This window comes from Diospyros lotus, chromosome 4, assembly GCF_014633365.1.
Source record: "Diospyros lotus cultivar Yz01 chromosome 4, ASM1463336v1, whole genome shotgun sequence".
NCBI classification, from domain to species: Eukaryota; Viridiplantae; Streptophyta; class Magnoliopsida; order Ericales; family Ebenaceae; genus Diospyros; species Diospyros lotus.
Window position 1 is genome coordinate 35,626,735 of NC_068341.1, and position 72,089 is coordinate 35,698,823.

At 40.6% G+C, this 72,089-nt stretch overlaps 2 protein-coding genes across 4 annotated transcripts in view; one reads left to right on the forward strand and one right to left on the reverse strand.

The window, feature by feature from the left end:
* The first annotated feature begins 15,734 nt into the window (after positions 1–15,734).
* Positions 15,735–56,932, forward strand: LOC127799059 (polypyrimidine tract-binding protein homolog 1). Of its 2 annotated transcripts, none has more exons than XM_052332768.1 (10): positions 15,735–16,156; positions 51,045–51,254; positions 52,579–52,641; positions 52,745–52,818; positions 52,948–53,043; positions 54,631–54,688; positions 54,763–54,867; positions 54,952–55,033; positions 55,962–56,074; positions 56,286–56,932. In XM_052332768.1, the coding sequence occupies exons 1-10, from the start codon at positions 15,974–15,976 to the stop codon at positions 56,712–56,714; spliced, it is 1,413 nt and encodes a 470-aa protein (XP_052188728.1). In that variant the 5' UTR covers positions 15,735–15,973; the 3' UTR covers positions 56,715–56,932. The 2 variants fall into 2 exon arrangements, with proteins under 2 accessions (XP_052188728.1, XP_052188729.1); XM_052332769.1 differs by having other exon boundaries at positions 55,962–56,027; positions 56,286–56,428.
* A 13,429-nt stretch (positions 56,933–70,361) lies between these two features.
* LOC127798798 (glycine-rich cell wall structural protein 1-like) overlaps positions 70,362–72,089 on the reverse strand; it is a 4,339-nt gene continuing 2,611 nt past the window's right edge. For both annotated transcript variants that reach the window (XM_052332401.1, XM_052332400.1), the window contains 2 exons: positions 72,083–72,089; positions 70,362–71,457 (listed from right to left, as the gene is read on the reverse strand). The exon at positions 72,083–72,089 is cut by the window's right edge and continues 32 nt beyond it. In XM_052332401.1, coding sequence (XP_052188361.1) covers positions 70,853–71,455 — 603 coding nt within the window. In that variant the 5' untranslated portion in view covers positions 71,456–71,457; positions 72,083–72,089 and the 3' untranslated portion in view covers positions 70,362–70,852. The remainder of the gene's footprint in view (positions 71,458–72,082) is intronic.

The window sequence follows — 72,089 nt, forward strand, 5'->3', positions numbered from 1 at the left end:
TGGCATCTCAGCTCTAAGGCAGTCCCTACAGTCGATTCGATCAATTTTTCGGGCTATTTAGATACCAATCTTCCCCGAAATTTTGTTTTTCTAATAAAATGCTTATTTTTAAATAATCCAAATTTCTTGGGTATTACAATCCTTACCAGGCTCAAGAAGTGACTTGATTAGGACAAAAGAGCATGGGAAAAAGAGCTTCTGATGGTGTTATAGTCATATCACACCATGGCACAGTCTTCGACAATGGAAACCCTCTTCAGACTCACCTATGGAGCTGAAGCCACGATTCCAATGAAGATCGAAAAATTGAGTCCTCGAAGACAACACTTCCAAGAAAACACTAATAAAGCCGAGCGAATGGCCAACCTCGGCCTTATCCAAGAGGTGCGTGACATGGCGCGCATCCAAGAGCAAACATCTAAGTAGAGAGCAAACTGAAAATACAACACAAAGGTCGTGCCTCAGAACTTCCAAGAATGAGACCTAGTTTTGAAGAAGGTTGAAATAGTAAGGCAATAACCCAAAAAATGGAAGCTCGACGCTAATTGGGAGGGCCTCTACCGAGTCACCCTCAACTTTGACAACAGAGTATACCACCTGGCCAAGCTCTTAGGGTAACCGCTACCACGGGCATGGAACACGATTAGCTTGCGAAAGTATTACAACTAAGTATCTATCTCAAATTCGTTTTATGCATTATTTATTGATTTATTAGATTTGTTTAAGTGGCCTCTATCGAGTCACCCTCAACTTCAGCAACGTGCACTGTCTCAGTTTGCGTGCCCGATCTCAATTTTCGTGCCAAACTCAAAATTTGCACAAATCACATCACTTTAATCCTCAAGGCACCCTAATCAACATATAATAATCAAAAACCTATTTTTCTCACAATTTCTCTATTTTCTCCATTTTTCTCCCATTTTTGCCTCTAAAAATCTAAATAAATCTCTCCAAATATATTTTATAACGACTTGATCGAGCGATAGGAAGGACCGGAACAACTTACTCTGATGGGCCTACGCGAACTTCCAGGGGGGTCACCCATCCCTAGATTACCCCAAGTTAAGCACGCTTAACTTGGGAGTTCTTTGCCAACATTCAGCCCAAAAGGTATCCAGCTGGTGTTGTTTCATTTCTTACACTATCCTCGATATATACTAACTTCTCTGGGCTCTCGGGGTATTACATTCTCCCCCACTTAAGCACATGACGTCCTCGTCATGCGACCTTACAACCAGTTCCAGATCTTCCCCCTTGCATGGCCGATGTGGGATTCGCCTAAGGTGCCTACACGCACCCCCCATAGGGGCCTGCACGCACCCCCCTCGGGACTCAGCCTCCTCGCTGAGGTTTGCCCCACCACCGCGCTCAGAGGCTCGGGGGTCAGCTCTGATACCAATACTGTTGCGACCCTCTCCCGGATCATCCCGCTAGCATAGGAAATCCAAAAGGAGGTCGTCACAGAATGAATACAAGAACAATAACTCAAAATAAACACGATATTTTTTTTTTTTTTGCTCACTAATCATCAAGAGCCAAAATAAAACATCTTCACCTTTGCTCACTATCAATAGGAGCTCAAAATAAATATTACACACGCTTTACATTATCATCTTGGGCTTACCGCCCATACATTTTTCAAATAAAAGGGCACTAAGGTTCTAACAACACATTGAACCCTCTATTTCCTACCCTCGACATTACACCCATAGATCTTGAGACTGGGACATCCCTGTACACAACTAAACCCGGGCTCTAGCCTCATTGGACTCGCCCTCAGCAATAGCTTATCCCTTACCTGGAATGACAGGAATAAGCAAGGTGAGCCACAAGGCTCAGCAAGTATATATATACAACAATAAAGACAATAGAGTCAAGGCATGGATAAACCAAAATGGAATAAACCCGACTTCCCAAGTACGAGTAGCATTTCCCATTAGATCCCATCATTATTATCATTCCCATGCCATTGTCATTATGCATTTTATGCATCATTTCATTTCTTAATCATTATGATCATTTCCATGCCATTAGCATTGTACATTTCATGCATCATTTCATTTCTCAATCATTATGATCATTTTCATGCTATTGGCATTATGCAATTCATGCATCATTTCATTTCTCATGAATATATATAATTTTCCATGCAGCATATCAGCCCTCAAGGCCTTTCATTCACATGCATGCATACATATATATAGAAAAATCATTTAGCCATTAACTTGGCTTGAGCATCGCCGACCGGGTCTATGGCCACCTTTCCCGCGTCAGGCGCTCTTTAGGATATCCTTTTCTCAACCCGCGGTACGTAACCGCTGCGCAAAATAATAAGTGCGCAAATAATAATACCATGCATTGCACATGCAGGTTTCAAGTAAACATATCAAACATGCTACATTATTAGCAATGTTCTCCTCATAATCATCATGCGCACTTAGCCATTTCAAGCTTATATCCACACATGAGCTAATGATATTTTCATCATATGATTTGGCATCATTCATTGAGATTCATTTCCATACCATAAATAATAATACCATGCAATGCTCATGAGGGTTTTCAAGTAAACATATCGACATGCTTCATTATTAGAAATGTTCTTATCATGATCATCGTGTGCCCTTAGACATTTCAAGATTATATCATCATGTGAGCTAATGGTATTTTCATCACATGATTTAGCATTATTTATTGGGATTCCATCTTCATACTATTTCTCAAGGTCAAACAAGTTGATTACATGAATTCACCATTTAAAAACTCATGATTTTCATCTTTAATTCCCACTATTAATTAACTTCCCCATTTTTGGAACACTTACATATCCACAAGATGATTTTTGAAGCCAACTAAGACATCACAAAAGCTTTGGGGAAGAATTTCAAGCATTAGAAAAGAATCGGACCAAAAAGAAAGAATCATTGCATTCTGTTGGTTGACCGAATAAAAGAGTTAGTCAACCGATGAAAAAGGCTTAGTCGACTAAATAGGGACTTGGTCGACCGAGTAAAAACACTTGGTCGACTAACAGAAGCTTAAATTATCACTTGGTCGACCGACTGAAATCACTTGGTCGACTAACAGAGGCTTATTTTATCACTTGGTCGACCGACTGAAACCACTTGGTCGACCGATTGAACGTTTGGTCGACTAACAGAAAACATAATATATGCTTGGTCGACCAACAAAAATACTTGGTCGACTAATCAGAAGCCAAAACTCTTACTTGGTTGACTGATAGAAATGCTTGGTCGACCAACTGAAGAACAAAACACATACTTGGTCGACCGACAGAAATACTTGATCGACCAACAGAGGCCTGAAACTTAAAAATAACAACGACAACCCACAAAACTCAACATCCCAAGCAAGATACACCAAATCTTGCTTCTCTAACATTCCTTATCAATCAAGTGTCATTCCTTTGAGAATTTAGGGTGAACTAAACCCTAATGAAAACTCACAAAAAGACCCATTGATGACAAAACACAAGATTTTAACGGAATGAGAAAATAATCCACCCATCAATATAAACTCATGATTTGATCTCCTAACAAAATAGAAGATTCGAAAACAAGGAAACCAAGAAGGAAACCAACGTGACCCAAAAGAAAAGGGCCTAAGGCTTTATTAATATGAAAGATCAACATGATCTTGCAACAAAACAAACAAAGAGGAAATAATAACTTGCATAACCAAAAAGAAATGCAAGAAGAACTTGCCTTTGATAAAGAAAAACCCAATGCAGAAGAATGCACCCAGTTGCAACTTCACTTCAAGCTTCCATGGACATCAAATGGAGAAGAAGAAGAAGAAGATGATGATGATGATGATGGCCAATCGGGAGAAGAAAGAGGAAGAAAAGAAAGAAGAAACATTGAAAAGAAAGAAGCATGGGGAAGGAATGGCCGCCCATCAGCCCTTCACCAACTCCATATGCCAAATTACAATTTTGCCCAACACCTTTACACACACACCACAACTCATTAAACCCATTATGGTCATTTACCTCTTTTTCTTTTCTTTTTCATTTTCTTTCTTACTCCATAATACTCATAAATTCATTTATAATAATACCCATTTATGAAATTTCCATTTCACCCTCACATTTTTTCAATAAAGCAAGGACCATTTGGTCACTTTGCATTTTACAATTCTTTTTTTCCTTTCTTTTAATCCACAAAATATAAATATATATATATAATTTCATTTATTAAATTTCATCTCTCATATTTTACACATGGGCCTAAGCCCAATTCAAAAATCCACTCATACACTTACATGGGCCTAAGCCCAACTCATTGGCTCAATTAATTATAATGGCCTATTTCCATTAGCCCACCAAAAGGGCCTCAATATAACATTAAGCCCTCATTAGACTTTTCATAATTCATTCATTTTGATTAATTAAAATACACAAATCTCTATACTCATGGGCCCAATGCCCATTTCATTAGCCCAACACAATGGCCCCAATATATATATTCTTAGGCCCAAGGGCTTCACAACCTCACTCTTAAATAAAACACAACCTAAAACAAACGGTCTCAACCCAAGTTTTCTTTAAAAGCCCAATCCCTTAAATTAGGCACCTCACAATTTATATAACATCTAATTCTTGAGGATAATTTATCACACATAGAAAATCATAATTCCAATAAAACTCTAGACCCACTAACGGGTCGTTACAATTTCTCCCCCCCCCCCCCTTAAAAGAATTTGGTCCTCCATATTCATTCCTGGTCAATCAAAAAGCTGGGAGAAATAGATGCCTCACCTTATACCCGTGCTCCCAAGTAGCCTTGCCCGAAGAATGACGCTACCATTGGACCTTTACAAAAGGAATTGACCAGTTCCTTAGAACTTTCTCTTTCCGCTCCAAAATACTACTTGGCATCTCTTCATATAAAACATCCTCCCCGACCTCAATGATCTGATAATCACTGATAAGTTAGGGATCTGGCACATACTCCCTCAACACAAACATATGAAAGATGTTGTAAACACCGGATAACTGAGGTGGCAAAACCCACCTACGTGATAAGGTCCCAATTCACTCCATAATGATAAAGGGTCCAATGTAACGGGGACTACGCTTCCCCGAAACTCCGAATCGATGCACGCCCTTCATGGACATTACCCTCAACCACACATGATCGCCCATATCAAACTCTAAGTCACGCCATCTCTTGCCCGCGTAACTCTTTTTCTATCTTGGGTTGCTTTCATTCAATCCCTAATGGTTTTGATCTCCTTCGACTTTCTCCCAGCACATAGGCGACCTACATGGCCTGTCACGCAACGCCTCGTAAGACAGCATTCCTATTCATGCATGATAATTGTTGCTGTAGGTGAATTCCACTAATGGAAGGTGATCGTCCCAATTGCCATGATAATCCAGGACTTGTGCTCAAAGCATGTCCTCCAATGCTTGGATAATTCTCTCCGCTTGTCCATCATTCTACAGATGATATGCAGTACTAAACTTTAACTTGGTCCCCAAAGCAACATACAAGGCTTCCCAAAAATGAGAAGTAAATCAGGGATCTTGATCCGACATAATGCTAGACGGAATACCATGCAGTCTTACTATTTCATCAATATACATCTTTGCCAATGACTCAAGGGATAGATCTTTTTAATAGATAAGAAGTGGGCCGATTTTATCAGCCTATCCATCAACTCTCAAATGGAATCATTCCTCTTAGCCGTTCTAGGAAAGCTCGATACCCAATCCTTAGAAATGTTATCCCACTCCTATTCCGGGATAGGCAACATCTGCAATAAACCCACGGCTTCTAATATCCTGCTTTGTCTTGCTTGCACATTATGCAAATCGAAACAAATTTAGCTACATCATACTTCATGCCGTCCCACCAAAATTGTCACTTGAGATTCTGATATCTCTTCGTTGTACCAGGATGGATGGCGTACTGGACTTATGGACTTTCGACAAAATCCTTTACCTAATCTTGGCATTATTAGGAACGCAAACTCGTCCCTAGAACATCAACAAACCATCTTTCCTCCAATAGAATCTTGCCGACGCAAATCTCTCCAAATCTACTATGATATGATGGTCCATCTCTAGACTGCTGTCCCCAAATTTGCTCAATCAAATATGACTGCACTTTCATATACACACATTGCATAATGGGGTCTTTCCTCTGGAGAAGAGATAGACATCTCCTCATATACAATATCTTCCAATGATCGAATAATCCCTACGATCTGCCTGACAGTTGCGGATGAGACACAACACTGGACTTCAACCTGGACCCTAAGGCAATGATCTCAATTGTCCTTCAGGGTCATAGAATTAGCTAATACCAAAGCACATGCCACTCGATGTTCAGGTTCTAAAAACCTCTCTATTGATGGTCTTTCCAAATAAGTTTAACCCCTTTTCCCAAGTCATTCAAGACCACAGAGCAGCAATGCTCAATAACTTATATCAAGCATCACTCCTTGTGCACGCCCTTACTCTACCGCACTTCCTCTTTTCTTCATGAATTGATCCATGATCATCTAAACACTATCAATATATACTAATACCACGTATTGAATAAGAATACACACACATACTTATACTTTTATATTGACTGCATTACTATTTTAATGGTTTTAGAAAACCACATTCAACAAAAACACAATCGACAGATGCAAGGAAACGGGAGACCGTTCGCGACCGATCAACAGTTCCTCACCATCGGTTAATAGTTGTTATGCTAAGATAGGCTCTCACCTTATTATTTTCTTTCCCTTAGCTCCTCATTAGCCTACAGAATCACATTACATTTCTATATGGACTACCCTAGTCTAGGTTTTACATATATACATACGCATGCATTCAAACGATAGCTCTTACTCTTCCTTTTCCCTCTAGTTCACTGAGCACGTCCTTATCCTAAAACCAAACCAAAAATTCAAGCAAGTATCTGCACCTGTCTTTCATATAATCCCAACTTAATTCCTCATTAATTCAGTTGCGTACTCAGCCAATCAACTCACCTGTGAGTACTACATATTCCTTGATTATAGATTAATGACTATTCAATCCTCAAGCCCTTCCCTCACATGGAGACATTCCTCCCTTTCTAGGGCCTTGAAGAATTAGCCACGAAAACCCATAGGTCATGCCTACTCCAACGCGTACGGGTCTATCAAAACTGTAACTATTCAATTCAATACCCTGTCACATCCTTCACTTACCCTGCCAAGCATGTAAGACAATTTCACACCACAAATGTTTATAAACGGTCCTCATGTGCGACAAAATAAAACTCCTTGTACATTTCACCATTATATACAATACATTTCACCCATACTTCACTTACTACATAAGTACAGTGCCAGCACTTATAACTTTAATAGTACAACATTTCTACTAAGTACTACTCTTCCTGTCCTCCTCAACATGGGATGTGGCCTCATCTGCCAGGCAAGCCAAACCTCCATCGCTGCCCACACTTGACTCAAGCCCGATGAGCTCCTCTCTTCGACCAATTGACTCCCACTTCACAGCCTCAGATGGAAATTTCTCAGAAATTGCTATTTCCTCATTGGACTCATAAGCTGCAGTTTGACTTGGATCCCATACCTCCGCCTGTCGCTCTATAGCATCAACAAAAGCGTCATAATGGAACCAGAGGTGCATATCTTGCATCAATATCTGGGTAAGCTCTTTCCACTTTTCATTCATGAACTTTCTCACGAATAACACTTGTTTTTCCGGGAGGCCCCATACATTCCACATGTACTCACTAATGGTAAAGTGGAACACTGAATCCACTCGATGTAGGTAGTCCACCACTTGCTCTCTTTCCAGTTGTTTTCCTCCCCAGACTATGAGCAGTTCTTTTTCCCAACGATACCAAAGTAGGTCTAGCTCCCCCAAACTTGGGTCTGGTAGTCTAGAACTCAATCCCCCAGGGTCCATGTAGAGGTGTTCTAGGGTCTGCATACAAAGCCGAACATCAACCAAATTACCAAAATGAATCACTCCTTACCCAAGCACCGAATTTGAGAACATATGCTCCATTGCTAATACAAGCCTAAACAAGCCATATCACATTACATACTTGGAGTACAATCTTAAATTAAATCCTTACTTTGGACTACTAAGCTTAGTCTTAACTATACCCGACATTCCTATGTGTACAGAGACTTCTCGTCCCAACCTTTGCTCTGATACCACCTGTAACGACCCGATCGAGCGATAGGAAGGACCGGAACAACTTACTCTGATAAGCCTACGTGAACTTCCCAGGGGGGTCACCCATCCCTGGATTACCCCAGGTTAAGCACGCTTAACTTGAGAGTTCTTTACCAACATTCAGCCCAAAAGGTATCCAGCTGATGTTGTTTCCTTTCTTACACTATCCTCGATATATACTAACTTCTCTGGGCTCTCGGGGTATTACATATTTTCTCCAATATTTCTTCACAACAAATCATAATAACCTATAAACATTAAGAGAAAAATACTGGACTTACCCGGATGCTGCGTTTTCACGCAAAACAAGGCTCTTTGATTCTAAAATCGAGACACCGAAAACTCCAAATCCAAATCTTTTTTCACAGGACCTAGATCTTGATTTTAGAGGAATTTAGAATTTTTTTTCACAATTTTTGGAGTTTGGACGCGTCCTTACTCGCCCAAACAAGTTGACTCACGCACGCCCACTCGCGGGGCCCAGTTGGAGAGTGTGCTACACATGCCAGTCATCTTCAATCTTCAGCTCGCCGGACAGCATGTGACCCACCTGGTTTAATAGCCATATCTCCTTCATTCGACCTCCGATTGACCCCCCGTTTGAACCTATAGTTTCCTCTTTTCGCCCTTTACAAGGTAATACCTTAAAATCCCTCAAACCAAGCCATTTTCAGACTGCTCAAGTTCATTTTCTGGCGAAACTCATTTTTTCAATGAGGCTTCAAATCTCATTCATCTCTCAACAAAAATGGCTCAAATTGCACAGAAATGAAGCTTAGGACATGGGAAACAAAAGCCCCTTATCTGATTCTCCCAATTTATTCACGAATTTGCAGATCTAAGAATTTAATTTTTGAAGGCATTCGGCCACTTCTATTTATAGGCCTTCTCGAGCTTCCAAACGCTTATGGTTTGCTCAAGTGACACCTCTGAGGGTTCTACTGCACCTGGATAGACCTAATTGCTTCAAAAAATGATCGTTATCATCACTTTTGTTGCTTTCAAAATAGGCCAAGAACTTGGTCGGAAAGCTTCCAAATCCGGCTAACCTAAACCCCCTTATCGGCCCAGACCCGACCCTGATGCATCCCCGACCCATTTGGATCGAATCCCCATGGTCGGTAGGCGCTGATCAGCAATTGGATGAGGCTGGTCAGCCATGGCAGCTTGCTCCCTTCTTCAATTTTGAAATATTACACTTTCACCCCACCTAATTTTGTCTCTTATGTCTTGTCCCATTTTCACAAAGCCCTTGAACTTTCCAATATTGCCAATACATCGCTCAATTCCTAAAAACTTTCATTCCTTCTCGAAAGATTCCAAAAACTCGCCATCTCGACCTTTCTCTGGCGAATTCGATAAACTGCACTTTGGCCTGAATCTTTGTTTTGGCCGCAAACCTATTCGTTTCTTCCAAAACCCACTGAAGGGTTGCTCTATATGCCAAATATGAACTTTCTCGGGGTTTCGTTGACTTTTCGGAAGCCCCCTATAATAATTTGATTTTACAGCCTATCTCGTAGCTGTATTTTTAGTTGTACCGAAAACTATTTCTGATCCATTTTATTTCGATGCCATAATTTATTCCTCGAAATACTCGACACCACCATATCATTTTCTTTAGGCATCTCGGCTCTAGGGTACTCCCTGCAATCGATTCGGTCAATTTCTCGGGCTATTCTGATACCTATTTTCCTCAAATCCCATTTTTCTAATAAAATTCTTATTTCTCAATTACCCAAAGTTCTCGGGTATTACATCAGGTCATCCTTGTAATGCTCCAAGAGCCTAGAGAAGGGTAGTATATATAAAGGATAAGTAAGGAAATGAAATAACATTAGCTAGATACCTTTTGGGTTAAATGTAGGCAAAGAACTCCCGGGTTAAGCGTACTTGAGCTGGGAAAGTTTAAGGATGGGTGACCCCTTGGGAAGTTCGCATAAACCCATCAGGGTAAGTTGTTCAAGTCCTTCCTATCGCTCGATGTGGGATGTTACAAGTGGTATCAGAGCCGACCCTTAGAGAAGACAGTCTAATGAGGGCAGGGAGTGGCGTCAGGGCTCAAGGGCTTGTACAAAGAGCAACTTCTTACAGACTTCTAAGATGACAGCCCCCCAAAAGGAGAAGGTCTAGAACCAATTGTAATATCGCATGACGAGAACGTCATGTGCTCAAGGGGATGGGGAGAATGTAATATCCTAAGAGCCCAAAGAAAGGTAGTATATATCAAGAATAAGTAAGGAAAGGAAATAACACCAATTAAATACCTTTTGGGTTGAATATAGGCAAAGAACTCCCGGCACTACAAAAAAATTGACATTTAGTGGTAGTTTTTAACCAAACTGCCACTAAGTAATTTAGCGGCAGTTTTCAAAAATATAATTAGGGGCAGTTTTCAAAAATATAATGAGCGGCAGTTTTCAGCAATTGCCGTTATATTATATTTTTTGCGGCTATTTTTAAACCGTCGCAAAATAAGTGATTTAGCGGCAGTTTTTATAATATTTAATTGCGATTTTGGAACAACTGCAAAAAATTAAAAAAAAATGAATTTTTAATTTTAGTGGAGATTTAAAACCTGTCGCAAAAATTAAAAAAAATAAATTTTTAATTGCCAGGTGCGCGCCCAAGTGTGGGCAGCCCAGTTGCATCCCCGGCCGCCCGGGCCTATCACTGCTCGTGCCCGCGTGCCGGCATTAGCTCGTGTGTGGGCCTGGCCCTTGCGCGCCACGTGGCCGCATGTTTGCACGCCACGTGGCGATACTTGAAATTAAATCCCAACCTTCCACTCCCCTAGTTTCGAACCCAGGATCTCTTCTACGTGCACGCGTGCGAACCGTCTGATCTGCGAAGCCTCATTGACATATATGCACGTATATAAATTATATACTAATCTAACCACTATTGTTCATAATTATATTTTATATTTTTTAATATATATTAAAACATTTATTAATTGATTATTTTTTAAAAGAATAATGGAATAAATTAAAAATAAATTAATTGAGTTAAATTAAATAAATTAATTGATTAAAAAATAAAAAGAAGAATTTATATATTTTTTAAAAATTATTAAAATTTTATATATTAAAATTTTGTTAAATTTATTTCTATTTTTTTAAATTAAAATTTTTAATGAATTTTGCGATTAATTAAAATTAAAATTAAAATTTATTTTTAAGATTTTATATTTCTTTTTATTAATTTAATTTTAAATTATTTTCTTAAGTAAAACCGCTACAAATGTTAATTTAATTTTAATTTTGAATTATTTAATTTTTTTGAATTTAGCAATGGTTTCTCAAAAACCGTCACCAAATTTAATTTTTTAATGAATTTCGCAACGATTTATAAAAGTCGTTGCGAATGTTAATTTAATTTTAATTTTAAATTTTTTTTTGAATTTAGTGGCAGGTTCTTAAAAATTGGCTCTAAATTTAATTTAATTTTTAATTTTTTAATTATTTTTTAAATTTAGCGACGGTTCTTTGAAAACTACTGCAAAATTTTTAAAAAATTGCCGCAAAAAATCAATTTTTTTGTAGTGCGGTTAAGCGTGTTTGAGTTGGGAAAGTTTAAGGATGAGTGATCCCTGAGAAGTTCGAGTAGACCCATCAGGGTAAGTTGTTCTGGTCCTTCCTATCGCTTGATGCGAGATGTTACAATCCTAGTCTCCTAAGTCATGCCTTGTGTGAAATAGGCTCGGTCAGTCCACACCCTAAGCTCGGATCAATCCCGGCATGTGAACCTCAGATAAATCTCGACCTCCTCAATCTCCTTGAAGCAAACACACTTACCTAACCTAGTGTTGGAAGTAAAACATGAGCTAATGGTGGAAACAAAATGAACTATGCACAACAAAACTAACAAAAACCAAACGATGAACAATACAAATACCCTAGTAAAAATGTCATTTAATTTTGTTAAGAGTCAAAATTACAGAATATATGTCGACCTACACTATTCAAATCTACTGAAGAAAGAAAGGAAAAAGAAAAGAAGAGTTAAGGCCCAGCAAGTATAGGAACAGGCTTGGCCACGGTCTTAACAATAATTCAAGAAGTGAACTTAGCAGCTATAGGCTCGCCAGGCTGATTGGTGTCCTCCATAGGCCAACCTCCCTTGGCCTCTAAGACCTATGCCAAGGCCTTGGCCTGACTAGTTGGGTTCTCCAAAGACAAATCCCCAAGTTGATCAGCCACGAACTCTTTGAAGGTATTGCAGGTCAAGAAGTTAGCCCCAAGGAAAAGCAATCGAGCATGGGACAAGGCCTTCTCATATCCTACCACGAATTGGTCGGCGGCATCGTCCAGCAAGCCCTCAACCTTAGACCGTGCCTTGTCAACCTCATTCTTTATTCGGATAACCTTGAGCTTCACCTGATCGGCCTCAAAGAGAGAGGTTGCCAATTCAGACTTCAGCTTCCCCTTATTCTCCTCCATCAGTTTTAGCTCGACCTTCAGTTGGTTCTACTCGTGCTTTGCGATTTCCTTCTAGCCCATGAGCTTCTTGTAGAGCTAGTTCAGCTTCAAGGTTGCTGACTCTATTTATCGGCCTACTTCTATCACCGCTCTTCTCAGAGTCCAATTCCCCATTTGTTCGGTCGACCTCCTCTTTGTGAGCCTACTCGGCACTCTATTGTTGGGCCTGGCATTCCACTTTCATTGATCGGTAGGTGCTCAGAAGGCGGATGACTTGCAGCTCAGTTTGCCCTAGGTCTAGCATCTTCTAGCGGTCGATGGGGTTGGATAGGTGTTATTTGATAAACACCTTGGGGCTAAACTGCTTGTTCCATAGACTCCCCAGGTGTTGCCCATTAGATGAGCCTGGAGAGTCAAACGACCTCGGCTCCCTCTCTCGATCATCTCTTTTCCTCTTTCGCACCAGCTAACCCACCTCGATCGACATTAGCTGACTCTTTAATTTGAGAAAGGGGCGGGGCCTTGGTCTTGATGGCTTTGGGGGCAACCCGATTCGACACAAGACCTTTTGTTGGGTCTGAGGCCACCTTGGAGGTGGCCTTCTCGGCTACCCTAGAGGCGAGGGCCTCCTCAATAATCCTATTAGCTGAGGTCGAGCTAGTGTTGGCTGCCTTAGCTTTCTTTTTCTCCAAACATCTCCTCACCTCCTCAAGAGTCATCTTTGGGGCCATCTCGCTTGAAACAGAAAGCAAGAAGTATGAGTAACGATAAGTGATAGCTAGGAAAGAAAAGCAGGATAAAAATTGACCCATATATGTGATTAGGTTCTCTTGGTCATTCCCATACTTGACAAGGACCGAGCTCTCCAACACCAGGCAATCCCTGAGGTGATCCACCATCAGTTAGTCCTCCTGGGTCCTTCGGGCTTAAGCTCCGGTATTCCACTCTTGTAATGGAGATCGGTTCCTTGCTCTAGCACAATGGGAATCTGAAGGCCATGTTCTTCTCTAGGAAGAAGGCAAGCTCATTCTCCCAATAAGCCACTTTGAAGTAGCCGGGCTTAAAATTCTTGTAAGAGTTGTCGAAGGCCTTTAATAATTTCCTCCTTAGAAGCCCACTCAAAGAAACCCAATTGCCCTTGCTGACTTCTTTCAATTGGAAGAAAGAGAAGAAGACCCTCATACTCGTCACCCAACCTAAAAATCTCGACAACACTTCAAAGGCCCTCACGAAGGCCTAACTGTTTGGTTGCAGTTGGGTAGGGGCAACGTTCAACATTGCCAACACCAAGGATTGGAAGTTGGTAAAAGGGAGTTAAAGACGAAAATGCGTGAAAAACATATCGTACACAAAAATCGACCCCAAGTCCATGGTCGATAAGACTTGCTTTTCTTCCACACATGGTCGACACTTGAATAGACTTTCATCCCCAGCCGCTAACAAGGATATCCACGACCTCAACATGATGACACTACCCAGCGAGTCTTATATCAATGCAACCTTGGCTACGTTTTCACTCACCCAATTATAATCATTACTTGCACCAGAAGACGGACTTGAAGGTGACCCAACCATGGATCTAGCACCTATACTATCCTTAAGGGAACCAGAGAAAACAGAATTGTTAGAAGTCGATATCCCATGAGTACTTCGAACTATGTTTCGAATACCCCAATCTATATGTTGAATCACTCCTCTAAGCTCAACCAACAAAGCCCCACGGCTAGCCCTCTACATAGATGCCAGATTCCTCATTGGGAGCTCTCCTACGACAATCACAGAATCACTCCGCTCCCTAGATTCGCTCCCCGAATTAGCCATAATGCTCGACAACCAGCAGACAATAACAACATAAAGAACGGAAGGAAGAAGAATAAAAAGAATCAGATTTGTGGAGTTACCTGTGAAGCAAACAGAATATGTAGAAGAAAGGTGAAATGAGAACTTGGCCCAAGCCGAAAGCACACGAGCGATCGAAGGTAGGAAGATGCATAAGCTTTTAGGGAACCAGGGTTCGAAAATCAGAAGCAAATGCGAAAGTGGGACATAGAAGCGAGAAAATGGCCTACAAATGTCCTTATATAGATATCATTCAACGATTGCGATCTAGGCTCACCCTTGATGATGAATCAACACCACACGATACATCCAACAGACAGAGATTAAACGTCGTCGATCACCTGTAGAGATTGCGCCACCTGTCATGCTGCCTAACATGCATTGAACACCTTGAGTTAAAGCGGCAGGACACCTCCCTGTCTGCTCATGATGTCCCATCTTTTGGAATAGGCGCCTCGAGTTTCGAGACCACGTGCACTATTTGCCAGTACCTCAAGTCAAGCTCGGTTTGATGTCAAGGCAAACTAAAACGGTTGGAACACCTCGGCCGCGTCCCGAGCCTGAATATTCACCCTTGCAAACATCCAACCTGGGGGGCTATGGACCGTACTAATTCCATTAGGCCCGGCCCAACGATAAGTCCATAGGTCGGTACTGGGCCAAGTCCCTAGGCCCCATCCCATTAACGTTAGCTCATTAGTATCCTCCATCCCATCAATGCCATACCAAGATCCCTGCGCCCACAACAGGCCTCAACTACCCCGAGATCCTCGGTTCTTAATTAGCCTACATCAGTCGGTGACACACAAATGGCTCTCCCATTCTCTCTTATATGAACTAGCCGGTCACCGGTAAGGTATGTTCTTTTCAGTCCTATAAAAACCCTATTATCTTGAGCTTTTACTTATTTAAGTGTCAAAATGTTTGCAGATGTCACCCCTCTTTTACACTGTATGGATCATCGTTGTCTCAAAATTTCCGTTCGATCACCCCTTTGGGTCAGAAGAAACAAGTACCATATGAATTTAAGTAAATAAGTAAAAGTCTAGAATTTTATTTATTTATTTATTTAATAACTTAGTCCGATCAATTTTGATGAAAAGGAATGGAATTCCAATTTCAATTATTAATTTCTAAACCCACCCGACACGACCCGACCCGTTCCGTTCCGTTTCTTTCCTTTTCTTTCTAAAATGCGAATGATAAACCGGTTTATATGGACGTATATATACAATACCAAGCTTATCATACGAGCAATCGAAACAAGAAGAGAAGGGGAAGAAAGAACCAGTTCCTCAAGCCCAAGGCAAGAAGGAGAGGACACAGCTCCAGAAGATTCCGAGCAACTTTTTTCAGACAGTCCGCCGACGATACTCCGGGCAGTACCTTCCCTGTTGTCTCAATCTCCTGGTGCAACTTTAATTCACAGTCTTGCAATTGAGACCGGACGATTCGGGGCCTAGGTTAGTTTTATCCCGAAACCCTAAATTGGAAGATGTCGACGTCGGGTCAGCCTCAGTTCCGGTACACCCAGACGCCGTCGAAGGTTCTCCACCTGCGTAACCTGCCGTGGGAGTGTTCCGAAGAGGAGCTCATCGAACTCTGCAGGCCCTTTGGCAGGATCATCAATACCAAGTGCAACGTCGGCGCCAATCGCAACCAGGCCTTCGTTGAGTTCGTGAGTATTTCCGGTCTTATTGTTGTGTGTGGTGTGACTAGTTTCGTGTTGGTGAATTTAGGGCTTCCAACTGTCTTCATTTTACGAGTCGCGGTTTGAAATGATATCTGATTTAGGGCAGCTAGGAGTTGAGCGGAGCCTAGAAAATTAAAGTAGCTTCTAACAAGCAGAACATAACTTTGAACTAGAATGGCTTGGTTTGTTTAGGATACCCAATTAGATTTTTGTTGCGGGTGCCTGTCAAATTGCTGAAGATTGGTCTTACATGAAAAGGAAAAAGTGAAAAAACAGGCTGTCAGTGAAGATTCTTACATGTATGCAAACATGTTTATAGTTGTGTTGTATAAGACAGCTATCGAACCCCAGAAGCAAGTGTAGGACAGGGCCACTTCAAGTGTTTCAACAAATGGGACGAGGTCTCTGGTTGAAACCTGCATGACCTTGTATGTTTTTTTTTTGGCTTTCCTGTTTGTGTGTTTTACCTTTTTCTATTTTTTTTTTTGTTTGGGGGGGGGGGGGGGGGGGGGGATGCCATGTGACAAAAATGTAACGTAGTGTATTGTCTGATTGTTTGCATTTTTGTCACATTGCCACGCTTCATGCAACACCATCATTTCATGATATTGTACAAAGCATTACGTTGCATTTTTTGTCATGCCTTCACGATTCATGTTATTAGACAATGCACTCAATCTGTGTGCTTATTTGTCATTGATAACAGTAGGGTGAAAGCAAGAAGTGTACCCTTAAGCAATGAATTTTGGATGGAAAGTATGGCATTTACTAGGTATGTGCCGCAATTGTGATTGCATTAATGGATACTTGTGTATAAGCTGGACAAGCTCCTTGGCTCAACTTGCCAAGGCAACTAGATCTTGACTCTTGAGGGCCACCACTTTAGGAATTACAGTGGCTTTCCTATCCTTGTGCTTTACCTTTTTATTTGGATGGGTTGGGGGGGGGGGGGGGACGTGATGTGATAAAAATGCAGCATACTATATTGTTTGATAACATGAAACATGGAGACATGACAAAAAATGCAATGTAGTGCATTGTTTGATAACATGATACATCATTGTGATAAAAATGTTATCGGGCAATGCACTACGTTATATTTTTGTCACGTTGCCACATTTCATTGTCAAGCCCCGGAATTGAGGTTGGACAATTCTGGTAAGTTAAGAGTGTAATGAGTTCATGATTGATTCTTGAATAGAAATTAAGGGGGAGAGAGAGAGTGAGAGAGAGATTATGTTATTTCTCAAGCTACCTCCCATCCACACACCCACAGGCCTTATATAGTACCTGCCTCATAACCAAAAGAAGGTAATTTGTTGTACAATTAGTTACCCAGTCTTCTAACCAATTAACCACCCAGCTAACCATTACTACAAATGGCTATATCTTTCTAACAAATACATGCTTTCCCCTAGGGTCGTGACAATTCCCTTCTCTTCAAACAATTCTTGTCCTCAAGAATTAAAGTAGTTCAGTAACCCTTGGGAATTGCTTCATCAAATTAGGAAGATACTCCCAAGTGGTGTGATCGGTATGGAGATGAGACCATTGTACCAAAACTTGGGTTAAGGGTGAAGACCCTTGGTAGACTACTCGTTTCTCCACAATGGCACGAGGCTCTACCACCTCCTCCAATTCTTCTGCTACGGGTGGTAGAGTTTGGCTAGTAGGAGCATTTGACTCTATAGATCTCTTAAGTAGTGAGACATGAAATACGAGGTGGGTGTTCACTGCCTTCAAAAGCTACAACTTATAAGCAACTGTGCCCACCTTAGCCACGATGGTATATGACCCAAAATATTTGGGACTGAGTTTAGAAGCCGGAATTGATGTATAGGGGTGTTGTAAGAACCTCTTGACCTTAAGGTAGACCTTGTCCCTGACGTTGAATGATCTGTCACTCCTCTTTTTATTAGCTGCCTGCTTCATATGGTTTTGAGCTGTGGCCAATTCCCGCTTAAGAACTGATAACATTTGCTGCCTTTGTTGTAAGTAGTGCCCCACAACAACCATAGTAGGAGGGGAATAAAAAATGGCAGGCTATAGTGAAGGTTTATACCCAAACATTACCTCAAAAGGACTCCTCTTAATAGCACCATGGAAACTGGAATTGTACCACCACTGTGCTAGGGACAATCCTTTGTCCCAGCTCTTAGGAGTGGTAAAGCACATACACCTTAGGTAAGTGTCAAGACACTGGTTGACTCTCTCGATTTGACCATCTGTTTATGGGTGATATGCAGTTGACACATACAATCCCACCCCTAATTTCTTGAATAACTCTTGCCAAAAGACACTTGTAAAGATTTTATCCTTGTCAGATACAGTGGACTTGGGTACTCCATGAATTTTTACAACGGAATCTAGGAACACCCGTGCCACCTCTTGAGCTGTAAAGGGATGGGTTAAGCTGATGAAATGGGCGAATTTTGTTACTCGTTCTACCACCACCATTATAGCATCCTTCCCTTTTGATCTTTTTAAACTTTCCACAAAATCCATAGAAATTCCTTCTTGTGCCTGCTCGAGGATGGCTAAGGGTTGTAGTAACCCCGAATAAGAAACACGCTCCTATTTGCAACGTTGACAAGTTACACATGACAACACAAATTCCACGACTTCTTTCTTTTGCCCAAGCCAAAAAAACAGTTGTCTCACCTTATGATAAGTAGCCCATACACCAGAATGACCCCCCCAACAGTGAGCAATGAAGTGCCTTTAGGATCTGTCATGTGTTGCGAGATAAGGAGAAGGTGCTAATGTAATTGGGCTATACTAAGGGTAGTAAGTAGTATATTAGAAAGTATGCTTTAAGGAGTTGTAAATTATTTGTTGCTGCATTAGGGAGCTAGTACATTCCCAACAATAGTAATCTATTACTGCACATGGGATGGGTGGGATCAGCTATATATACGAGATGATCATTTCTCCAATGATTAATGAATATTCTCGAAAGTTTCTATTCTCTCTCTCTTGTCTCATCTCTCTCATATACTCTTTCCTTCTCTCCTCTTCTTGGTATTCTTGATTGTCCAATTGATCGAGTAAACCAGTCAGATCCTCGGGAGTTGACATTTGGTATCAGAGCGATGTTCTTGGGCGTCGACAGAATAGGAGAAGGTTATCCATATGGCTGAAGGAACAAGGATGAAACAGATGGAGTCTCAATTGCAGCAAGTGGCTACAACAATGGCAGAGATTCAAACAAGAATAGGGACTTTTGAATCCTCGATTGGAGCAGGGGTGGATGCTCGGATTGATCAGGCCATGGAAAGGTGGTGGGGTGAGAATTGAGAACAGAATGCTCTGTTTCATGAGCAGGTGATGGAACAGATGCACTAGATTATGCGGATGTTCGCATCCCAATAGCTGGTAAGACTTTTGCTTGGTTTTCCTCAAAGGGAGCGGTCGGAACCTATTCTTCAAGGAGTAGGAACGGAGCGCCGACCATTAGGAACGTTGGAATTTGAATTTGAGACGAAAGGAATCGAAGATAATATAAGGGAGAGAAGACCAAGAGCTCGTGAGACCTATGGTGAAGATGATGCAACCAACGACAGTGAGACAGGTTGTGGAGAGTGTGAGGTTGCAAGAAATGACGATGGAGACACTGCTAAAGAAGCAATGTAGCCAAGTGAAAGGAGTGATTTTCGGAGGATGGCAGTTTGGTAATAGGACTTTAGGAAGAGAGAGGGGACACAGTGTGGTAAGGGGGTCCTAGCATTACCTCCTGCAGCCCCTAATCCGACAAATGGACGAAGGTTAATGGAACAGAGATGCCAAGCAAACCTATGTTATAGGTGCAGAGATAGATACTTTCTTGGACATAGATGCAAACACCAAATCTTGTTATTGGAAGGGGAAGATGAGGAAGAACTAGCAGACGAGACCTTGGAGGTGGACGGAGAAGATCAAGGAGAAATCTCCCTCCATGCATTGAAAGGTTTGGCACACAACAAGATCATTAAGGTGGAAGGTAGAGCTCACCACAGTCCACTAATTGTACTCATTAACAGTGGAAGTACCCATAGCTTCCTGGATGAAGGTATGGCAAAGAAATTAGGGTGTGAGGTCTCGAACTCTCACCCCCTCTCCGTGACAGTGGCCAACGGGAATAAGGTTTTAAGTCAATCATCGTGTTTGGGATTCTGCTGGGAGATGAATGGGGAAGAATTCGTGGCAGACTTGAGATTGTTGAAGTTGGGAGGCTGTGATGTGGTGTACTTGTGGTGGACTGGATGAGAGGAGTGAACCCTATTAGCTTCAATTTCAACAAAATGGAGGTGACCTTTGAGAAGGAAGGAAAAAAAAGGGTACTCAAGGGCAGTCAAGAATCAGGGATGTGCAAGATGATAACAGGAAAGCTCAAGAGCAAGTTTTATCAAGTAGCGCAGTTGTTCTCCATCCAGGCCTTGGGAGTCCTTGAGGAAGGACAGGAGTTGGAAGGGGAATTGTCGGTTACAGTGAGCAGCCAGTCACATGACCAATGGAAGGTACACAAAACTAACTCCCTCAACATGTTATTAATTGAGTTCAAGGACCTCTTTTCTGAACCCAACTCCTTTCCTCCTTGACGATTCTGTGACCATACCATCAATCTCAAGCCCAATTCTGAGCCAATTAATGTGAGGTCCTACCGTTATCCCCTGAAACAGAAAACTGAAATAGAAAGACTCATCAAAGACATGTTACAAAAATCGATCATCCAACCCATAGTCCTTCCGCATCTCCTGTGTTACTTGTAAAAAAAGGATGTTTCATGGAGGTTTTGTGTTGATTATCGAGCTCAATGTCATAATCATCAAGGACAAGTTTCCCATACCCATTGTAGAATACTTACTTGATGACTTGAAACATGCATCTGTTTTCACTAAGGTGGACCTTAGAGCAGGTTACCACCAAATACGGATGGAGCCTCAAGACATCCCTAAAACTGCTTTTAAAACTCACCAAGGGCACTATGAATTCAAGGTAATACCCTTCGGATTCACCAACGCCCCAGTTACCTTTCAGGCATTGATGAACCAAAATCATAGATTGAGGATTGGGCCATGGAACATAGGAACATTAGCAGGCAAAGTTATGGAAGTGGTAGATGTGATGATTAGGAGAAAGATTAATATTATGTGCCTTCAAGAGACGAGATGGGTAGGGAAAAAAGCAAAAACTTTATCAGAAACTGGATATAAAATATGGTACACAGGAAATGATCGAGCGAAAAATGGAGTAGGGATTATTATGGATAAAAGCTTAGTAGATGAGGTAGTGGATGTAAAGAGAATAAGGGATAGGATTATTATGGTGAACGTTAATTTAGGAAGAATGACTATTAATATCTTTAGTGCATATGCACCACAAGCGGGGTTAGGTGAGGAGATAAAAACAAAATTCTGGGAGGACCTAGAGGGACTCATACAAATGATACCAAGAGGAGAGAGCGTAATTATAGGAGGTGACTTAAATGGGCACGTGGGTAGAGATGGAAACGACTATAGAGAGGTACATGGAGGGTATGGATTCGGGGAAATTAATAATGAGGGTAAGTCTATTCTAGATTTTGCTATGGCATATGAGTTCATCATAACTAATACTAGGTTCAAAAAACGGGACGAACACTTAATCACATATAAAAATGTCACATCAAGCACTCAAATAGATTACTTCCTCATGAGACAAGAGGATCGGTTATGTTGTAGGGATTGTAAGGTGATACCGGGAGAGTGTTTGACTACTCAGCATAAACTTCTAGTACTTGACGTCCAAATAAGAAATTGAAAGAGAAAAAATCACATAAAACAAAATTTAAGAATCAGGTGGTGGGATGTAAAAGGGGAGAAACAACTAATCTTCAAAGAAAAATTAAGGGGTAGAAGGGAATGGAATGGAGAAGAATAGACAAACCAAATGTGGAGAGAAATGGCTAATGCCTTGAGAAGCACGATAAAGGTAGTCCTTGGAGAGACAAATGGTAGAGCCCCTAATCTTAAGGAGTCTTGGTGGTGGAATGAAGAGGTACAATTGAAAATTAAAAATAAGAAAACTTGCTATAAGGCTGTATATCAGTGCAACAATGAAGAAAATCAAAAAAATTATAAGTAAAAAAGGCAGCAAAAAGAGCTGTTAGTGAAGCAAGGTCAAAAGCATATGAGAATATATATAAACGACTTGATACAAAAGATGGAGAAAGGGATATATATAAATTAGCTAAAACAAGAGAAAGAAAAATAACGGATTTAAATCAAGTGAAATGCATGAAAGATGAAAATAAAAATGTATTAGTGAATGAGAGAGCGATTAAGGAGAGATGGAAGGAGTATTTCACAAAATTATTCAATGATGGTGGCGATACAAGAGTTAGGTTGGGACATCTTAGTAACTCCGAAGGGAACGTGAGTAGTGCATAAGTTTAAATGAAATAAGGCAAGCATTAAAAAAGATGAAAAATCATAAGGCGGTGAGATCAGATAATATACCAATAGAAGCATGGAAATGCATGGGAAAAGAGGGCATCTCCTGGCTAACGAAATTATTTAACGCGATTCTTAAATTAAAAAAGATGCCAGATGAGTGGAGGAAGAGTACTTTGGTTCCTATATATAAGAACAAAGGAGATGTTTAAAACTGTGAAAATTACAGAGGAATTAAGTTAATGAACCATACCATGAAACTCTGGGAGAGGGTAATAGAACAAAGGCTCAGAAAAGAAATAGAGGTATCGGAAAATCAGTTTGGTTTCATGCGGTAGGTCAACAATAGAAGCTATATACCTACTGAGGCGCCTAATGGAAAGGTATCAGAAACATCAAAAGGACCTACATATGGTGTTTATAGATCTAGAAAAGGCCTATGATAGGGTCCCTAGAGAAGTATTATGGAGGGTTTTAGAGAAGAAAGGAGTCCGAATAGCCTATATACAAGCCCTTAAGGACATGTATCACGGTGCATAGACAAGGGTCAGAACATGCAGGGGGGATACTGAACCGTTTAAAATTTCAATAGGACTGCATCAAGGTTCTGCACTAAGTCATACTTATTTGCTTTAGTAATGGATGAACTCACTAAAGATATTCAGACAGAGGTGTCAGGGTGTATGCTATTTGTAGACGACATAGTGTTGGTGGATGAAACAAAAGAAGGAGTGAACACTAAGTTTGAGTTGTGGAGAAATAATTTAGAATCTAAGAGATTTAAATTAAGTAGAAAGAAAACATAATATATGGAATGTAAATTTAGTAAAAATGCAAGAGTTGAGGATGTTATGATAAAATTGGAAGACCAAATCTTACAAAAAAAAAAAAATTATTTTCGATATTCAGGATCAGTGATTCAAAAAGATGGAGAAATTCACGAGGATGTCACACATAGAATTAAGGTAGGTTGGCTAAAATGGAGAAATGCATCGGGGTGTTATGTGATAGTAAAATCCCATTAAAATTGAAAGAAAAATTCTATAGGACAGTTATAAGACCAGTCTTGTTGTATGACTTAGAATGTTGGGCAGTCAAATACCGGTATGAGCAAAAGACGAGTGTAGCGGAGATGAGGATGTTAAGATGGATGTGCGGCCGTACAAGAAAAGATAAAATTTAAAATTAGAAATGAAGTTATTCGTAATAAGGTAGGGGTAGTGCCAATCGAGGAGAAGATGAGAGAGACTAGACTAATATGGTTTGGTCATGTGAGAAGGAGACCAAGAGATGCTCCTGTGAGGAGAGTTGATGAAATAGAACAATTAGTTAAAAAAGAGGTAGAGGCAGACTCAAAAAGACTTTGGGAGAGACATTAAAGTTTGATATGAAGTGTATGGATCTAAATAAAGATATGACAAAAGACAGAGATACATGGAAATCTAGAATTCATGTAGCCGACCCCACATAGTGGGATAAAGGCTGGATATGTTTTTTTTTTCCGTTGACATTCTAATTTATAGTCCCTCATTTGCCAAGCACCTAGACCACTTGAAAACCACTTTTAAGGTCCTTAGACTCAATAAATTGTATGTTGAAGAGTCCAACTGTGCCTTTGCACAGAGTCATGTGGAGTATTTGGGCCATATAATATCTAATGTAGGGGTAAGCATTGACCCTAGCAAGGTAGCAGCCATGGTGGAGTGGCCGAAGCCTCAAAATGTTAAGGGATTAAGGAGATTTTTGGGTTTGATTGGCTATTATCGCCAGTTTGTCAAAGATTATGGCATAATCAGCCGGCCACTAATAGAGTTACTGAAGAAGGATGGCTTTTAGTGGAATAACAAGGCCAAGGAGGCCTTTGATAAACTTAAGAAGGCTATGAGTGAGGTGCCAACACTAGGACTGTCGGATTTTGACAAACCATTCGTGTTGGAGACTGATGCCAATGCTTTTGGAGTTGGGGCTGTATTGGTCTAGAAAGGTAGACCCTTGACATTTCTCAACAAGGCATTGGCGCCTCGACATCTTGGGTTAAGCATATATGAGAAGGAACTATTGGCAGTGCTAATGGCTATAGATAAATGGAGGCACTGCTTGGAGAGAAGTAAATTTGTAACCAAAACAGACCACGAGAGTCTAAAGTTCTTACTTCAGCAGAAACTACATACTCAGTTGCAACCTAAAGGGATGACCAAATTAATGGGATTGGATTATGTAATCCAATACTGGAAGAGAAAGGAAAACCTAGTTGCAGATGCATTATCAAGGTGCTATGAAGAGGGGCATGTTGCTGCCCTTACAGTGGTAGTTATAGATTGGCACCGTGAAGTGGCTTTGAGCTATGAAATGGATGAGAGCGTCCGGGAGCTTCTACAACAACTAGTGGTGGATCCTAATGCCAAGCAGGGGTATGCCTTGACCAATGGCCTTATTCGGAACAGAGGAAGGTTGGTGATAGGGAAGGATGAAAATTTGAAGAAAAAGATTGTGGAGGTGCTGCACAGTTCACCAATAGGAGGACACTCTGGCATAATCACTACCTATCATAAGGTCAAGCAACTCTTTCATTGGTCAGGGCTAAAAAAGTATGTGGTGGAGTTTGTGCTGAGTTGTGATGTCTACAAAAGGTGCCAATCAAAAATGGTGGCTACTCCGGGGTTGTTACAACCATTAGATATACCAGGAGGACCATGGGAAAGTATCTCAATAGATTTCATTAAGGGCTTACCCAGGTTGGAGGGGTGGGACTGCATTATGGTCATAGTGGATAGATTTACAAAATATGCGCACTTCATAGGGTTGACACACCCCTACACAGCTCAAGAGATAACTAAAGTGTTCCTAGACCAAGTGGTGAAATTACACAGAATTCTTAAAGCTATAGTATTGGACTGGGATAAAATTTTACTAGCTTGTTGTGGAAGGAATTGATGGGCTTATTGGGGATTCGACTCAACATGTCAACGGCCTACCATCCAGAATCTGATGGTCAAACTGAGAGGGTAAATTAGTGCTTGGAGACATATTTAAGATGTGCTTGTTTCGTACAACCGAAGTCTTGGCATATAAGTGGTTTGCGTTGGCACAGTTGTGGTATAACTCCAACTACCACAACTCCATCAAGAGGTCTTCTTTTGAAGCCTTGTATGGGTACAAACCAACCTTGCTGCCAGATCTTGGAAACTCCTCTACAGTGGTAGCCTTGGATGCATACCTTCAATAGAGGCAGGAGGCTTTCCAAACACTCAAAATAGAATTGGTCAACGCCAGGAATCATATGAAACAATTTGTTGATAAAAGGAGAAGTGAAAGGGAATTCTAGGTGGGAGATTGGGTATATTTGAAGCTTCAGTCGAGCCATCTAAAAACCTTACTCGGGAAGGCCAGTTCGAAGCTTAGTCCAAGATTTTATGGATCATTTTCAGTGCTAGCTTGTGTAGGAAGTGTGGCCTATCGATTACAACTACCAGATGACTCCAGTATACATTCGGTCTTCCATGTATCGTTACTTAAGAAGGCAGTGGGACAACAGCTCGTCAGCCCAATGTTACCCTGTGTCCCAAATTCAAATGACAGTCCGAAGGAATCTACGGCTATAATTGACAGGAGAGTCATCTATAAACAAGGGGCTCCCATTGTTCAAGTACTTGTGCAATAGGCTAACCTACATCCTGACAACAATACTTGGGAATACCTTTCAGATTTTCTCAAGCAACAGGCCTTCTCAGCATTTCTTGAGGACAAGAAGTTTTTGAAGGGGAGGGTAATTGTCATATGTCGCGAGATAAGGAGAGGGTGCTAATGTAATTGGGCTATACTAAGGGTAGTAAGTAGTATATTATAAAGTATGCTTTAAGGAGTTGTAAATTATTTGTTGCTGCATTAGGGAGCTAGTACATTCCCAACAACGGTAATCTGTTACCGCACATGGGACGGGTGGGATATAATTATGAGCTGATCATTTCTCCAATGATTAATGAATATTCTTGGAAGTTTTTATTCTCTCTCTTGTCTCATCTCTGTTTCTCTTTCTCTCATCTTCTCGATCGTCTAATTGATCGAGTAAACCAGTCAGATCCTCGGGAGCTGACAGGATCCTTTCCTTTTAAGGGTTTGTCATCTCCTACCACTAGTCTCCCCTTAAACCGTCATTTGAAAGTGTATAACTAGAAGTTCCCGAAGGCTGCATAGGTAATTGGGTTACAAGATCCTTCAGCCACCCTGTTTGCTCATAACTCCCTGCCAACCTTAATCCAATCTAGAACTATAGTTGTTATGGCCTGGCAGCCATCTTTTTCTTCCCTCCTCGATAGTGCATCAACTACAATATTCTCCTTACCCCCCTCTGGTATTGGATAGTGTAGTCCAATCCCATTAATTTGGAAACCCTCTTTCGCTGCAAATGAGTATGCAGCCTCTGCTGTGATAAAAATTGCAGGCTTTTGTGGTTTGATATGATTACAAAGGGACTCCCTTCCAGATAATGCCGCCACTTGTCCACTACCTGTAACACAGCTAGCAATTCTTTGTCATATACACTTAGCGCCAGGTGTTTTTGGGACAAAGCCTGATTGATATATGCCAATGGCCTACCCTCTTGTATAAGTACAACCCTTATCCCACTGTCACACACATCCGTTTCCACTATAAAAGGCTTGGAGAAGTCTGGTAATGCCAACACAGGTGCTTGAGTCATGGCTTTCTTCAGTGCTAAGAAGGCTGTCTCAAGCTCTGGGATTCCACTAGAAACTATCTTTCTTTAGCAGCGTTGTTAGGGTTTTACTGATCATTCCATAGTGGTGAATGAACTTTCAATAATTCCCCGTTAGCCCCAAAAATCCCTCAACTCCTTCACCATGGTAGGCCTAGGCCACTTCACCATTGCTGCCACTTTCTTGGAATCAGTCCTAACACCCTCACTCGAAATTACATGGCCCAAATACTCTACTTCTTTCTCAGCAAAGGTACATTTAGAAAACTTGACATACAATTGATGACATTTAAGAACCTCAAAAGTAGTTTGAAGGTGGGATAAGTGTTGTTCAAAATTGAGACTGTAAATGAGGATGTCAAAAAAAAAAAAAGTATGAACTTCCTCAAATATGGGTTGAAGATTTGGTTCATCAATGCTTGAAAAGTGGCTGGGGCATTAGTAAGCCCAAAAAGCATGATGGTAAATTCATATAGCCCTTGGTGGGTTCGAAAGGCTGTTTTTGGGATATTGGAAGGTTTCATATGGATTTGGTGATATTGGAAGGTTTCATACGGATTTGGTGATAATCTGACCTAAGATCCAGTTTAGAAAAGATTTTGGTACCAAACAATTCATCAAGTAGGTCCTCAATTAGAGGTACGGGAAACTTGTTTTTGATAGTGTTAAGAGTTAAGTTGATGATAATCAATACAAAACCTCCATGTTCCATCTTTCTTTTTGACAAGGACTGGAGATGCATAAGGGCTTTGGCTAGGTTGAATGATAGTTGTGCTCATCATGGACATGACTTGTTTTTCAATTTTTGTTTTTTGTAATGGGGAATATCTGCAAGCTCTTATGATAACTGGGGCTGAATTTGGTTTGAGGTGTATGGAATGGTCTAGGGGTTGTTGGGGTGGTAAAGAATTTGGCTCTTTGAACAGGTCCTTAAACTCAGTCAAAAGTAAGTGCAGGTCATATGAAATTTGTACCTTAGTAGGGAGCTAGAAAGTAGTAGAATTAGTAGCCCGTTGATGATCCTTCTCCTGTACTCCTTCCTCTTCTCTACAACTTGTATAGAATATAACTGTATTATTTGCCCTGCCTTCTTCAGCATAATTTTTTGTAACTTCCTTCCATTTATCATCTTACATTCCCCATGCTCAAGGCTACCCACCAAAGTCAGTTTTCTGCCCTCAATTTCTACCGTGACTTCTAACTTATTGAAGTCAAAAGTCAAAGGACTTGCAGTCCTCATCCAATCTACTCCAAGAACAACAACCACCCAGTTACAAGATTCTCAGATTTGCCAAACACTCTTGCCCTTGCATTGGGCATTTGAAACTCACACACTTATAGTGGCTGTACATTTTGCTACCGTTGTCTACGGTCACTGACATGGGAGTAATAGCTATTAGTTGACACCTTAGACTTGTAGCAGTGGCTTCATTAAGGAAGTTGTGGGTGCTACCATCATCAATCAATACCATTAGTCTCATTTTCCTAGCTTGGCCTTTCACCTTGAGGATCTGACCCATCAGACTTCCTTTTAAGGCATGGAAGGAAATTTCCCCTCTTTCAGGGGACTTCTTTTGGAATGTCTTCTGCCTCTTCCTCCGCAGCTTCTTCTTCTGTTTTCTTTTCGTCATCCGACCCTTCCATGTTCAACAATTGCCTCTTATATTGGTGTCCGGGACTATATTTATCCCCACATCTGTAACACAACCCCAATTGTCTCCTCTGTTCCATGGTATTGCTCTTAGTGACATTGTTGATAGGCTGGGATTTAGGTACCGCCTGATTAAGTCTTGTGAACGTAGGACTAAAGTTTCCTCTTACTTGTTGTCTAGCCTGAAAGCTTGGTCTAGATAAGGTTTTGTGCTTCTTAAAAATGGCCTCCAGCGTGAGTTCCTATAGTCGTGCCTTTTCAGCCTCTTTTCAGCCTCCTACCTCACTGATGTGGGCATCATCATGGTTTTGTGCTTCTTAAAAATGGCCTTCAACGTGAGTTCCTATAGTCGTGCCTTTTCAGCTTCCTACCTCACTGATGTGGGCATCATCATTTTCACCATCGATCTTAATTCCTCCCTTAATCCACTAATAAAGCTGGATACTGGCACAACTGAAGGGTAGTTAGAAGGGTATTATTGTAATAAGGTTGTAGTAGTTAGTAGGAGGTATTTTGTGAGTTGTTAGGAGCACATGGGTTCTATTTTTCAGATTTCATTTACTATTAAATAGCCTATAAATAGGCTCTAGTATGTAGAGAAAGATATACTGAAATAACATAATGAATTCATATTTTCCCTCCTTACTTACCCCCTCTCATTCTTCCTAATTCTCTCTCATTTCTTTTGTTTCTGCTGTATATCTCCCTCCAATTTCTTCTCCGTTTCCCTCCCAAATCCTTCCTAGACCCTAGATAAACCCTAGGGTTGTGACAGATACCAAGTATTGCTTCATCAGTCCCAGTTGCACAGTACCTGCTATGGATCTCAACTCTTTGAATTTTACTTGATACTCCACCATTGATCCTTCTTGCTTTAATTTGTTAAATTCCTCAATTACACCAGTCATACTTCTCTCTCCAAACCGCTCACACAACCCTTCTGCAAACTCCGCCAATTCACATCATATTTCCCCTATCTTGGATCCAACCTTGATACCAAAAATCGATCAAGTCATTCAAGTAGGACACGGCCAAATTAACCCTTTGCTTCTCAGACACCCTATAGAATTGAAATAACCTTCCGTAATGTTGGATCCACCACCTTGGTTTCACCCGATCAAACATTGGAATTTCTAATCGTGGCATAGGAGTATGGTTACTAGTAGGAGGGTGAAAATTCCTTACCTGGGCTTCTAGATCCATTGTTGATTGGACCTCTATTTTGTGAATTCTATTGGATCTAGGGAGGCGGCCCGGTGTGGCAGAATAGGGTCGGTATTAGTTTGGGGAGGAAAATTCGGTGCCAACCGAAATTGGGGTAACGTGGACAACATACTGAGCATGTTGTTAAGTCTTTGACCATATTGCTCCATGGTCTCCTTGTACTGTTCCAAAGTCTCCCTGTTCTTCTCCGATTCACTACATAGAGTCTCCCTTATGGTCGCCATATCTTCTCTACTCTGAACCATTGCTTCCTGAGTTTGTGACATTCCAAACTCCAAGGCTTCTGTCCGGGCCTCCAGTTACTTCATCCTGGTGCCCTCCGCCATCCGCAATTTTCCCACAATCGCGATTTGCAACTGGTGGTCAGTTGAATCGCAATTTCCATGCTGAAAAAAACGGAATTGCTACCAATAGCAATTGTCGTCCTTTGCCAATTATAATGTTGGGTTTTTGTGGATCAATTTCCCATAGCTGGGATGTCCTAGCTCTGATACCAAATATGTCAAGCCCCAGATTTGTGGTTGGACAATTCTAGTAAGTTGAGTGCAATGAGTTCAAGATTGATTCTTGAACAGAAACAGAAATTGAGTGAAGAGAGAGAGAGAGGATTGGTGAGAAAGAGATTCTGTTATTTCTCAACCTACCTCCTATCCACACACCTGCAGGCCTTATATAGTACCTACCTTCTAACCGAATCATAACCAAAAGAAGGTAATTTGTTGTACAATTAGTTGCCCAATCTTCTAACCAATTAACCACCCAGCTAACCGTTACTACAAGTGGCTATATATTTCTAACAAAATACATGTTTTCCCCTAGGGTCGTGACATTCATGAAACACTATCATTTCATGTTATCGTCAAATGCATTACATTGCATTTTTCCCACGTCATCATGTTTCATGAAATGTCATTGTTTCATGTTATTAGACATTGCACTTGATCTGTGTGCTTGTTTGTTATTGATAACCAATTGGGCGAAAGCAAGAAGTTTACCCTAAAGCAATGAGTTTGGATGGAAAGAATGGCATTTACTAGTTGTGTGCCCCTATTGTCATTACATTAATGGATACTTGTGGATATAAGCTGGACAAGCTCTTTGCCTCATGCATGGGTACATTCTTAAGGAGTTTATTTTCCCATGTGTCTACTTGGCCTAAACTTTGCCAAGGCAGCTAGTTCTTGACTCTTGAGGGACACCATTTTAGGCATTACCATGGCTTTCCTATTCGTGGGTTTTACTATGTTTCCTGTGTGTGTGTGTGTCGGGGGGGTGCGATGTGATAAAAATGCAACGTACTGTATTGCTTGATAACATGAAACTTGGGGACATGACAAAAACGTAATGTAGTGCATTGTATGATAACCTAAAACATCACCGTGACAAAAATGTTATTGAACAATGAACTATGTTGCATTTTTTTCACTGTAACATCCTATATCGAGCGATAGGAAGGACCGGAACAACTTACTCTAATGGGCCTACACGAACTTCCCGGGGGGTCACCCATCCCTGAGCTTCCCCAGCTCAAGCACGTTTAACCCGGGAGTTCTTTGCCTACATTTAGTTCAAAAGATATCCAGCTGGTATTGTTTTCTTCCTTACTTATTCTCGATATATACTACATTTCTCTGGGCTCTTGAGGTATTACATTCTCCCCCCTTGAGCACATGATGTTCTCGTCATGTGACCTTACAACTGGTTCCAGATCTTCTTCTTTTTGGAGGCTGTCATCCTAGAAGCTTGCTAGAAGCCGCTCCTTGAACAGGCCCTCGAGCCCTGGCGCCACTCCCCGCCCTCATCGGACCTCCTTTACCAAGGGTAGACTCTGATACCACCTGTAACATCTCGCATCGAGCGATAGGAAGGATCATGTAACATCCCGTATTGAGCGATAGGAAGGACCAGAATAACTTACCCTGATGGGTCTACGCGAACTTCCTAGGGGGTCACCCATCCTTGAGCTTCCCTAGCTCAAGCACGTTTAACTCGGGAGTTCTTTGCCTACATTTAGACCAAAAGGTATCCAACTGGTGTTGTTACCTTCCTTACTTATCCTCGATATATACTACCCTTCTTTTGACTCTTGGGGTATTACATTCTCCCCCCTTGAGCACATGACGTCCATGCGACTTTACAATCAGTCTCAGATCTCCCCCCATTGCATGGCCAATGTGGGATTTGCCTAAGGTGCCTACACGCACCCCCTCTTAGGAACTTAGCGTTCTCGCTGAGGTTTGCCCCACCACTGAGCTCAGAGGCTCGGGGGTCGGTTCTGATACCACTTGTAACATCCCGCATCGAGCGATAGGAAGGACCAGAACAACTTATCTTGATGGGCTTACGTGAACTTCCCAGGGAGTCATCCATTCCTGAGCTTCCTCAGTTTAAGCACGCTTAACCCGGGAGTTCCTTGCCTACATTTAGCCCAAAAGATATCTAGCTAGTGTTGTTTCATTCCTTACTTATTCTCGATATATACTACCCTTATCTGGATTCTTGAGGTATTATATTCTTCTCTCTTGAGCACATGATGTCCTTGTCATGCGACCTTACAACTGGTCTCGGATCTTCTTCCCTTTGGAGGCTGCCATCCTAAAAGCTTGTCAGAAACCGTTCCTTGAACAGGACCTCGATCCCTGGCTCCACTCCCCGCTCTCATCGGACTGCCTTCACCAAGGGTCGGCTCTGATACCAATCTGTCACGACCCGAATTCTAATAAGATATGATCGGCACTAATCCCTAGGCCCAGCGGCCCCATCGTGGATTAGTAAGCCTCTTCTCTAACTTGATTTGCTAAAAGTATTAATACTACTGACAAAATATAGAAACATGGAGTAAAACACCTTTTCAATTTTCTACACAATATTTCAATATCTCATATACAACAGCTACACAAAAATATGAATATCCATCATCCTGCTGTCAAAAATACATATACAATCCCATATCTTGGGCCTTTGGCACAATTATGTACCACAAAAATAAAAGACAAAAGAACAGACTCAACAGTATGTGTATATCTCCACAGAGGATCCTATATCACATCAGGAATCAAAAAGGGATCTTACATCGTATCAGAATATCTGCTGGACTAATATTCAAATGAAGAATCCGCTAAAAATATTTTAATAGAAAGAGGTGAGTCTTGTGGACTCGCGAGTATAAGGTATGTCATGTTCACTAGGAGAGTATGCAATAAAAATGTTAGGATGAACACCATGGATACAATAATATGGACAACGAGAATATGTATCATAAGTTTAAATAATTTGAGTTTCAAAGGAAAACATAGTGTAGGAAAAATAGGTGCCTAGAGACAACCCCCATAAGTTGCTCACCTAACCACCTAAGTCTCTTATACCTTTTTATATGATGCATGCACCGAGTTTAAGGACACACTAGTAGAAACTCGTCTAACGCCTATACATCCATGCACACAAGTACATATACTGACACATACTTCATCATCACACTATAATACCATCATAGTGATAGCAGTGCTAAAACATACTATCCGCGTCTCTCATGGCCTTGGCATGCCAAGCCTCTTAGTACCATGATCTTTTCTTGCTGTGAGTCACCAGGGAATCTATTAGATAGTCCTCTAATAATAATGCAAATGATACCCTACTTAATGGACAAATCAAATTCATTTATCATTTCATGCGGTGTCTAAAATACACTATATCATTCAATATTTCACATTCTCAAGACAAGAAATCAGTTAGGGTATCTTTCTACTTATGTCTCTCCCAGTAGGATGAAAATATTTCATGCAATTTAGAAACATTTAAAAGTGTTTTTCTGTGTTTTGCATAAAAAAATCATGTACAAGTTATGCATAGAAAAATATATATACGCGCATAAAATAAGGTAAACAAAACATATCCTGTCTACTCGTCTGGGAAATGACGACTCAAACTTTACATTCTTTTGGGTGAGATGCGTCATTGGTGTTGCAATATTAGAAAAATCCTTCACGAAGCGACAGTAATATCCTGCTAAACCTAGGAAACTACGTATCTCAGTGATTGTAGTGGGTTTAGGCCACTGTGCCATAGCCTCTACCTTCATTTGGTCCACCTGGATCCCTTGACTAGACACAATATGCCCCAAAAAGCCAACGCTCTCTAGCCAAAACTCATACTTTGAAAACTTGGCATATAGCTCATTATCACAAAGAGCTTACACAACCGTTCTAAGATGGTGCTCATGCTCAACATCACTCCTCGAGTACACCAATATGTCGTCTATGAATACGATGACGAATCGATCCAAGAAGGGTCGAAATACCCTGTTCATCAAGTCCATGAATGCTGCCGAGGCATTCGTCAACCCAAAAGACATCACCAAAAACTCGTAATGTCCATATCGAATGCGAAAAGTAGTCTTGGGAATGTCCTGATTCCTAATCCTCAGTTGATGGTATCATGATCTCAAGTTAATCTTAGAAAATCGCCTCGCGCCTTGCAATTGATCAAATAGGTCATCAATGCGTGGCAACAAATATTGGTTACGAATAATAACTTTGTTTAATTGTCGATAATCGATGCAAAGTCTCAAACTCCCATCCTTCTTCCTCACAAATAGTACCGACGCACCCCATGGTGACGTGCTAGGCGTAATAAAGCCCTTATCTAAGAGTAATTGATTTTTTAACTCTTTCAATTCTGCTGGGGCCATCTTATACGGGGGTATCGAAATAGGTCGAGCCTTTGGTACTAGGTCGATACAAAACTCAATCTCTCGATTGGGTGGTAGTCTTGGAAACTCCTCGGGAAAAACATTTGGGAACTCACACCCCACTGGGACTCCACTGACCTCCCCAACTGATAGTTCACACTCTCTCACAACTGCCAAGAACCTCTCACAACCTCTGCCCAACATACGTTTTGCTTTTATAGCTGATATCAGCATGCTAGCCCCTCGAGTCCTTATCTCCTTGGAGATAAAACAAATTCTCGCCCGGAAGATCAGAGTAGACGCGTTTTTGACGACAATCTAGGCTAGCATGGCACGAAGCTAACCAATCCATACCTAAAATGGCATCAAACTCCATAGGACCGAGTAAGATAAGATCTGCTAGTGTGTCCTTACTCACGAGAGAAACAACACAAACCCAATACTCTCGCTTCATTTGTTGGGCATCACCCACGGGAGTCCCCACTAACATGGGCTCGACTAGAGGAGTGGCACTTACTCCCAAACAGGGAGCAAACTGCTGCCATACAAACGAATGCGTCGTCCCGAGATCGAATAGCACGTGTGCACTGTGACCACAAATATGGACCGTACCTATCACCACCTGATTGGACGCCTGGGTATCCTGAGTCGTCATATGGTAAACCCTCGACTGACTCTGTGGGCCATGTCCCCCTCGAGACTGGGGAGCACTACTCTGAGCTCTAGGTGCCGACTGCTGGCCTGAAGTTTGCCGTCCTTGAGGGCCTTGCCCTGGTTGTGGGCAACCCCTCTGTATGTGACCTAGCTGTCCACACTTAAAGCATGGAACTGGAGCCTTCGCGTACCTGCACACCCCTGAGTGTCGCTTCTTACATATCGAACATTGGGGCCTCTCTTCTTGTCTCTGTTGCCACTGTTGCTGTCTTTGGGGAGGGGGCACAGGCAATGGTGGCGCTACTGTCAACGGTTGCGAACTCGTCAAGCTCTTCCCCTTCTTCCCAGAGGAGAATGAAGTACCACTATCGCCTCTAGTCCTCTTCAAATCTCTAGCTGCCATCTCCTCTGTTGGACATGCCTCAAGGGCTAAGGCACTATCAACTGCCTCCTTATAAGTCCCGAAACGGGAGGCGTGCAAACTCTTGAACCACGGCTCAATCAGTCGAGATACGAAGCGGGTAATCCTGTCCTGTTCTGTAGGAACCAAAGCAGGTGCATACTGTGAAAGCTCAGTGAACAATGCATCATAGCGCTCAATGCTCATATCCTGGGTCTGCCTTAGGGCCTCAAACTGCTGGGCCCTCTGAAATCTTATAGTGCTAGAGACATACTTAGCCAAAAAGAGCCTCTTGAACTCAGCCCATCCTAACGGGGCATCACCCCGTCGTCTCCTCAGCACATCATACCAAGTGCTTGACTCACCATGAAGACAGAAAGAAGTGAGCTCCTCCATCCAGTAACCATGAATGCGAGAACCTCTCTTCAATTTATCTAACTGATCCAAGAACTCTTCAGCCTTGTCCCTCGCACCTCTAAACTGGGGCGGTTTTAGACCCACGAACCTCTCAAACTCATAATCTACTCCAAAGGCCTCAGGGTCCACTAGAGGTTGTTCCCTAGCCTCGCCCGTATCACCAGTGCTGAGGGAAACACCTACAGTGCCATTGCTAATGGCGCCTCTGGTGTCACCAGCCACAGCACTGTTGCCACTAGTGCCGTCCTCAATGCCATCTCTAGTGCTGCCACCAACCCTAGTATCTGGGCCCACACTCCCTGGTGCCTTTAGCTGTCTTTGAGAATTAACTATGTTCGTCAATAACACTGTGATATTTGCCAATGAGTCAATAATCAGCTGGTCTCTGTCCCGCTTCGGAGTACTACCATCGAACTCAACTCCACTATGACCTAAACCACGGCCTCGGCCACGTTGTCCGCCACGGCCTCTGATGACTGTGTTACCGCTGGCAGGTGGGGGTTGAGGAGCCTGATCACCCCCTAAGGAATCTATATGCCTGGATGCTGTCTGAGAGCGAGGAGGCATCGTTCCTATCATCGTAGTGTTAGGTCAATAAGAGTAACAATAGAATTTAAAAGCAAAAGATCAAACGATACTAGACTCTATCACCCTTAGCAAAAGCTAGATCAATAATGTGCCATGACTCACATCACGATCTAAAACCCAGCTAAGAATGGCTCTGTGGGACTCAAGGAGACAGGACCTTAGACAAGGCTAGAGAATCAAATAGAATTGAAAGATACAAGCCTAACTCAAGAGTAACCTAGGCTCTTATACCACCTGTAACATCCCGCATCGAGCGATAGGAAAGATCAGAACAACTTATTCTGATGGACCTACACGAACTTTCCAAGGGGTCACCCATCCCTGACCTTCCCCATCTCAAGCACGCTTAACTCGGGAGTTCCTTGCCTACATTTAGCTCAAAAGATATCCAGCTGGTGTTGTTTCATTCCTTACTTATCCTCGATATATACTACCCTTCTATATAGAGGATATCTTTTACGCTGAATGTAGGCAAAAAACTCTCGGGTTAAGTGTGTTTGAGTAAGGGAAGGTCAGGGATGAGTGACTCCCTGGGAAGTTCGTGTAGGCTCATCAGGCTAAGTTGTTCTGGTCCTTCCTATCGCTCGATGTGGGATGTTACAGGTGATATCAGAGCCTAGGTTACTCTTGAGTTAGACTTGTATCTTTCAGTTCAATTTGATTATCTAGCATTGTCTAAGGTCTTGTCTCCTTGAGTCCCACAGAGCCATTCTTAGCTGGGTTTTAGGTCGTGATGTGAGCCATGGCACATTATTGATCTAACTTTTGCTAAAGGTGTTAGAGTATAGTATCTTTTGGTCTTTTGCTTTCAAATTCTATTGTTACTTTTGTTGACCTAACACTACGATAACAGGATGATGCCTCCTCGCTCTCGGATAGCATCCAGGCAAACCGATTCCTTAGGGGGTGATCAGGCTCCTTAGCCCTCACCTGTCAGCAGTAACACGGTCATCAGAGGCCGTGGCGGACGACGTGGCCGAGGTCGAGGTAGAGGCCAGGGCCGTGGTTCAGGTCATAGTGGAGTTGACTTCGATGGTAGTACTCCGACGCGGGACAGAGACCAGCTGATTATTGACTCTTTGGCAAATATCACAGTGTTATTGACGAACATAGTTAATTCTCAAAGACAGCTAGAGGCACCAGGGAGTGTGGGCTTAAATACTAGGGTTGGTGGCAGCACTGGAGATGGCATTGAGGACGACACTAGTGGCAACAGTGCTGTGGCTGGTGGCACTAGAGGCGCCGTTAGCGATGGCACTGCAGGTGTTGCCCTCAGCACTGGTGATACGGGCGAGGCTAGGGAACAACCTCCAGTGGACCTTGAGGCCTTTGGAGTAGATTATGAGTTTGAGAGGTTCATGGGTCTGAAACTGCCCCAGTTTAGAGGTGCGAGGGACAAGGTTGAAGAGTTCTTGGATTAGTTAGATAAATTGAAGAGAGGTTCTCGCATTCATGGTTACTGGATGGTGGAGCTCACCTCTTTCTGTCTTCACGGTGAGGCGAGCGGTTGGTATGATGTGCTGAGGATACTATAGGGTGATGCCCCGTCAGGATGGGCCGAGTTCAAGAGGCTCTTTTTGGCTAAGTATGTCTCTAGCACTATGAGATTTCAGAGGGCCTAGCAGTTTGAGGCCTTAAGGTAAACCCTGGATATGAGTATCGAGCGCTATGATGCATTGTTCACTGAGCTTTCACAGTATGCACCTGCTTTGGTTCCTACAGAACAGGACAGGATTACCCGCTTCGTATCTCGACTGATTGAGCTGTGGTTCAGGAGTTTGCACGCCTCCCGTTTTAGGACTTATGAGGAGGCAATTGATAGTGCCTTAGCCGTTGAGGCACGTGCAACAGAGGAGAGGGTAGCTAGAGATTTGAAGAGGGCTAGAAGCGACGGTGGTACTTCATTCTCCTCTGGGAAGAAGGGGAAGGGCTCGACGAGTTCGCAGCCGTTGACAGTAGTGCCACCATTGCCTGCGCCCCCTCCCCAGAGACAGCAACAGAGACAAGAAGAGAGGCCCCAATGTTCGATATGTAAGAAGCGACACTCAAGGGTGTGTAGGTACGCGAAGGCTCCAGTTCCATGCTTTAGGTGTGGACAGCCAGGTCACATATAGAGGGGTTGCCCACCGTCAGGGCGAGGCCCTCAAGGATGGCAGACTTCAGGCCAGTAGCCGGCACCTAGAGCTCAGAGTAGTGCTCCCTAGTCTTGAGGGGGACATGGCCCACAGAGTCAACCAAGGGTTTACCATATGACAAATTAGGATACCCAGGCATCCAATCAGGTGGTGACAGGTACGATCCATATTTGTGGTCATAGTGCACACTTGCTATTCGATCCCGGGGCGACGCATTTGTTTGTATGGCAGCAGTTTGCTCCCTGTTTGGGAGTAAGTGCCACTCCTCTGGTCGAGCCCATGTTAGTGGGGACTCCCGTGGGTGATGCCCTACAAGTGGAGCGAGAGTATCGAGCTTGTGTTGTTTCTCTCGTGAGTAGGTACACGCTAGCAAATCTTATCTTACTCGGTCCTATAGAGTTTGATGCCATTTTAGGTATAGATTGGTTAGCTTTATGCCACGCTAGCCTAGACTGTCGTTAAAAACGCGTTTACTCTGATCTTCGGGGTGAGGATTTGTTTTATATCTAGGGAGATAGGACTCCAGGGGCTAGCATGCTGATATCAACTATAAAGGCACAACGTATGTTGGGCAGAGGTTGTGAGGGGTTCTTGGCAGTTGTGAGAGAGTGTGAACGATCAGTTGGGGAGGTCAATGGAGTCCTAGTGGTGTGTGAGTTCCTAGGTGTTTTTCCTAATGAGTTTCCAGGACTACCACCCGATCGAGAGATTGAGTTTTGTATCGACCTAGTACCGGAGGCTCGACCGATTTCGATACCCCCGTATAGGATGGCCCCAGCGGAATTGAAAGAGTTAAAGAATCAATTACTCTTAGATAAAGGCTTTATTACGCCATGGGGTGCGCCGGTACTATTTGTGAGGAAGAAGGATGGGAGTTTGAGACTTTGCATCGATTATCGACAATTAAACAAAGTTACTATTCGTAACTAATATCCGTTGCCACGCATTGATTACCTATTTGATCAGTTGCAAGGCGATTTTCTAAGATTGACTTGAGATCATGATACCATCAATTGAGGATTAGGAATCAGGACATTCCCAAGACTACTTTTCGCATTCGATATGGACATTACAAGTTTTCGGTGATGTCTTTCGGGTTGACGAATGCCCCGGCAGCATTCATGGACTTGATGAACAGGGTATTTCGACCCTTCTTGGATCGATTCGTCATCGTATTCATAGACGACATATTGGTGTACTCGAGGAGTGATGTTGAACATGAGCACCATCTTAGGACGGTTGTGTAAGTCCTTTGTGATAATGAGCTATATGTCAAGTTTTCAAAGTGTGAGTTTTGGCTAAAGAGCGTTGGCTTTTTGGGGCATGTTGTGTCTAGTCAAGGGATCCAGGTGGACCAAAAGAAGGTAGAGGTTATGGCACAGTGGCCTAGACCCACTACAATCATTGAGATACGTAGTTTCTTAGGTTTAGCAGGATACTACTGTCTCTTCGTGAAGGATTTTTCTAATACTGCAGCACCGATGACGCGTCTCACCCAAAAGAATGTAAGGTTTGAGTCGTCATTTCCCAGACGAGTAGACATGATATGTTTTGTTTACCTTATTTTATGCGCGTATATATATTTTTCTATACATAACTTGTATATGATTTTTTTATGTGAAACACAGAAAAACACTTTTAAATGTTTCTAAATTGCATGAAATATTTTTATCCTATTGGGAGAGACATAAGCAGAAAGATACCTTAACTGATTTCTTGTCTTGAAAATGTGAAACATTGAATGATATGGTGTATTTTAGGCACTGCATGAAATGATAAATGGATTTGATTTGTGCATTAAGTAGGGTATCATTTGCATTATTATTAAAGGACTATTTAGTAGATTTCCTGGTGACTCACAGCAGGAAAAGATCATGGTACTGTGAGGCTTGGCATGCTAAGGCCATGAGAGACACAGATAATATGTTTCATCACTGCTATCACGTGAGCTATGATGGTATTATAGTGTGATGATGAAGTATGTGCATGGGTATATAGACGTTAGACCAGTTTCTACTAGTGTGTCCTCAGACTCGGTGCATCCATCATATAAAAAGGTATAAGAGACTTAGGTGGTTAGGTGAGCAACTTATGGAGGTTGTCTCTAGGCACCTATTTTTCCTATACTATGTTTTCCTTTGAATCTCAAATTATTTAAACTTATGATACATATTCTCGTTGTCCATATTATTGTAATATTATTGTATCCATGGTGTTCATCCTAGCATTTTTATTGCATATTCTCCTAGTGAGCATGACATACCTTATACTCGCGAGTCCACAAGACTCACCCATTTTTATTAAAATATTTTCAACGGATTCTTCTTGGGCCTTTGGCACAATTATGTACCACAAAAATAAAAGACAAAAGAACAGACTCAACAGTACGTGTATGTCTCCACAGAGCATCTTATATCACGTCAGGAATCAAAAGGGGATCTGACATCATACCAGAATATCTGTTGGACCATTTGAAATTTTTGACAGCAGGATGATGGATATCCATATTTTTGTGTAGCTGCTGTATATGAGATATTGAAATATTGTGTGAAAAATTGAAAAGGTGTTTTACTCCATGTTTCTATATTTTATCAATAGTATTAATGTTTTTAGCAAATCGAGTTAGAGAAGAGGCTTACTAATCCACGGTGGGGCCGCTGGGCCTAAGGATTAGTGCCGGTCATGACTTATTAGAATTCGGGTCGTGACAGTCACATTGCCACATTTCATGAAATGCCATCATTTCATGTTATTAAACAATGGATTATGTTGGATTTTTGTCAATCATGTTCATAAAATGTCATTGTTTCTTGTTGTCGGACAATGCACTTGATCTGTGTGCTTATGTCATTGCTAACAATTGGAAAGTAGCATGTGGTACCCTTAAGCAGTGAATTTTGGATGAAAGTATGGTATTTACTAGGTATATGGCCCAGTCATTGCATTAATGGATACGTGTGTATATAAGCTGGACAAGCTCCTTGCCTCATGCATGGGTAAGCATTTTATTTTTCCATGTGTCTACTTGGCATAAACTTGCCAATGTGCTAGTTTTTAACTTTTGGGGGCCATCATTTTAGGCATTACCATGGCTTTGCTGTCTGTGTGCTCTACCTTTTCTTTTCACTTTTTTTTTTTCCCGGGGGGGAATGTGATGTAGCCGACCTCACATAGTGGGATAAATGCTGGATATGTTGTTGTTGGGGAATGTGATGTGATAAACATGCAACATATTGTATTGTTTGATAATATGAAATTTGTCGACATGACAAAAATGTAAGGTAGTGCATTGTCCAATAACATGAAACATCATTGTGGCAAAAATGTTATTGAACTATGTTGCATTTTTGTCACGTTCCATGAAACGCCATCATTTCATATTTTTAGAAAATGCATTACGTTGCATTTTGTCATGTTGCCACATTTCATGAAACTCCATCATTTCACGTTGTCGGACTATACACTCAATCTATATGGTTATTTGTCATTGCTAACAATTGGAAAGTAAAAAATGGTACCCTTAAGTAGTGAATTTTGAATGGAAAGTATTGTATTTTCTAGGGATGTGCCCTAATTGTCATTGCTTTAATGGATACTTGTGTATATAAGTTGGACAAGCTCTTTGCCTCATGCATGGGTGCGCTTTAAGCAATTTATTTTTCCATGTGTCTACTTCACCTAAACTTGCCAAGGCAGCTAGTTCTTGACTCTTGAGGGCCACCACTTTAGGCAATACCATGGCTTCCATGGCTTTGCTGTCCTTGTGCTTTACCTTTTTTTCTTTTCTTTTTTACTTTTTTATGCAGCTACTTCTTGACTCTTGAGGGCCATCACTTTATGCCATCATTTAATGTTATTTGACAATGCATTATGTTGCATTTTTATCATGTTGCCACATTTCATGAAATGTCATCATTTCATGTTATCGGACAATGCACTCGATCTGTGTTCTTTTTTGTCATTGATAACAATTGGAAAGCAACAAGTGGTACTCTTATGTAATGAATTTTGGATGGAAAGTATGGTATTTACTAGGTATGTGCCCCAATTGTGATTGCATTAAAGGATAATTGTGTATCTAAGCTCCTTGCCTCATGCATGGGTACACTTTAAGCAAATTATTTTTTCATGTGTCTACCTGGCCTAAAGTTGCCAAGGCAGCTAGTTCTGCTGTTTAGGTCAACGTTGTAAGAGCTGGACTGGACTGGGAAAATTTGTAACTTGTCAATGGCCAGTCCAGTCCATGTGAAAAAAACATAGTTAAAAAAACCTGTTGGGTTTATGTGAACTGGGTAATTGAATCAGTGATGGATGATTTAGACCTGACCACCCGTAGAGCGTCGTTTTGGATAGTCCAGACGCTAATTAAGAATAAAATAAGTGGGGAGAAAGAGAGGGAGGGAGGGAAGGGGGAGTGTAACCCATCTGATGTGAACCAAGTGTTTCCTGCACAAAACAACGAGAAGCAAAAGAAACCCTAACCCGCCATAGATCTTATCTTGTGCATAAACCCTAACCCACTTCTTAGCTGCTCTCTCCTCTTTGGGCTCATTTCTCTACCACTTACTTCTTCTCTACCAAAAGCATCATGTTTCTCATTCAATTCTCTCTCCACATTCCAATTCGAAGAAGAAGAAGAAAGCCGTGGGATTTAGCCTCTTTTTGAGGTGCCAATAGGGGCACAGTTGATGTTGTTCCAAGGAATATGAGGAGGAGAGAGACATATGTCACGAACCTGTTGCTGCTACCTTTTAAATTTTTGCTTTTAGCATAGTTAATTTTCTGCTACATTGTAATTGCTTATTTCCGTTAGTATATTTCCATTCCAGTTAGCAAACGGTTAGGTGTCAGGCCACGTGTAAGGCCTGAGGAAAAGACAAAAGAATCTGTTAGGGAAATGGATAAAGGCAATCAGTTGTAATTGCTTGAGTGGGCGAGATTCCTACCCCACCGAGTGAGTATATTAACTCCTCCACCCGTTGGAGAGAGGATATTGAATGATTAAGAACTTTTTCTCCATTACTGCCTCTCTACTCTCATATTCTCCTCCCTATCTCGCCATTCTGTTTCTCTTTTCCCCTCTCTATCTCTATTCACCCTTGAATCACACTGTTTCAAGGTAACTCTATTTGTCCACCGTGACAAATTGGTATCAGAGCTCGATTCCGGGCCAAGATTGTCACTAGCTTATGGCGGAAGGAACTCGTATGAAAAACATGGAGACTCAACTGTAACAGATCAGCTCGTCCACGACCGAGGTTCAGAGACGAGTAGACCAGCTCGAACTGGGAAATACTTGTAACCACGAGGCGATCATGACGATAGATCAAAACCTGGACGGAACGCTGGTTCAACTGCACGAAGAGATGGCGCAGATGAGGAAAGAATTGGGTAACCAGCTTCAGCAATTCATGTTGATGTTTACACGTCAAAACCCAATCAGTTTGGCCCCCGACTTCCCTCCCCGAGATAGAACGAAACCTCTCTTATGTCGCAATAGGGGTCTGAACAAGCCTGTAACTCTTGATATGGGGAATGGTCAGGACGAGGGGGAAGGAATGATGCAGGATAGGGGACGTGATGAGCAAGGATATCGCCAACAAGCAAGTTTCCCCATGCCCCGGATGGAGATACCTGTTTTTGAAGGTGACAACCCCCGTTGGTGGGTGCGGAAGTGCGAAAGAATGTTTGATTGGTATGACATATCAGAGGGTCGGAGAGTTTCCTTAGCAACTGCCTACTTTGATGATGTCGTGGATGCATGGTACCAAGGTTGGGTTAGTGTGAGGGGTTAGCCTACGTGGGGAGAGTTCACTGAGAAGCTATGTGAGAGATTTGGGGAACGAAGTATGACCGACATTATTGAGGAATTTAACAAACTCAGGCAAATGGGTGAGCTAAAAACCTACTTGAAGAGATTCGAGGAGCTGCGATCTCTCATGAATAGTCAAGACCCGCACCTGTCCGAAGCATACTTTGTGTCTAGTTTCTTGAGTGGTCTCAGCTACGATTTAAGACCAATGGTTAAGATGATCCGACCTCGGACGATGGAACAAGCAGTGGAGAGTGCTAGGTTACAAGAGATGGTAGTGGAGGCATTGATGAAAAAACAAAGGCAACAAACTAAAGCTATGACAGCAGGGCCCTCCCACCAAGGTGGGAGAGGAGTAGGCCGCGAGTGGACAGGGGGCAATACTGGAATTAGGCCCTCGACGATGCCCCAGCCAAGTGTTAGGCCGAATGACCAGCAGAGACCGCCCAGCCTATGCTTTAGGTGTGGAGACAAGTATTTTCCAGGGCATCAATGTAAGCGCCAACTTCTCCTTTTAGAGGGCAATTCAGAAACACTGGAAGAAGAGGAAGGAGATAGAAGTGAAGAAGATGAGGAGTCTGGGAATGAGAATAATGGAGAGATATCATTCCATGCACTGAAGGGAGTGATCGACAATAAGATAATCAAGGTGGAAGGGAGAGTGAAGGACAAAGGCTTGCTGGTCTTAATAGACAGCGGAAGCACCCATAGCTTCTTGGATGGGGAAACTGCTAGAAAGCTGAAGTGCCTGCTCTCTAATACCCAACCCCTTAGTGTGACAGTAGTGGATGGGGGCAAGATGCTGAGCAATTCGGCTTGCTATGGGTTTAAGTGGGAGATGCAAGGAGAGGGGTTCAAAGCTGATCTTAGGCTGTTGCAATTGTGGGGGGGGGGGGGGGGGGGCTGTGACATGGTGCTTGGGGTTGATTGGATGAAAGGGGTGAGCCCCATAAGTTTCGACTTCAATAGGATGGAAGTCTCCTTTGATGGAGGAGGAAAGAGGATGACATTAAAAGGAGGAAGAGAGACTGGGACATGCAAGCTGATAATTGGAAAGAGGCTGCATAAAGCCTTCAAGAATAACTGGAGCAAGCTGGCTCAATTATTCTCAATGGTAGCTGCAGACGAAGGATGAGAAAAGCTAGCGATGGGTGAACTAAACGTAGTTACCTGTAGCCCACACGGAAGAATTGACCAGGTACACTCTTAGCACCTTATTGATGAATTGCTTATTGAATTTGGGGACCTATTTACTGAGCCCAACACCCTACCACCTTCCTACAACCTGGACCATTCCATCAATCTCAAGCCAAATTCCGATCCCATAAACATCAAGGCTATAGTCTATAGATATTCGCCAACCCAAATATCAGAAATCGAAAAAATGGTTAGGGAAATGCTGTACTAGTCCTTCATAAAGCCCAGCCATAGCCCATTCGCCTCACTAGTGCTCTTAGTTAAAAAGAAAGATGGGACTTGACGCTTTTGTAGATTACCGTCAATTAAACACCATAACCATAAAAGACAAGTTCCCAATACCCCTAATAGGAGATCTCATGGATGAACTACACAATGCAACCATTTTTTTCAAGCTGGATCTTCGATCTGGTTACTATCAAATCAAGATGAAGCCTGAAGATACCCATAAAACTGCTTTTAGGACCCATCATGAGCACTTCGAGTTCTTGGTGATGCCCTTTGGGCTCACTAATGCCCCAGCCACTTTTCAGTCTCTTATGAACCATATTTGAGGAAGTTTATACTAGTATTCTTTGATGATATTCTTGTGTATAGTCCCTCCCTTGACCAGCATTTAAAGCACCTGAAAACTACCCTAGAGGTCCTCCGATCCAATCAACTGTTCATCAAAAGGTCTAAGTGTTCTTTCGGCCAAAGCCAAGTTGAATATTTGGGTCATTTGATCTCTGGAGAAGGGGTGAAAACAGACCCGAGGAAGATTGAAGCTATGCTCAATTGGCCCAAACCTACAACCCATAAGGCATTAAGAGGATTTCTCGGTTTAACCGGCTATTACAGGAGGTTTGAAAAGGGTTATGGGGTGTTGAGTCGGCCACTAACAGAACTATTGAAGAAGGGTAATTTCAAGTGGGGGAAAGGAGGCCGAGGAGGCTTTCCAAAAGCTTAAGGAAGCAATGGGAATAGTCCCCACTCTAGGATTACTTGATTTCAATGAACCCTTCACATTGGAAACTTATGCATGTGGGGTAGGCATTGGTGCAGTTCTCCTGCAGAGGGGTAGACCGCTGGCATTTTTGAGCCAGGCCTTAAGCGCGAGGCATTTGGGATTAAGTATCTACGAAAAGGAGTTCTTAGCAGTGTTGATGGCAGTGGAAAAATGGAGGCATTATCTAGAGGGCAGTAAATTCATTATTAAAACAGATCATGAGAGTCTCAAGTTTCTATTACAGCAAAGATTACACACTCAACTGCAAAAAAGAGGGATGGCTAAGCTGATGGGGCTCGATTATTCGATACAATATAGGAGGGGCAAGGAAAATGTGGTAGTTGATGCCCTATCAAGGTGCTAAGAAGAGGGCAACACTTCAGCAATTACTACAGTAGTGCCGGCATGGTGTCAGGAGGTGATTGACAGTTATGCTGAGGATGAGCATGTGAAGAAGACGTTAGAAGAAGCGGTGGTATCTCCAAGAAGGGTTGACAGCTACACCTTAATAGAAGGGTTGTTGAGATACAAGGGGAGGATTGTAATAGGGAATGGAGGAAACCTCAAACAGAAAATATTGCAAACTCTACATGAGTCACCAGTGGGTGGACATTCCGGTATTCAAAATACCTACCTGAGGATTAAGCTGATATTCCATTAGCCTAACTTGAGGAGTGATGTCAAGAAGTTTGTGTTAGCGTGCGATACATGCAAGAGGTGCAAGTTGGAAAATGTGGCCTACCCGGGTCTCCTACAACCTTTGCCTATACCAGACAGAGCATGGACTAGCATGGGCATGGACTTTGTTGAAGGAATGCCTAAGTCAGAAGGAAAAGACAGTGTTATGGTGGTGGTGGATAGGTTTACGAAATTTGCTCAGTTTATTGGATTAGCTCACCCTTACACGGTCAAGGAAGTGGCTCGGCTGTTCATTGACAGGGTTGTTTCCCAGTATGGAGTACCAGGAACCATTGTCTCGGATCGTGACAAAGTGTTTACAAGCCGTTTTTGGCAAGAGCTCATGGGATCAATGGGAATCCGGCTCAATATGTCAATAGCCTACCATCCACAAACGGATGGGCAGACGAAACGAGTGAATCAGGTACTAGAAACCTACTTGAGATGCATGTGTATCATGCAGCCAAAGCACTGGCATAGGTGGCTCCCCTTAACTCAATGGTGGTATAATTCCACATACCACATAGCCTTAAAGACGTCTCCCTATGAAGCATTGTATGGGTTTAAACCCCTGCTGCTGCCAGCTATAGGAGGGCCCTTTACGGAGCTATCAGTGGATGACTACCTGCAACAGAGAAGGGAAGTGGTGCAACAACTAAAACAGGAGTTGGCCTCTGCTAGGAACAGGATGAAACAATTCGTGGATAGGAAGAGAAGCGACCGAGAGTTTGAGGTGGGCGAGCAAGTATACTTGCGGCTCAGGTACCAGCATTTGAAGTCCATCAGCCAGAAGCCCATCACTAAATTAAGCCTCAAGTACTTTGGCCCGTTCACCATAACAGAAAAAATAGGCAAAGTGGCCTATAAGCTTCAGCTACCAGAAAGTACTAACATACACCCGGTTTTTCTTGTATCTCTCCTTAAGAAATCCACTGGGACCGAACAAGTCAATTTAGCTTTGCCCGCACTACCTAAGGGGAAGGAGAAGGATTATTAGAAGGAACTGGAGGCTATTATGGATAGAAGAGTGATTTACAATCAAGGGGTTCCCCTCATTCAAGTTTTGGTGAAATGGGGGCAAGAGGGTACTCACGACAACACCTGGGAGTATCTTCCGAGTTTACTGCATTGTTTCCTAGGAGCTGCAAGCCTCCTTAGTGTTTCTTGAGGACAAGAAATGTTTCAAGGGGGGAAAAGTTGTCACGAACCTGCTGCTTCCACCTTTTAAATTTTTTCTTTTAGCATAATTAATTTTCTGCTACATTGTAATTGCTTATTTCTGTTAGTATATTTCTATTCCAGCTGGCAAATGGTTAGGTGGCAGGCCACGTGTAAGGCCCGAGGAAAAGACAAAAGAATCTGTTAGGGAAATGGATAAAGGCAATCGGTTGTAACTGCTTGAGTGGGCAAGATTCCTACCCCACCGAGTGAGTATATTAACTCCTCCACCCGTTGGAGAGAGGATATTGAATGATTAAGAACTTTTTCTCCATTACTCCCTCTCTACTCTCATGTTCTCCTCCCTATCTTGCCATTCTGTTTCTCTTTTCCCCTCCCTATCTCTGTTCGCCCTTGAATCACACTAATTCAAGGTAACTCTATTTGTCCACCGTGACAACATATTAAATGAAGAAGATGGCACTTGGAAGAGGAAGCAATGAGTTTTGTAAGAAGGGGAAAAGGTAGTGTGGAGGGTAAAGATTTAAGTGACAAGATAGGATCTTTTTGGAGAGCTGTAAAAGTCAAGATTGTAATCCACTGTTGCGGGAGCCGCTTTGTGGATGCCATGCCTAGAGAGAAAGAGAAGGGACTACATTGTCTAAATGGAAGACAAAATATGATGATGATTGCAGTAGTTTACTTCCAGTAAATATGATAAAGGAGAAAATATGATAATGATGGCAGTTAATATGGAAGGAAGATAAAGGAGGAAAGAGAAAATGGTTTGTGCATTTATGAGGGAAAATGCAATGAAGATGGCAAAGTCATAAAGGAAAGAGAAATGTTAGAAATGGGAAAAGTCTTGTCGTGAATCTTGTGATGGCAAAGAGATGAGGAGAGAGACATGGTAGAGTTGGGAAAAGAATTTGAGATTGAAGGGAGAATTTTTTTTTATTGTTAAATTTTATGTTTGTTTTAGTTTACCTAAAATTTGGAATTTATTGTAAAATTATGTGATAAATTTTAGTTTTTTTATGATTAAATTATATTTTTAATTATTATAGATTTATTTATTTGATAAAAATATTTTCTGGTTCTACTGTGGTTTGACCAGTGAGCCTTGACCTTCTCTCATTTCCGGTTCAATACCTGTTCCGGTTTTAAAACATTGGTTTGGACTATGAAATTTTTATGGGTGATGTTTATTGCCATGTGTTATTTTTTGTAGCTGTTACCTATTTTCTATAACCTGTGAACTTTGTTTCACCAGTAGATTTCTAAATCTATTCCACGGCCATTATTAAAACATCAGTGTACATATTATTTCAGTATTTATAGACACCTATAAGTATTACTAGTAATGAATGCTATTCTTTTTGCTCGTTTTTAAGACGACGCACGCCTGGGATTAGCACAAACAGGAGATGAATTGGTTATTAGAAGTTTGTCCTCTAATTACTATTCGTGGCTAGTAATGCAATCAAAATCAAGAGATTTTGGATACAGTCTGCATTTGGTTGGGTGTTGGTAATGCAGCTCCAACTATGAAGAAGATTAGTGAACAGAACATACCGTGTATCTGAATTCCATAAAAAGCGGTGTTGAATTGTCAAACTTTTCAAGATGCAGATAACTTATGGCTTATTTTTATATGTTTAATGAAAATTATAACATATTTTGAGTCTTTGATATTTAGTTTTAAGCAAGTAGAATAAAAAAATAAAAAAAGAAAAAAAGAAAAAAGAAAAACAAGTGTCTAGAAGTGTTATGAGACAATCATGAACTTCTACTGTTGTATTTGGTCTAGCAGCTTCTCATTGGCATAATTGTAAATAAGGGGATGGGAGTTGTAACACTTCTAGTTCTTCTGAATGGTTGTTGAAGCTTGAATTTTGGATGTGACCTACTATAAGAGGTTGCATCACTTCTACATTATGATGCCTGGTTTTTAAAATAATGGTTAGTCATGATGTTAAGACTTTTTATGAAGGCTAAATAAGATGGTCAATGGGAGACAAACCTTTCTACTGGGTTTTTAAATGTGTTCCGTTGTACAGTTTCCTTTGTTGCCTTTGGAACCATCAGATTCATTTTTGTCTTGCTGTCCATTTGACCAAGCAGATGTTTTTCATTGACATATTTGATTTTCAAATGCAGGCAGACTTGAATCAGGCCATTAACATGGTTACATATTATGCTTCATCTTCAGAGCCTGCGCAGGTTCGTGGGAAAACTGTCTATATTCAATATTCTAACAGACATGAAATTGTGAACAACAAAAGTCCCGGAGATGTTCCAGGAAATGTCTTGCTGGTAACCATTGAGGGAGTGGAAGCTGGTGATGTCAGCATTGATGTTATTCATTTGGTATGTGCCTTGTGGATACATTATTACCTCACTAGAACTTAGATTGATGGTTAATATTTCATTTTCCGGTAAGTAAAAATACATTCAGCAGTTGTTGTGTAAAACTAAGAATATAAAAGATCTTGAAACACCATGAACCTGCTGGGAGATGCAAATTACTCGAAACACTTTCCAAAGAATATTAAAGAAACGAAGTGTTCTAAAGATGAATGTAAAAAGACACAATCATCATTCCTTCTGTCTGTAAAGGTCACCCATAGCCACCACATCAGATCAAAGGAACACTCCTTGAAGTTCTGTGGACGGGAGCATACCCTATTTGGAGAGTTGTGTGGAGAGGGATTGCATCCCTTTCAAAGAATCACATGGAGGGAGTACATCCCCCCTTTTTTAAGAATCATTAGCAGAATTGCATAGAGAAGGAACACATCAAGGGGGGGAAAATTACAACTTAAAGACAGTCTAACTTCAGCATTGCCAAGAATTAAGCTCCTCTTCAAACTGACGAACTAAATGGCCTGTTTTGTTATGATTTATATATTTATGCTTTATTGTTTTTGTCGTTTTCAGAACCAAAAGTTATGAAAAAATTATGAAAAAAATTTGATTCAAAGAACTACAGTTTTTGTTGCTGCATGATAATGATTTTTGAAACTTGTGAAAACGTCTTTTTTGTTACTGAAAACTGACGTGTTTCAAGAGTAACTTATTGAAAATAGTTTTTATAATCAATTTTCAAACTCATTTTCTTGAGGTTATCTACTTTGGAACCAATAAGTTTTTTTTTTTTTTAAACCATACCTAGTGAAAAAAAATTCTTGATTAGAAGCTATAACCTCACCATTAATCACAAAGACTGTGCCTTGCTTAAAATGAGGGATAAAATTAACTTGTTACATCAGTGAGACTCAACTGAACATTCACTGATTACATTCACTTAACTATCTTAAATGTTCCTTTGTATCATTTCCAAAAATGCGCGTTTTTCTTCAACTTCACTTATTTGACAGGTAGCAAGCTAATAAGTCAAAGTGTCAATTTTGATTGAAATTGGTTGAGTCGTGGATGATTATGGTTCTTATTAGATTCTTTTGATGGAGGAAGTCTGGATAAATAACCATGTGGTCATCCTCCTTTGTAAGGTCTATCCTCATGCTTACATCTACAGGTGCCATTCTGCACTTACCTGATCTATAGATATTTTATTTATTGTCCCATTGTTTTGGAAACTGGACTCTCTCTCTCTCTCTCAATGACATTCTATTTTTTTCTTCCTACTCTTTTCTTTTCTGGCATGCATATATCTGATTGTATTTTATCTCAGGTATTCTCAGCTTTTGGTTTTGTGCACAAGATTGCTACTTTTGAGAAGGCTGCAGGTTTTCAGGTGTAATGTTGGAAAGTGCAAATTATTATTATGATTATTATTATTATTTTGGAAATCTTTCTGTACTTTTCTAAATTTCTCACCTCACTTTTTGTGTTGGCAGGCATTGATCCAATACAGTGATGTTGAGACTGCATCTTCTGCAAGGGAAGCATTAGATGGTAGAAGCATACCAAGGCACGACCTCTTTTGTGCACCTGCCCCCAGCTTAATCACTCTCCTCTCTTCTTTGCAGCATTGCTAAGTTTGAAACTGATAGAGTTCTCATTTTATGGGCCTTTTGTTATTGTTTGTAACAAATTTTAGGTACTTGCTTCCAGAGCATGTTGGTTTGAGCCACTTGCGAATTTCATACTCAGCGCATACCGACCTGAATATTAAGTTCCAATCTCATCGGAGCAGGTAATAATCAACCCACTAGTCCATCTGATGTTTCTTGATTCTGTATTTTGATGTACCCAACACTTGCTGTTTGTCATTATGCATATTTGTTTGTTATTTTGGTGATTTGAGGTCACTAATGGATGATTGTGGTTTTTGTAATCTAGGGGTTAGTGAAGCTCGGCAGCTTGAGCCAAGAGATTTGTTTTACATGGCCTCTTAGTAATTTTCTTCATCTTATTGATGTGTATAATAATTTGCTGAAATTTAGCTATAATTGAAAATTTACGGTGTGAGTTTGTTATGCACTAAGTGCATTGAATGGATATGTCTTCCCTCTTTGTCTTATTTTCTCTTGTTATTCTTAAACAATACTATTGTATGATTGTAATCATGTCCACTATGAATCATGCCTAAAGCTTCAATCGTACTGGTTCATTTGGTTTTGTTTATTAGTTCTTAGAGATATCAGTTATGTGGTTTGTTCATCAAGCATCTTCTCTACCTGCATCCTGTATGTAATGGGATGACACATTGTCGTTAGTTTTTGGATCAGCTTTCACAACCAAATTTTGTTATTAGTTCTTTTTGCAAGGAATTAGTATTTTGAGAGATTCATGTAAGATATCTGGATCTGGATTTCAAAAGCCTTGTATACTGTGTTCTGAATTATTTCTGTTGCAAAAATAGGGAACATAAAAAACCCTTTATATTTCCCTATGCTGCAGGATCTAGGAAACTTGTTACTTCTGGGGTTTATAGAGAATTCAAAGTTTCCTAGACCAAGATGACAGTGCCTAGACATAGGGATGGCAATGGGAAATTCCATTTCCACCCCTGAATAAATTTGTGGGGTTGGTGCGAAATCTTTGATTATACAGATCAAATAGGGGTTTTCAGTAATTAAAAGTTTGCAGCTTGGGATGTGGTCAGTTTTACCTTACCTGGAACCTGCCATAACGGTACACAGGTTTATAATGCTCACCACAAAATCTGGCTCACTTCCGTTGAAATCATTTTCTTGAATGATTTGGACTTGCTTACCAAAAGTTTAATTCCATGTTCTATTGATCATTTGTTTGTTTGAATTCATTTCATAACATAATGATTATCTTGTGCCCAGCTGCTTAAGTAATCAACACAAGGAAGCCTTAATCCTATCCTCTTCTGATTATTGCAAATCTTTTACCACAATCAGCTCTATTTATGTAGTGCACGTTCTCTGTTTTTTGTTCTCAAAATTACTGCATGCTCTTTCCAAATTGGGGTGAAGTTTTTATCTTGTTTGTGTCCCAATCCACTTTGATATGGTCTTCCTAATCAATGTTGATTATGATGTCGTGTGCTTTTGCTGTGGGAGCATTTACTGGATGCATACCCTTTAGGAGGCAGTGTGATCCCATCCATATTTGTTTGTCATTTATTTCTACTTTGTTGGTAACAAATAATGCTCTTTTTTCCAATTTCAGCATCTAAAATTTCACATCTGTTTCTTTCTGAATGTTATTCTTTTCCTGTTTCTTGATTGGCATTTAATCTTTGCTTGATTGGTACATTGTTGTGATTTAAGTCCTCATGATGCATGAAATTGTTTGCTTCATCTTTCAGAGATTATACAAACCCATACCTCCCCGTTAATCCTACTGCTATGGAGGGATTTGTTCAGGTATAGTTTTATGTTTTGACTGTTTACTAAGATCTGCAGAATTTAATTAAACACTAATAAGCATTAACATGCAGCCTTCTATAGGGCCTGATGGAAAGAAAGTAGAACTTGAGAGTAATGTGCTTCTTGCAGCAATTGAAAATATGCAATATGCTGTTACAGTGGATGTTCTTCACACGGTAGAGAATCTTACTCGTGACTTCCTTATGTAAATATATTCTCTATAATACTATTTAATAGTTATTTCTGTTGATTTATTTCAGGTTTTCTCCTCGTTTGGTGCTGTCCAAAAGATTGCCATATTTGAGAAGAATGGTGGAACACAAGCACTCATTCAGTATCCTGGTAGGCCCCCACTTGTCTCTAAGAAGAAATAAGTGATAACTAAAAGACCCTGTTTTGCAGTTACATTCTATATCTAAATGCAGAATTAAGAATTGGTGAAGCTAATGTTAGGGTTACATTAGTCACTATTTGCTTTAGTCTCCTGTTTAGAACTGTGATTTCTTAATCTTGCAAAACAAGTATGTAGATGCATTGCAGGCTTCATTAGTTTCTTAGTCATAAGATCCACGTTCACTTTTTTTTTTTTCTTTTTTAAAAATAAAAATAACTGCATCTAAAAGAAGAACCTGGGTAGACCCTGTATAAAATATCCAAGGCCAAGCTGTAACCCCCCATATCCAGCCCGGTGTACCACAAAGGATTGCGACCCTTCTACTGAGAGAGAACACCCAACCGGATCCTAACAACACCCACCGGGCTCACAATGCGGAAGCTTCTACTGAGAGAGAACACCCAACCGGATCCTAACAACACCCACCGGGCTCACAATGCGGAAGCGTCAATCTCTGTCCTAGTAGGACTCACCTCCACCTCTTTGCCTCCGCAAAGGTAAGTTTTGGGCATCTTGTCCCTGTCATGGGATCAATAAAGAAAACTATGCATCCAATGACATCATTATACACCAAACCATCCATATCCAACATTAACATTACTGATTGTATGCAGGAAAGATAAACCTGTGACAAGCATACAACGGGAGTCAAGCCTCAGGCTTGATTACTCACATCTTAGCAAAATAAACTAAACAAAATGAGTCTCCAATTACATATCCACTAGCCTCAGGCTAGTATTCAAAAGAACATATTCAAATTCAAAGTGTTTGCTATGCTTAAGATAGGAAAATAAAAGATCATATAGCAACACTACAACCTTCTGCTCTTTTTGCTTTTGTCTTGGTCACCAATTTATGAATGCCTGTTATATCCAGATATCACGACTGCAGCAGTTGCCAAAGATGCTTTAGAGGGACACTGCATATATGATGGTGGCTATTGTAAGCTTCATCTATCATACTCTCGTCATACTGATCTCAATATAAAGGTATAAATATGTGCTTTTGAATTAATGTTCCTGAAAAAGATTTGAAGTGGAAAAAGTAAAGACTGGTACACTAGAAAAATTGGGTCAATTGTTGCTTGAAAAGATTTGGTCCTTGGATGTATCCTTCTTGGTACTTAAATCACCCTTTTATATGTTAATATCCCTTTAAACTTTTTTCCTTCTATTTGATTAGAATTTGTCTTTGTTCTAGGCATACAGTGACAAAAGTAGAGATTACACAATCCCTGAATCAGCGCCAGCTCCTGCCTTCCCCGGTGCTGCTGCAGTCTGGCAGAATCCTCAGGCTGCTCCAATGTTTCCTGGGAGTGAGTTTACTGCTTTTGGTGCTGCACGAGCTAAAGCTCCTGTTGGCCAAGTGCCATCATGGGGTCCAAACATGCAGGCCAGCAAGACAACTTTTGTTTCAGTTCCCAGAACATTTCCTGGCCAAATATATGGATCATCTTCTGTTCCAGCGTATCCCACTGCAGCTACTCCTGCTGGTCTGGCACCCCTCATGCAAACAGACCAAATGAGTCCTACTGTACCTCCAATGGGAGCATCTCATCCTGTCCATCAGCGTAATGTGCAACCTGGTGGTGCTTCACCTCCAGGCCAGCTTCCTTACTATGGTCAGTAAGGTGTGTATTTCTCCCTCACAGGAGTGCTCTGGCATTTGATTGTCGGATTCTAGTACATCTCTTTTGCTTTGCTTTTCTATTGGACGATACAACTTGTATGTGCTTAGTAGAGTTCTGAATGCAACATTAGCAATTTTGAATCTGTTGTTTGTTTCATATGGATATCAGTTTGGTTTTGTTAATCAGTGGTAAAGAAATTTTCCTGTGTTGTATCTTAGATGTATGCTTGGTTGCTACCATTTTGGGGGATTAGATCTATTGGGAGAAAGCAAAATAATGGGAGACTATAGACAAACAAATGAAGTGAATAAAACAGTACTTATTCTTTTTTCCTTTAGGAAATGAATAAATCCTGTCTCAGAGCAATTTATACTTGTTTATGTTTGAAGGAATGTTTTACTTCACTTGTATTTCTCTCTTTTGGGAATTTGCAAGTTCTGAACGTGGCAGACAACCTTTCAAGTAATTCTATGCTCATCTCCAATTTGACAGATTCAATTTCTTCTGAAATTCTAGATCCAGTTATGATTTTAACTAGAACTGCACGAGCAGCATCTAAGATCCTTTGACTGGAATTGTAGATCTATACACAATCACAATCCTCCACTTGATGAGCAAACTTTGACCTCATTCTTCTCTCTTTGGTATTATGGACTCAGCATGTGTGAGTATGCATGTGTAGTTCAGGATTTGAGGAATTTTTTTCCAGTTTGAATTTTTGACTTACAAGTTGATTTATCTCAGGCTTGTATTTTAAAATATGTCAAACATATATTCAATTTGTGGTTTTGATGGTCAAAATTTAGTTGGAGGTGACTCCAAACAGTCCAGTCTGACGGACTTTGAGATGCTTTCTCTGATCTTAAATTTGCCTCTTGGTACAATGGAACATGGCCTTGCTCATCTGCACATTTACCCAGCTGCTTACTTGGCCCATTAGTTCCCAGTATGGTAGCTTTATCACCTTAGTCATGTCCAAAGCCACGATCTTGTGCCTCATGTTACATCCTAAAATTTAACTGTACCCATGGAAGATGACAATTCCAATTTTTCACTCCCTCGTCAACATCTTGTTCCGTTGTTGGGAAAAATCGAAGTACACATCATGGCTCGTAGTCTTGCACGCAGAGACACGAAATGTATGTTGGGTATGGGATTAAAGGGTTGGATTTGGAGAATGAGGATATGGCTTCAATTGAGTACCAGAAAGCTTGAAATGAAACCTGTGTAGACTTGATCCACACAGGGTGCTTATTGCTTACTGTTGTGTTCTTTTGTGTAAGATTTGTGAGCAGAAGTGGGCCTGGGATCTCTTTTGGAAGTTAACTTTGAAATTCTTGTTTCAAGGTGCTTCGAAGGATGAGAAGCTCTTGTAAGAACATGGAATTGTAAAATAGTTCTTGCTTGCCAGGTGCCTGGGATCTCTTGTGGAAGTCATCTTTTATGTTAGATAGTTCTTGCTTATTAGTGAGTTTGTAATTGTAAAATTCAATCCTCCAAACTGGAAAGAGAGAGAAGCCTTTGGAGATGGAATTTTCATTGGATGTGTAATAGATAGCCATACAAAGCGTAGGTCCGTAGGATGATATTTTTGGGATTGAATTGTGGAGAAATTGGTTCACCTTATCAAAACCAGGATTGCCTTGATTTTTACTGGGACACTTGTCTCATTAATAGGTGGACATTAAGAGTGGTTTAAAGCTGTATTCATTTATTCTCTCGCCAGCAGAGGAGACAATTTTCTTGTTTTTGTTTTTATAATGGTTTGCATCATCAGTTTGGTACATTACTAAATGTTGTTGTCAAGTTGATTTATTTAATAGAACCAAATCATCTTTCTTTTTTTTTTTTTTTTTCCTTCTTCTTCTTGTCTGTGGAAGTTGAAGTTTGTGACAATTTACATTTGTTTGTAGCTGCATTTAAGGTAAAAGATTCAATATCTATTTGCCACCTTTACAAGGCATGTGCCTACTAAACTATGTCCCTTCTCTCCTCTCCTCCTCCTTTGGAAATACATGGCCTACTTAGCAACACAATAAAATAAATAATAAAAAGATAAGTCTACAGAAACTGTGATTTAACACTGGGAGCACTGAGGGATGTGGATGCTGGTGGGTAGCCAAACCACATCATGGAGATGTTTTTTTTTTTTCCCCCTTGTGTTTTGTGGATGCTGGTGGGTAGCCAAACCACATGGAAATGGTGTTTTTTTTTTTTCCCTCCTTGTCTTTTGGGCACTGAATTCATTAGGGAAGGGTCATGATGTTGGACAGTGATTTGGGACTCGGTGGCTTCACAAACTCAAGAGATGTGGTGTTGTCTCGTTGATCTATTAAATATTAAATGTAAAATTTATTAAAATATTTTAAAATTTACTAAATTTTCTAGAACCCATTATTGCTCTAAATGTCTTCTCTTCTTTTTCCTCCCTCCTTTTTATCTTTTTTTTTTGGTAAATTAGAATTTAACAATTTTTCAATTTCTGTTTTTTTCTTTTTGTGGTTTGACAGCCAAAAAGAGATCTGACAGTAGAAATCTGGAAAAGAGAGGGGGAGAGAAAATATGGGGTATCTTTGTTATATTAATTTTATTAACATCTGTGAAATAATAATAAAGAGGGGGAAGTGTAGGAGAATTGTAAGTCAAAAGGGATGTCTATTATTTTTTAAAATATTAGATTTTCTTTTTTATTTTATCAAACCTACCTTAAGAGTAGTGAGTGTGATTTATTTTAAAATTTAATAAAGATTAATTCTACATCTGAAGTAAAATGTAAAAAGTAAAATGTAAATATATAAAAAAGGAGAAGATAAAGAACACCTGCCTTGGGACAAATTTACTGGGTTAAAATTTTGAATGTTTAGAGTGGACGATCAACTTTGGTTAATTGGGTTAATTATATCAATAATTGTTCAACTTTGTATTCTGTTATTGTTTGATCATTAAATTTTGAAATGCTACTTGTTAGTCACTAATATTTTAAAATTATTATTATTTAATCACTGAATTTTAAAATATTACTTATTAATCATTAATATTTCAAAACTGTTTTTCATCTATCACTCGTGAACTTAAAGTTCAGTAACTAACGAGTGACGAGCGAGAAACGATCTTGAAATATTAATGACTAGTAAGTAACATTTTAAAGTCTAGTGACTAAACGGTAAATATTAATGACTAACAGGTAATATTTTAAAGTTCAGTGACTAAACAGTAACAAAATGTAAAGTTGAATGATTATTGATGCAATTAATCTTTGGTTAATTCAATTTATTGTTTTAGTTAAATTCAATTTGTTTTGATTTTTGGCACAAAAATTAATTTTTGATTTGGTTTTAATATTAATCTTTTGGTTCTTAACCAAATTTATTGAAAATATATGATTATTGTACAAAAAAAATCACTAAGTTTTTGTTTTTTATTAATTAAATTGCCATCATCACAATAATTGTCTTAATAAAATGGGTCTTAAATTTTTACTAAATCTTTCTTTAACATAGATTAATTTGAATGAAATTTAGATATTTTGATTATTTTGACTAATATAATTAAATTGAGTGTTGTAAAAATATCTATTTAGTTTAGTTCTCTTGACTAAATATATATTTTAATTTTTGTACTTGCACTTTTTTATTTAAATATTTAAATTTTTTATTATTTCAAATACATTATTAAATTTTGCAAGTTTAAGTCAATTATATTGCTAAATTTTTTATTATTTTAATTACACATTTAAATTATATAATTTTGAGTCAATTGCACATCTAAACAAATTTATCGAGAACAATACATTTAAGAGTATAATTGAAATAACAAAAAATTGCAGGAATGCAATTGATTCAAAATTTTTAGTTTAGGATTATTTTTGAAATAATAAAAAAAATATTTAAATAAAAATATATATAAATACAAGGATTAAAACATATATTTGGCCTAATTTTCTTTCAAATAACTCAATTTAGTTGTCAAATTGTTTGTCACCAATCAAACTAATTGAAAATTTCTCATGGTTTAAGGCACTATATGTTTGGCTGTAAAATGTTTTTTAAAAAAAAAAAAATATTTTGTGATCTTTGATTGGCACAAAATTTTAGAAAAATGTTTTATATCATATGATGTAAAATAACTTACTAAATTTAAAATTTTTAAATTATTTCTTTATTTACACCAAAGTTAATAAATTATTTTTTTCTTTTTTAAAATGTCTTTACATATACATTTATGTTTATAAAAAGTACATATATATACAATATGTATGCATATATACATATATATAAATTATACATACATGCTTATAAAACATTTGTAACTCACTTTAACAGAAATTAACACCAAAGACTTAAAAGGTGACGAGAGAAAAATGGTTGATGGAGGGAGTATGTTTAAATTTTAGTTAATTGGCTAAAGGCCACATTTTATGATGGTCTAGGGATCCTCATATATATTAAGTTAATTTAGGCAATGTGGATTAAAAATTAAAAAAAAAAAAAAAAAAAACCTAATCTCTCAAACAGAAGACTTTACCCACCACTGCCTTTTCACTTGTCATTGCTACTCTTCCAAGCTTGTCATTATATTGTACCCTGGTGAACTCCTCGTTGGTGTCGATTATTTTAGTTATCATTGCTGTCACAACTAAAATTCTTAAGTCTTGCCAAAACATCAATAACTTCTTATCTCTCTCTCTTTCTTTCTTTTTTTTTTCACTTTTAACCGCCTCAATCTCTCTCTTTAATATTTAAACACTAAAATTGACACAATTATCATCACTCATTCTAGGTCAACTACCACCATCATCGCAACTAGCCATTCCATCTCAAACAACCAAAACCTTAGCAATTATCACAACCAGTTGCTCCATCATAAACAATTACCACCACCACCACAATCAGTCGCTTCATCTCAAAACACCCAAAATTTTGAGTAGTTATGATCTGATCAATATTGGTTTGATTTTGATGATATTTTGATTATAAGCATTTAACACACAACTTTAACGAGCGTTGCTTAAATGATTTGGACTTTAAAAGTTTGGACTTCAAGGGTTTGGATACAAAACTTCAAGGTTTTGAACTTAAAACTATTTTGAACATTTCTTGAAAATGGTTTTGAACTTGTCTTTTTTAAATCAATGAAACTTAGATTCTGAAATATTGTTAAAGTTTTAAAATGCAAAGAAAATAACTCTAAAATAGAAGCAAAAATATGTAAACATTGAATCTAATGGCAAAACTATAGACTTATTTCCTAAAAGTGTTGACTAGTTCTTTAAATTTAAGACAAATTGTTGATTGTTTCCCAAAGCAAGTCAATCAATTTTAGTTCATATTTTCTAGATTAATGTTTCAAGATTAAACAGTTGATTGCTTTTGAAACTTGAAAAAAAATTATCGTTTGCTTTTTCAAAAATTCAAAATAAACTATCAATTGCTTATGAAAATTATTGACAGTTTTTGTTCAAAAAATTACGAACGACTATTTTTTTGCCAACTGATTTTTTGCCATTTTTATTCTCCAATGACTAGAAATCTGAAGTGAACATTTAACACCATAAATATAGAACTTTTTGAAGATCAAAGCGGCTGATAAAAGTGTAGGCTTATACATCTTAAAGATCAGATCTTCATATTCCTTTTGAGTTTCATTGTTTTAATTTTTTCTTCTTTTAAGGTTTGTTCTTATTTGTAAAATTATTTTAGACTTATTGTAACAATATCTCATTTTGAGATTCTTGTGTTAAGAGTTGTGTTTCTTATTCTTCTTTGTAAGAGTTTTCTAATGAGAAATACTACTAGACTAGTGGGGTAGCTAGCAATTGTATTAACCCGTGGAAAGTAGTCAAGATTTTGTTTAGTGAATTTGGAAATCTCTAATTGAGCGCTAGAAATAGGTACAACCTCGGAAGAGTCGAATCACTACAAATCTTTTGTGCGTTTCTTGTGCATTTACTCTTTTCAAACATTGCAAGAATTTTAATTAAAATACTCTTTTGCATATAATTTTATTTTGATTATTATTTTAAAAATATTTTTAAGATCAATCAAATTTTAACTCACCCAATTCACATCATTTCTTGAGTGTGTGGTGTCATATATATGAAAGTCTATCTAACAATTAAGTGTGGTGGATGAGTCAAGATCCTTGGATTAGTCAAGATCTTGATTCAATTTTTGTTTTTTATTTTTGATTTCTCATGTTTTTTTATAAGGTCTGGTTCTTTTTTCTTTTTTTTTTTAAATCACAGTTATTGTGCTTGTCAATTTTGTTACCATTGATAAATAAGGTTTCAATTATGTTACCTCTTTGTTTGATTCCCAAGAAAATTAAGCAAACTAAGTAATTTTAAATTTCTATCATTTTTCTTTAATTTTTGTTAGAATTTTCTATTTAATTGCAATTGTGTTGTATCTAGAATTTATTTAATCTTGCATTTTTTGATAACTGGGTTTTTGTGTGATGGAGTGGTAGGTGGAGTTTTTGATAGGTGATTTTTGGTTAGAAATGGTAGATGGTGGTCGAAAGAGAGGTCTAAGTGATTTGGTGATAGTAGTTTTTGATTTAGTGATTAGTAGTGACTAGCAGGGGCACAGGCAGATAATGTGTTTGTGCTGCAAGATGAAGGTTTTATTTTTTATTGTTTTTGAAAAGAGAGAGATGAGTGGTTGTGATAGTGAATTGGTGATGGTGGTGGTGGTAGCAAAAAGAAAATAAAAAAAGATGAAGATGGTGGCCATTGGTGTAGAGCTGTGAGGAAGATAGAGAAGAAAGAAGAAAATGAAGAGTGAAAAAAACAGACGTCGTGGTGGGTAGACTCTTAGAGAGAAATGAGGTGATGGTGGCGGTGGTAAAAGAAAAAAAAAAGATGAAAGTGGTGGTGGTGTACATACGAGAGAATAAAAAAATAAAAATGAGTAGAAAAAAAAAAGGGGTTAAGGATTTGAGAAATTTGGATTTATTTTATTCTTATAATTATTATAAGAGATGATGTGTAAAGATTTAGTTTGATGTATATAAATTAATTTAACGTGTTAGAGAGGTTTATTCTTAATTGTCACCGTTAATTAAGTCATTAACTTTTTGTTAATTGAAATGCATAAGGTGACAAATAAAAGGGTTGAAGGAGTGAATACACTAAAATTTTAGAAAAAAGGTTAAATTTCTGTCACGACCCGAAATCTGGTATGTCATGACCGGCACTAATCCCTAGGCCCAGCGGCCCCAAAATGGACTAGTAAGCCTCTTCTCTAGCTCGATTTGAATAAAACAATATTACTGACAAGATATAGAACATGAATAAAATACCAATTCACCTTCTAACATAATATCTCAATATTTCATATACAGCAGCTGTACAAAATAAGAATATCTATCACACTGCTGTCAATAATACATACCCGATCCCGTATCTCGGGCCCTTGGCACAATTATGTGCCAACAAAAATAAAGACAAAACATTAGACTCTACAATATGGGTATGTCTCCACAGAGCATCCTATAATACATCCGAAATCAAAAGAGGGTATGACATCATACCAGAAGATCTGCTGGACCAATAATCAAAAGGAGAATTCCCTGAAAATATTTTTAATAAAACGGGGTGAGTCTTGTGGACTCGCGAGTATAAGGTATGTCATGCCCACTAGGAGAGTATACAATAAAATGCTAGGATGATCATCATGAGTATAATAACGTAATAACAGTATAAACAGTGGAATTATAAACCATAAGTTAAATAATTTGAGATTTCAAAGAAAAACATAGTGTAGGAAAAATAGGTGCTTAAAGACAACCCCCATAAGTTGTTCCCTAACCACCCAAGTCCCCTATACTTTTGTATGAGATGCATGCACTGATTCTGAGGACACACTAGTAGAAACTGGCCTAACGCCTATATACACATGCACACAAGTATATATATCGGCACATACATCATCATCACACAATATCATCATAAAGGCCCACGTGATAGCAGTGCTGAAACATACTATCCGTGTCTCTCATGGCCTTGGCATGCCAAGCCTCACAGTACCATGATCTTTTCCTGCTGTGAGTCACCGGGGAATCTACTAGATAGTCCTCTAATAATAATGCAAATAATACCCTAATTTATGCACAAGTCATAATCATTTATCATTTCATGTGGTGCCTAAAATACACCATATCATTCAATAATTCACATTCTCAAAACAAGAAATCAATTAGGGTATCTTTCAGTTTATGTCTCTCCCAGTAGGATGAAAATATTTCATGCAAATTAGAAACATTTAAGAGTATTTTTCTATGATCCGCATATAAAAATCATGTACGAGTTATGCATATAAAAATTTATACAAGGTTATAATATTTATGAATAAAACAGTATATACGTGCATAATATAAGGTAATCATAACATATCCTGTCTACTCGCCTGGGAAATGATGACTCAAGTCCGAGTCTGGGGAGAAGATCGAACAAAATCCTGAGAATCTGAGCCTACAATAAATAGAATGGGGTGTCACATTTAGGTAACAAGAATAACGACGTAAAGAAATTACCGAAAATCCTAACCATTGCCTAACACCCTAAATCGATTATTTGGTACCTTGGCCCGCGCAATATTCAAATCTGGCGTCATGGAATTCGTCAAGCTAAGCCATCGACTACGTCATCATGTCTCGCTTTGCTTGCTACGCGTAAGTGTATAGTGGAACTACACACCCACTTATAGGCTGCAATATCATAATATATATATATATATATTTACCCATAAACTAGTTTTCTTTTAATATAGATAATATATTTTTTTTATCTAAATTCCTCCTTTATCAAAAATACATACATATATATATTTATAACTAAATTGATAAATTTTCTTGAAAACTTAATAATTAATTAATAATTTAATAAATGGTTTAAAAGGAATAAATTGCAATATTCTAGCCTCAGATAAAAGGAATCCATCAGAAATCAGGATTCGAAATAAACCCACGTCATCATCATAGGCTAGCCTAGAACGCACTCAGGGTCAGTCTTACTCGGCCTCGAGTCGTCTAATAGGGCTTCATCCTTAGGACTCCGATCAACAAAATGACTCGCCAATCATATCGCCAATTCTAGGAGACCTAAAGAGAACCCAAATTAAACTGACATCGATATCCCGAGTAGGACCAACCTAACCAAGTCATCCTAGGTTCCCGGACAAACGACAAGGGAGAACAAGCCGAGTGGGCCAGCCCAAGGGCTGCCACAACTGGGTCAGTCATGCCCAACACATTGGGCCATCCTAAAACCCAATCGGGCCCCGCCATCCTAGGCTAAAACCTAACCCGACATGCCCAACCCCAAAAGCCCTCATTTCCTTTTTCCTTATATTTTTTTTTTATTTTTATTTCCTTTTATTCTTTTTCCTTTCTTTTCTTTTCTTTTCTTTTCTTTCTTTTTCTTTTCCTTTTTTTTTTTTTTTTCTTTTCTTTCCAACACACTGCCACCGCCGGCGACCGCCGCCGGCCGGCCAAAAATGGCCGACCAATATACCGATACGAAGCCCTCGCCACGAATATCAACATATATTAAAATGAAACCCATCGGACGGTCAGATCTTACTAGATCTGAGATTTAATTTTCGGCCGAAAATAGGGGCGAATCTGGCCGTCGCCGTTCGCCGGCCGCCGGCCATTTTTTCGACGATCAGAAACTACCCCGAGGTGCGCAACACTAAGGAGAGCAACATACCCAAAAATGAGAAAGATCGGACGGCTAGATCTTCGTAGATCTAGAGTCGAAGTTTCGGCCAAAAAGAGAAAAAATACTGCCAACGTCGCCGGCCACCGTGGCCGGCGATTTCCAGCGATCCAAGACTGCCACCCAACCCTCTTAAGCAAACCGACCATCATATCCAAGAATCACAAAAATCCAACGGTTGGATCTTCGTAGATCTAACCTCAAACATTCGGCCAACAAGCCCCATCGCGCCTCAAGCCTCATTTCACGAAAACAACAAGCAAAACAGAGAGGATGAAGCCAAAACACTTACCTCCTTGTAGATCGGGGGCACTTTAACGGTGAAAGCGAAGTCGGATCAACGATCGAACGGCCGGATCGCTTGGAATCGAAGATAATCCGAGAGGAAATCAAGAGAAAATAAAAGAGAGAGAGAGAGAGAGAGAGATTTTCTGATTTGGGGGGGGGGCTGCCGAGCGCCTCCCCCTTTTCTTTTTATATATTTTTTTTTTTTGTTTTAATTAATTATTATATATATAATTTAATTAATTTAGTTTTTTTTTTTTTGGATCTTTACATTCTCCCCCCCTTATAAAAATTCGTCCTCGAATTTCACGGAAACAAATAAGGATATTTCTCTTTCATAGCATCTTCCATCTCCCAAGTGGCCTCACCCTCACTACGGTGGCTCCACTGAACTTTAACAGAAGCTATTTCTTTAGATCTAAGCTTTCTGACCTGCCTATCTAAGATCTTAACAGGTTGCTCTTCATATTGCAAGCTTGGTTGGATCATAGTGGGTGCTGTCGGGGGCAAAACATGAGAGGGGTCTCCAATAACCCCACGTAGCATCGACACATGAAATACAGGGTGCACTCCAACCATCGACGGTGGTAGTGCCAACTCATAAGCTACATTCCCAATCCGCCTAAGGACTCGAAAAGGTCCAACATACCGGGGACTGAGCTTACCTCTCCTCCCAAACCTCACTACCCCCTTCATAGGCGATACTCTAAGGTACACCAAATCATCAACTGCAAACTCTAAGGGTCGACGCCTACGATCTGCATACGACTTCTGACGACTCTGAGCTGTCAAAAGCCTATCACGAATTACTTGGATGATCTCCATGCTTTGGCCAAGCAGATCTGGGCCAATAAGTCGTCTCTCACCAACCTCAAACCAACCTAAGGGTGACCTACATCGTCGACCATATAGCGCCTCGTAAGGTGCCATTTGAATGCTAGATTGATAGCTATTGTTATATGCAAATTCGACATACGGCAAATTCTTCTCCCAACTACCCTTGAAATCAAGGGCACATGCTCTAAGCATGTCCTCAAGTATCTGGATAGTCCTCTCCGATTGGCCATCCGTCTGGGGTGAAACGCAGTACTCAATGCTAACTGCGTACCCAAAGCCTCGTGAAATGAGCCCCAATACCGAGAGGTAAATATGGACCCTCGATCAGAAATAATAGAAATGGGTACTCCGTGATACCGTACAATCTCATGAATGAACTTCTGAGCTAACTGAGAGGCAGTAAATGACGTACGTACAGCAATAAAACGAGCTGTCTTCGTTAGGCGATCTACCACTACCCATACTGAATCATGTCCCGCAGGGGACCTCGGTAATCCTGTAACCATATCCATGGTAATATGTTCCCATTTCCATTCTGGAATTGGGATGCTCTCCAACAAACCTCCTGGCCTCTTATGCTCTGCCTTCACTTGCTGACAGACTTGGCAAGTTAGACACGTACGAGCAACATCTTCCTTAAGGCGTGGCCACCAAAACAATTGCTTTAGGTCCTGGTACATCTTGGTAGTCCCTGGGTGAATGGAAAATCGAGAGTGATGAGCCTCCCTAAGGATCCTACTCCTCAACTCGTCCACCTCGGGGACACAAAGCCGAGTCCTGAATCTCAACACTCCAGAAGAGTCCATAGAAAAATCCAACGCCTTACCTTCTCCGACATCTTTAATGATCTTGGCTAAACTAGGGTCCTTAACTTGAACCGCCTTAATCTCCTCCATCAAAGCAGACCTAAGCTCGATGTGCGCCAAAAATCCCCAAGATTCAGATATCTCTAAACGTGCACCACTCCGCTCTAAACTATGTAACTGCTCCACTAACGGTCTCCTCCAACTAGAAATATGAGCAAGGCTACCCATAGACTTTCTACTCAAGGCATCTGCTACTACGTTAGCCTTTCCTGGGTGGTACAAAATATGGATATCATAGTCCTTAAGGAGTTCCATCCACCTACGCTGTCTCAAATTCAGGTCCCGCTGGTCAAAAATGTACTTAAGACTCTTATGATCTGTGAACACCTCACAAGTCTCGCCGTACAAGTAATGCCGCCATATCTTGAGAGCAAATACTACGGCAGCCATCTCGAGGTCATGAGTAGGATAGTTCTGCTCATGTTTCTTCAACTGCCTAGAAGCATACGCAATAACTCTCCCACACTGCATCAACACACATCCTAATCCAACCCTTGACGCATCACAGTACACAGCATAACCCCCATTCCCTGATGGTAGGGTCAACACTGGCGCTGTAGTCAAACGTCGCTTCAACTCATTGAAGCTTTGCTCACATGCATCTAACCACTCAAACTTTACATTCTTTTGGGTGAGACGCGTCATCGGCGCTGCAATCTTAGAAAAATCCTTCACAAAGCGACGGTAGTATCCTGCTAAACCTAGGAAACTACGTATCTCGGTGACTGTAGTGGGTCTAGGCCACTGAGCCACAGCCTCTATCTTCTTTTGGTCCACCTGGATCCCTTGACTAGACACAACATGCCCCAAAAAGCCAACACTCTCTAGCCAGAACTCACACTTTGAAAACTTGGCATACAACTCATTCTCACGAAGGGCTTGTAAAACCGTCCTAAGATGGTGCTCATGCTCAACATCACTCCTCGAGTACACCAATATGTCATCTATGAATACAATGACAAATCTATCCAAGAAAGGTCGAAATACTCTATTCATCAAATCCATGAATGCTGCCGGGGCATTCGTCAACCCGAAGGACATCACCAAAAACTCGTAATGCCCATACCGAGTGCGAAAGGCAGTCTTGGGAACATCCTGATTCCTGATCCTCAATTGATGGTATCCTGATCTTAAATCAATTTTAGAAAATCGCCTCGCGCCTTGCAATTGATCAAATAGGTCATCAATGCGTGGCAACGAGTATTGGTTACGGATAGTGACTTTGTTTAGTTGACGATAGTCGATACAAAGTCTCAAACTCCCATCCTTCTTCTTCACAAATAGCACTGGCGCACCCCATGGCGACGTGCTAGGCCTAATAAAGCCCTTATCTAAGAGTTCTTGTAATTGATCCTTTAACTCCTTCAATTCCGCTGGGGCCATTCTATACGGGGGTATCGAAATAGGTCGAGCCTCCGGTATTAGGTCGATACAAAACTCAATCTCCCGATCGGGTGGTAATCCCGGAAGCTCCTCGGGAAAAACGTCTGGAAACTCACACACTATCGGGACTCCACTAACCTCCCCAACTGATCGGTCACACTCTCTCACGACTGCCAAGAACCCCTCACAACCTCTGCCCAACATACGTTGCGCCTTTATAGCTGATATCAACATGCTAGCCCCTCGAGTCCTATCCCCTTGGATATAAAACGAATCCTCACCGGGAATATTAAAGTAAACGCGTTTCTGACGACAATCTAGGCTAGCGTGGCATGAAGCTAACCAATCCATACCTAAAATGACATCAAACTCCATAGGACCGAGTAAAATAAGATCTGCTAACGTATCCCTACCCACGAGAGAAACAACACAAGCCCGATACTCTCGCTCTACCTGTAGGGCATCACCCACAGGAGTTCCCACTAACATGGGCTCGCCTAGAGGAGTGGCACTTACTCCCAGACAGGGAGCAAATTGCCGCGATACAAACGAATGCGTCGCCCCGGGATCAAATAGCACGTGTGCACTGTGACCACAGATATGAACCGTACCTGTCACCACCTGATTGGATGCCTGGGCATCCTGAGTCGTCATATGATAGACCCTCGGCTGACTCTGTGGGCCATGTCCCCCTCGAGGCTGGGGAGCGCTGCTCTGAGCTCTAGATGTCGGCTGCTGAGCTGGAGCCTGTCGTCCTGGAGGGCCTCGCCCTAGCTGTGAACAATCCCTCTGGATGTGACCTGACTGTCCACACCTAAAGCATGTAATCGGGGCCTTCGCATACCTGCACACCCCTGAGTGTCTCTTCTTACATGTCGGACATAGGGGCCTCTCTTCCTGTCTCTGCTGCCACTGCCGCTGCTGCTGCTGTCTTTGGGAAGGGGGCGCAGGCAATGAAGGAAATGGTGGCGCTACTGCCAACGGCTGCAAACTCGTCGTGCCCTTCCCCTTCTTCCCAGAAGAGAAGGAAGTACCAGCGTCGCCTCTAACCCTCTTCAGCCTTATCTCTCGCACCTCTGAACTGGGGCAGCTTCAGACCCATAAACCGCTCAAACTCATAATCTATCCCAACGGCCTCAGGGTCCACTGGAAGGTCCACTGGAGGCTGTCCCCTAGTCTCGCCTGCATCACCAGTGCCGACGGCAACACCTGCAGCGCCACCGCTAACGGCCCCCCTGGCGCCACCAGCCACAGCACCGTCGCCAGTGCCGCCACTAGTGCCACCTCTAGTGCCATCCTCGGTGCCATCTCCAGTGCCGCCACCAACCCTAGTATCAGGGCTCACACCCCCTGGCGCCTCTGGCTGTCTCTGAGAATTAACTATATTTGTCAACAGCACCGTGATGTTTGCCAAGGAGTCAATAATCAGCTGGTCCCTATCTCTCGTCAGAGTACTACCATCAAAGTCAACTCCACTGCGACCCGAACCACGGCCCCGGCCTCTACCTCGGCCTCGGCCACGTCGTTCGCCACGACCTCGTCCACGGCCTCTGACCGTGTAACCGCTGGTAGGTGAGGGCTGAGGAGCCTGATCACCCCCTAAAGAATCTGTCTGCCTGGATGCTGTCCGAGAACGAGTAGGTATCATCCCTGTCATCGTACTGATAGGTCAATAAAAGTAGCAATAGAATCTGAAAGCAAAAGATCAAATGATACTAGACTCTAACACCCTTAGCAAAAGCTAGATCAATAATGTGCCATGGCTCACACCACGATCTAAAACCCAGCTAAGAATGGCTCTGTGGAACTCAATGAGACAAGACCTTAGACAAGGCTAGAGAATCGAATAGAATCAAAAGACACAAGCCTAACTCAAGAGTAACCTAGGCTCTGATACCAATCTGTCACGACCCGAAATCTGGTATGTCATGACCGGCACTAATCCCTAGGCCCAGCGGCCCCAAAATGGACTAGTAAGCCTCTTCTCTAGCTCGATTTGAATAAAACAATATTACTGACAAGATATAGAACATGAATAAAATACCAATTCACCTTCTAACATAATATCTCAATATTTCATATACAGCAGCTGTACAAAATAAGAATATCTATCACACTGCTGTCAATAATACATACCCGATCCCGTATCTCGGGCCCTTGGCACAATTATGTGCCAACAAAAATAAAGACAAAACATCAGACTCTACAATATGGGTATGTCTCCACAGAGCATCCTATAATACATCCGAAATCAAAAGAGGGTATGACATCATACCAGAAGA

Coding starts and splice junctions, on each gene's coding strand:
- LOC127799059 (XM_052332768.1), top strand. CDS start 15,974: ATGTCGACGTCGGGTCAGCCTCAGTTCCGGTACACCCAGACGCCGTCG. Junction 16,157..51,044: donor ACCAGGCCTTCGTTGAGTTC/GTGAGTATTTCC, acceptor TTTCAAATGCAG/GCAGACTTGAATCAGGCCAT. Junction 51,255..52,578: donor GCATTGATGTTATTCATTTG/GTATGTGCCTTG, acceptor ATTTTATCTCAG/GTATTCTCAGCTTTTGGTTT.